We start from the raw sequence: 72,089 nt of genomic DNA, 5'->3' as shown, positions 1-72,089 counted from the left end.
TCTTCTTTTCATTGCTTTTATTATTAACCCCCCCCCCCCCCCACCCCCCCCCCCCCCAACAAAAAAAAATGAAGCTCGCAGTCCTGGATTTAGGAACCATATTTGCAAAGATTTTCAAGACCTCTGTTTCCCCTGTTGTCCCTCCAACCAGTTCCTCAAACAGCGGCCAGTCAGCTGTGCCCTGTGGAGCTGCGCTGCTCTCCACACCTTCGTCCAAGACGCTGCCTCTCACTTCCTCGCTGACCCATGTCTCAGGGAGAGCGTCTGCACTGCCTACTGCTGCTGCTGCTGCTGCTGCTGCCGCTGCCTCTGTGCCAGGCAGCCCTGCAGCTGTCAAAGCCAGTGCCTCTCCCCTGGCTTCTGCCAGTGGTACCAAGTCAGCTGGACCCAGCATTGGCACTGCCCAGCAGATCACAGTGCGACCAGCTCCCAGCTGCAGCCTGTCCAGCCTCGGTGCAGTGAGACCTGCTGCACCCAGCGGCTGCCCGATGTCCAGCTCAGCCAGACCTTCGGGCTATGTGACAGACAGCGGGACGTGGAGTCTGGCTCACAAGCAACATGGGTTCACTTTGCCCGACATCGGCGAGGAGTGGTTGACAGATACCGATTCGGTGAAAAGCATCTGCGAAAAGTAAGCAGTTTTGAGTGCTCTGGTTTTTTTTTTGGGGTGTGGGTGGGGGGTGGGTGGGGGGTGGGGGGTTGAGGGGTTTTGGAGGAAATACATTTTTGTCAGATGCGTTTTAAAATGCTTCCCTTTTCCCACAAAAAAGTTTTTTTTTAAAAAAAAGGATCCACTTGGATAATTGGCTCAAGAAACCCTCCTTAGAAAGAAAATCTCATTGAAATACTCTTATTCCCACGTAATAATAATGTTCATTGTTGCATTTGATATAGTGCCTTATGGTGTCGTTGAGACATCTCAAAGCGCTTCGCAGGATATATTGACGAGAGGATTGACTGTGTATTTTGAAATACAAAATATTAAAATATTTAAGGGCTCCTTCACACTTCACCGGTTTATAATACAACATTAAATGTTTCATTCAAATAGGCGGGATTTCTAATAAATACTGGAGAATAGTGCATCATCAAATTAATTATAATAATCCTGGCATTTATTACAGCACTCTTCATGTTGCAAAGACATCTCAAAGCGCTTCACAGGATCTATTGTGAAGTGGAATGACTGTGTATTTTTAGGCGAACTTGAGCCATGACTGTAAATGTCTTGAGAAGTTGCTCCTGTATTACTTTAGCTCAGCTATGATACCCTTTCAGTAAAGCAAGTTCTTCTTATACTTATTATGCAAAACAATGCAAGATCATTATTACTTCCTCCGGGTCTGGCCTCCTCCTTGTCCCCCGAGTCCCCCGCTCCACCCTCCGTGCCTTCAGCCACTATGCCCCGAGGCTCTGGAACTGCCTTCCTCACTCCCTTCGCCTCACCCCTTCTCTTCCTATTTTCAGGTCGTTGCCAACCAACTCAGCGCACAACTCTCCTCCCACTCCCTCTTCGAACCCCTCCAGTCCAGTTTCCGCTCTGCCCACAGTACAGAGACTGCACTTGTGAAAGTCACAAACGATATCCTCTCTATCTGTGACCAGGGCTCCCTCTGCCTCCTTGTCCTCCTTGACCTCTCTGCCGAATTCGACACAGTCGATCACGCCATCCTCCTCCACCGCCTTTCCTCCATCATCCACCTCAGTGGGACCACACTCGCCTGGTTCAAGTCCTACCTCACAAACCGCCAACAGTACATCTGCACAAATGGCTTCTCCTCTCGCTCTCACCCCGTCACCTGCGGGGTACCCCAAGGATCCATCCTTGGCCCCCTCCTGTTTCTGATCTACATGCTCCCTCTTGGGGATGTCATCCGCAGACATGGAGTATGCAGATGACACCCAACTCTATTTTTCCACCTCTCTTTGCGACCCCCCAGTCCCCTGATGTTCTGTCAACCTGCCGGTCAGATCTCAGGGGCTGGATGAGCGCAAACCTCCTTCAGCTGAACGTTGACAAGACGGAAGCCATACTCTTTGGCTCTCGTCAACGTCTAAAATCTCACGGCTCTCACCTCCTCCACCTACCCGACCTCCTCCTAAAACTCTCCGAACCCGTATGCAACCTTGGCGTCAGGTTCGAACCCCAATTATCCTTCCTCCCCCACATCCGGTCCCTCACCAGCACCGCCTTCTACCACCTCCGACGCATCGCCCGTCTCTGACAATATCTCTCCCCAAAAGCTGCTGGAACCCTGGTCCATGCCTTTGTCACCTCTCGGCTGGACTACTCCAATGCCCTCCTCACTGGTCTCCCATCCACAACCATCCATAAAATCCAAATCATTCAAAACTCTGCAGCCCACATTCTCACCTGCACGAAACTCCGCTCCCCGATCACCCCAGTCCTTGCCAGACTGCACTGGCTGCCTGTCCCAGAGAGGATCGATTTCAAGATCCTCACCCTTGTATTCAGGTCCCTGCACTCCTGGGCACCCCCTACCTCTCTGACCTCATCTCTCCTCAAAACAAGTACCAGTTGCCTTCGTTCCTCCGGGTTTGGCCTCCTCCTCATCCCCCGAGTCCTCCGCTCCACCCTCGGCGGCCGTGCCTTCAACCACTATGCCCTGAGGCTCTGGAACTGCCTTTCTCATTCCCTTCGCCTCGCTCCCTCCCTTCCCATTTTCAGGTCTCTGCTGAAGACCTTTCTTTTCGACCGTGCCTTTCGTCACCTTCCTCCCCCTCTCCCTGGCTCGGCCCTGGGATCCGCTACTGTGAAGTGTTCTGAGATGGTGTCTGGCGTGGAGGGCGCTTATAAATCCAGGTTGTTGTTGTTGTTGTACTTGGTGAGTGGGAGATGGGCACCAGTTCCCTTGCACCGAACCCCTTTTTAGGTTACGTGTGACAATGATAAGATGTTAAATAGTTTACAGTGGAAAAAAGAAATTAATGATGCAAATACCACCAGATTGTAGCACTGTGATATCTGGGTCAACTCCACTATTCTTCACAGTTACAGCCTGGGAGCAATTGTACAGAAAATCCAAATATAGAAACCATAGAACTCAAAATCTACTGCATAGCAGGGAACTATTCGACTCATAATGCATGTTTTTGTGTAAGTGATTGCTTCTCTAATGAAGCCATCAGCCTGAATAGCAATTCTCTGCTCTTGTACCATCTTGTTCTTCCTCCGTTTGTGCTCATTTAATTTCTTTCTTTCAAATTCTTCAAAAAACGCATCTTACAGTTGAAAAACAATATTGTTTTTGTCTCTCAGGACTAGCACTAGAGAAACGCGGAGACCATCTAAGGATTCTCCGGCTATTGGAAACATAAAGGGAGTTTTTCTCAGTGTCCTGGCTGACAATTTCCCAGATAAAATTGGCCATTCACATAGTGGCTGTTTGTGGGACATTTCTGTGGGCAAAATTTACCATATTTGCCTACAAAATACACGGTCACTACACTTAACTGTAAATTCTGAGAAACGCTTTGTGATGTCTTTCTGACGTGAAAGATGCCAGATCAAATGCAAGGATGTATTTATTATTAACTTTCACATAACAGAACATCTCCAAGCAATTGTAAAGGGGTGAGAATTGAAAGATGTGTTGTCTATGGGTCAAAGATTATGTTTTTAGGAGCCTTTTCAAGGCAGAGAGAGAAAGAGATATAGCAAGGCAAGATGGGATCTTTGGGAGCGAGTTCTAGAGAATGGGGGGATGTTGGCTGAAGGCTTGGCACTCATGTATTCCAAATAAATCAGCATGTCCACAAATAAAAATTTGACATTTTTCCTGCTGTTGTTTTTCTTCGCTTTCAGATGTAGTAAAGGATAATTGCCCGGATTACAATATTGCTAAAGCTACTTATAGAAAGATACTGTTTAAATCTTGAAAATTTTGTCAACCTGCAGAATAGCCACATCTACAGCATTTGTTAAGTGAACAGTATTACCTTTCTCTGAACCAACGCAGGCAGGCTGCATCTTCAAACACTTTGAAGTGGTTGCATCTTCTCTTCAAAGACCCCATGTGTTTGCCTTTAATTGAATTTAAAGTAATTTTAGACACATATCTTTTAGACATGTCTATCCTTGGGTAGAAATTCATCTATTAATATAACATTTCAGTGTTGGTGCATATGGTACATTATTGAATTTGGTCTAACTTTAAAGCCTATTTTCTGTAGTTCTTAAAGGAAGTATACAGAGCATTGAAAATAATAAAAATATCATTTAATAAAATGTGAGAAATTTTAATGTGGTATTCAATTAGATTTTTACAGCCAACAAACATAGCTTTCTCTTTGGCAATTACTAATCTAACATCTCTGAAGGTAACATAAACCCACAAGGACGTTAAGCAGGCTGGAGCCTACTGAGCAGAGAGAGCAGGCAGGATAGTAGAGGTGGGAGGGAGCAAGACCATGGAGGGCTTTGAAGATGACGACCAGGATCTTGAACTGTGTGATGGGAAGCCAGTGGAGTCGGGCGAGGATGGGGGTGATAGGGTCGCGGAGCCTGGTGCGGGAGAGGACACGGGCTTCAGAGTTCTAGATGATCTGAAGCCTACGGAGGGAGGCGTTGGGGAGGCCGACAAGCAACGAGTTTACATAGTCAAGCATCAATGTAATGAAAGTGTGTATGAGGGTTTCAGTGGCCTGTGGTGCGAGACAGCGGCGGATGTGGGTGATGTTTCGGAGGTGAGGGAAGGCAGAGCGGCTCATGGCATGGATGTGGGGTAGAAGGGATAGTTGAAGGTCAAACAAACGCCAAGGTTCTGGACTGGCTCAGTGAGGTGGAGTGTGCAACCATGGATGGTGATGCTGTCAGGGCCTGAGGTAGAGGCGCTGATAGGAGCCAATCAGGAGAGCCTCGATCTTGCTGACATTCAACTGTAGAAGGTTAGCTCTCATCCAGGACTTGATGTCTGACAGACATTCTGTCAGGACAACAGTGGTCCTGGAGTCAAGTGTGGAGGCAGAGAGGTAGAGTTGGATGTCATCTGCATACAAGTGGAAGTTGATCCCATGTCTGCAGAATGGTCTCTCAATGTCCTTGCTAATAATCATACCTCTTCATTTGTCCTTTACTCCCTCAACTAAATTCAGCTGATCAAAAGATGAATTGGTTCATTACATTTTCATTTCATTGCAGTCTGTAACATACTGTTGCCATTAAACACCTCCTGTAATCTTGGATCAACAAGGCACTTGTGTGAAAAGTGAATCTATGTTCCAATGAGGCTTTTAAAATCAATGTTGCTCACATGTGTTTACTTAGCAAAAGTCATTCCACTTCAAAGTTATAATAATAATGTGGGTATGTGTGAGGAAAAAAAACAGGGGTAATGATGGAGGATTTCAGCTTGCCAGAATAAACTGGGAATGCTGAAATAGGAAGGACTCTGAACTTTTTGATGCAGGGTTTACTGCTGTCTGACTCAGTGTCCCACATAGGTCAGGTTCTTGCTTGTCTTAGACACGATTCAGATAATAAAGTAGTTGTGACTTCAGTGACTTAGACACTATTCAGGGAGAAATAGTGATCCACTAAATGAAACAAACATTACATGACTGACACTGACAGACAGTTATTGCAGATAGTGAGAAATTCAAAAACATAAACCACCAAAAAACCTCTGTGTCTCTCTGTATCCATCAGAATATTTGTCTGTCCCTGTCACTGACTTACAGGGTCAGAAAAAGGCACCGATGAAAAAAGAGAGGCAATTTTAAAAATATACATTTTTTGAATTTGCAGCTGTCTGTAATGATACTGGCCTCAGGGATATCAGTGTCATTGCAGAAGCGAGAAAGTTGGTGGTTGAAATATAACTGAAGATACGCTGAAGGTAGGTTTAGGACTTAATTTCTGCACTTCCATTGATCTTTAAACATGATTGAAGATCCCTAAACCCACAAATGTTTTATGCCCGAGTAAAACGGCTTAAAATTAAAATAAATACTTTGGTCTTGGGGGTGTGTGTGTGTGTGTGCCTCAGGCCTCTTTCGGCAACCTCCTGGATCCGCACCTGCTCAATAACATTTGGTTTTACATGGGAAATGGCACAAGCAGACCCTAGTACCTCAGATGACTCATTAAAAGGAAGCATGAGAAAATCTCTGACTACAAAATCTTCACGCCATTATCATTTCCTGCATCTTGTGTGCATGCACATGGTGTGTAAGAAGTGCCACTGACATCACTTCCTTCATGAAGTGGCACATTCAGTATATAACACAATAATAATTCTTGCATTTGACATAGAGCCTTATCATGTAGTTGAGATGTCTCAAAGGGCTTCATAGTATATACTGTAAAGTAAATTGACTGTATATTTTGTGGGCGAAATAGTGGAGACTTGACCCAGAAGCTGGCCAACGTTTAGTGCAGGTAGCTGGCTGGTCAGTGCCTGAAGTTGGAACATCACCAATAACCTCGAATCAACAGGATAGTGCCTTATCACGTCTTCCAGATTTTTCAAAGCGCTTCACAGGATATACGGTAAAGTAGATTGATTGTGATTTTTATGGGCAAACATGGCAGCCAATTTGCACACAGCAAGTTTCCACAAAAAGCCATGGAGTGAACGAACAATTTTTATTTGGGGGATTTGATAGCTATGACACTGAGAGAAACTACCTTCTCTTTTCAAATAGTGCCATAGGATCTTTGATGTCCACCTGAACAGGCAGACGGGACCTCAGTTTGATGTCTCATCAGATGGGTGGCATCTCCAACAATGCAACACCCCCCAGCACTGCATTGGCGTGTCAACTTAGACTATGTGGTTCCAAGTTCGAACATGGGGCTTGAATCCAGAACCTTCTGACTCAGAAGCGCGAGTGCGCCAGACTGACACAAAAAGTACAGGATCTGTATTCTAATGAGATTCTTAACAATTGGTTGTCCTATTTATATATAATCGCTTATAAGATACAAAATTCATTCAGCTTGTTAAACTTCCTAAGATTGGAAAGCAGCAGAAATCTTCGGTTTATAGTCTCTAATGTACTGATATTTTTAGAAAAAGGTTATATAATACAGTATAATTCAGGGAAAGTAATGCAATGGGCAAACTGCTTCACCAATAAATTGTGTTTAGTCCTGAACAAGCAGAAAGGTCAGCCATTTTTTAGAGAGATATTAATTATAAAGGTAACCCATGCCAGTCTTCCTGCAGTAATAAAATTCCTCCTCTGAAATGAAATATATAATACCCTGCTATTCAAAGACGCTAAAACTTGAGCTCGGAATTAAGACTAAAGTTTTCAATATTTAATTGTTTCACTCCAAGTTAAGGCCATAGTTCAAGTAACTAATTAAAAAATATGTTAATGCAAGAACAGCAAGGTGTAGGTTTTCAATACCTATCTCCAGGATCTGATTCCTTCTCTTTGGCTTTAATATTTGCATTTTCTTTTCATTCTATTCACCGTTTCGATCTTATTGTTTCTCCCTAGCCTGCACTGTTAACATGTTTAATTTGTTTGTGATGAGAGTCAGCCAGACATAAAATTAAATACGACACTCTCAGTGATTGCAAAAGAGAAAGGGCACCTCAGTTTATTTGTAAATATTCATCAGCTGGTAGGGACAGAGGATACACAACCGGTAACTGGGAGACCAATTTTATCCTGTGAGTCATAGCCTTTGAAATCAATGCTGCTATTTATGGTGGCTGTGTTTAACAATGCAATACGTCAGTCATGGCATTTAAAATGTTTGCATTTCAGACCAAACTGCAGAGCTCAGGACTTAAGGTTGATATCCAAATTTTTAAGAGTGCCGTTGATTCGTAAAGCTCAGAGTCTTTCAGTAACTAAACTGTAAAATAAAACCCTATAGAAATAATATAATCAGTACAAGAAAGCACTAGAGTACAGGCCATTGAGAGGAGGAGGCAGGTAGCTTTGTTCTGATAACTTCTAACTCAACCCACGCAGTATATACTGCAAAGTGAATTGACTGTGTATTGTGAAGTGACTTTTCAGTTTCACCCTCAGTGACCCACACCTGGTACATCTCAGAGAAAGAGAGAAGGACAAACTGATTAGTAGGTAGTAAGCTGTCATAATATATACAGTCAATTCACTTTACAGTATATTCTGTGAAGCACTTTGAGACATCTCAAAGGCGTGATAAGGGGCTATATCAAATGCAAGGATTATTATTGTAAAGTCTAGCAGCCACTTCAAGTGCATAACTAGGAGAGATTAAAACAACAACTTGCATTTATATAGCACCCCTCAAGCAGGGTAGTGGCCCAGAGCACTTAGGTCAGAGTGAAGCAATGAATTAAATATATAAATGTTTGTAAATGGTGAAAAAGTTTTTTTGCTTATCCTCATCTCAGTGTAAAGCTTAGTGGGATTCCTTTTGTTCAGATTTCCTTACCGTCCTCCCAAATTGCGCCACACATCTTATTTAACATTAGCAATGTTATGTAGTCCCTGGGTATAGGAGAGGAGCATAGAGGAGCAGTTTGAGTGAGGTATCTTCGAACAGATCTGGTATTAGTCTTGTCCTGTAGAATAATACATCTTCTCTTTTTGTGGAAATCACACACTGAAATATCAACCAAATTGTGTATTGGCATGACAATTTAGAACTACTTTTTATGTCAGGAGGATTTAGATGTGTGAAGTATTGAAGCAAATATCGCAAGCTACTTGTGCAAAATATTCAGCACTAAACTGGTAAAAATTGCACAATTTAAAATTGGTCGATGATAAAGGATGAATTTCGGGCTGAAATTCCGTTTCAGTATTACCTATGGTATTTTTGTCCAATGTATGATTATAACTCCTATTAGCAATCAACATTACCAAAAATGTTGTAGGGAATGATGACTGGAATTTAAACCTTGAGGGAGAGCAATGTGAGTGAGGTATATTTGGGCTCTCAATGCCTTTTGAACCACACCATGGTGGTGAAAGTGAAGTGAAAATATCAATTTGTTTGACTCCTTCTTATTTGTACAGTACTTCAATTGGACAATTGACCAGCAATTAATCTTAGGTTCTGCTGGATGTTTTTCTAACACCTGAAATTTCACTGCAAAGAATTCACTTGGTATCTGTTTAGCATTGAGTTAATGAATGTGAACTAGATTTTTGTTTGTTCCGGGGTCCATGGTATTGGATCTGTGATTCAATTAAATTTTTATCTCACTAATGGCATAATTTCAGCTCATACCACAGTAAATGATTCACTCTCACTTGATTCACTAATATAAAAATTGATTAAAATAGAATTAAATTAACTTTTATGTTTAAATTCAAATGTGCATAATTGGAGAAGATTATGAGATTTAAAGTTAATGAAGTATGAAACTTTAAATTATTTTATACAATTTAATAAACATTATTAATAATCTCAAACAAACAAAAGTTACGTTGATTTTGCTAGCAGCATATATAACTGATTAAACTTTATTTTAGTGTTTTTTTGATAAAGTGGAGTCTTGCCAGGTTGTTTGTGACTATCAAACAGTTGTTGTACAATGGCACAGCCATGTAAGACGAGAAGGAATCTGACCTTTAACTATTTATCTTAAGATATGTTGTTCATTATTACACTGTGATAGTAAAATCTAACAATTGGCTTCCCTGCTATTCCTAGGCTATTCTAGAGGCCAAAAATAACCCAAAGTACTTTTCTTCACCACTCGTCACCCAGTCCACCCGTTCTCTCAAGCATCCTCGATCCTTACATCCAATGCCAAGTGTGAAGAGGTCCTGGACTTCTTTGTCTCAAAGATAGTAACATCTGTCTAAACGCAAAATACTGCAGATGCTGGAAATCTGAAACAAAAACAGAAGTCATTGGGAACACTCAGCAGGTTAGGCAGCATCTGGAGAAAGGAAAGTGAGTCAATGTTTTGGGTCCACAATCGTTCGTCAGAATGTTCTGACGAAGGGTCATGGACCCAAAATGTTGATTCACTTTCCTTTCTCCATAGATGCTGCCTGACCTGCTGAGTGTTCCCAGTGGCTTCTGTTTTTGTTTAACATCTGCCCAGTTGCCTCCCCCACAGCTCCTAGAACTCCAACTCTTTCCTCCACAAGTTGCAGATTATTCAGAACTCTGCAGCTTGTTTTCTCTCCTGGACCAGTTCCGTAAACCAGTCACCCTCATCCTCGCCCAGCTCCACTGGCACCCCATCCCTCAGAGGATCGGGTTTAGATTCCTCGTCCTCACTTATAAAGCCCTCCACACTCGTGCTCCTCCCTACCTCTGCAACCTATTATCAGCATATAAACCTGGTCGCTCTCTCCGTTTGGCAGGCAATCACCTTCTCCATGTCCCCTGCCCTGCTCGCCCAACCATTCGGGCCTTTGACTTTTCTGCTTCCACCCTCTGGAACTCCATCCTGGAAGCCATCCACCTCTCCCTCTTCCTTGCCTCCTCCACAGCCCATCTCAAGACCTTCCTCTTTGACTGTGCCACTGGGCAACCACCCATCCCCCTACTCTCCACCCCTCTTGATTCCAACCCCCAGATCAGGTGCAAACCTTTAACTGTCCAGTGCCTTGGGACTTCCTTCTGACATGAAAGGATCTATATAAAGGCAATTTTGTTATTGTTGTCAACCATCGCTTCAGGCAGCAAATTCCACATTCTCATCACTCTTTGAGTAAAGTAGTTCCACAAAAATTCTTTTAGTTTCCCTTGTCACTTTATACCTTTTGCCCAAAGACTACCCAACAAGTGGGAACAGCCTTATTGAACCCTTTTATGATTTTGAACACCTCTATTAGGTCTTCGTTTAAACGTTTCCTCTCTAGTGAAAACAGGCGTAAGCTATCCAGTCTATTTGTACTTTAATCTTTAGTGTTACACAATATGTAAGGGAGAAGAAGGTAAGGACAAACCATTGTACGGAATAGTATTGTGATGTCTGAAACTATAGGTCCCACACGGCTTTAATCCTAGGCTTTGGTTGACTTCCTTGTTTGTTGTGTTTTCAGCTCAGACTCCCAACAGACCTTTGAGCCACTCAGACTTCTTAATTGCTTCTCTTTTTTCTCAACGTAACCTGGATGAGGGAAAGACTTGTGGTGTCTATTTCAGGAAGAAACACTGCTGCTTGTTTTTGCATTTAGTTATTGCTTTATTTAAAGCATTGGTCTCAATTTGGAACATTCAGCGTGGCATTGTCCCCCAGTTTCACATGATTTATTCTGTGAAGTGTAGTGACTTGTGTAATTTGTACGCATATGTGGCAGCCAAGTTGCTCGTAGCAATGTTGCACAAATAGCGATGCAGCACACCCAAAGCACTGTATTTGAGTATGAACCTAGACGATAATAGTTTTTTTTATATATATCTGTCTGTTTTATATCTGTCTATCTATTGCCTCTGTCCCCAATTGAGGTACCAATATTGTGTAGTCTTGTGAAAAAAAATTATTGCCTTTGTCACTGGTGGAGGCACCAGTATTGTGTAATTTTTTACTCATCTGTCTATTTCCTTTGATACTAGTCCAGGCACCAGTATTGAGCAGTCATGTACCTGTTTTTCTATTGCTCCACTTGTGGAGGCACGAGTATTGAGCTGTCTTGCACCGGCCTGTCTATGGATTCTGTTCCTGTAGACAGTCTAGTCTGCTCCTGCCTGAAATTGTTCTACGCAACTAAGGATGCTGTATTAAATGAGATTGGAAAGTCTCATCTGGGTTCCTTGTGGGGTTGAGTATACAACGTTCCTCCAATTCAGCAGAATTTGTTGCTAACTACTGTATGAGCCTGACTCAGTGAGGCCATCATTGTAACTGGTTTGTGAAATGGGCAAGTCACACTAGTATAGCAGTGGGGGCTCCCATTTATTGACATCTCTGGAAAGGTTCCACTTGGCCTCGATTCCTGAGACATGATTTATTTAGTACCAGAGGTGACTGTTAATCGGTCATACATGACTCTTGATTGATTCAGTGAACCAGAGAGGAAATAAAATAGCAATAGAAACTACTGGAAATGCACCGCAAGTCACTCAACACCTGACTGAGGTGACAGCACTGGTTCTCAATGATGTGACCCTTCATCAGAACTTAACCAGTGGGTTCAAGAAGCCACTTCATAGGATAGAGGAGGGCAAGTAGGACAAATCAGAGAAACAAAAGGATTGGGAAAACCGAATAGTATGGTAAGTTTGAACTACTGACTGCTTATAGAGCTTAAACCGCTAACTGTAGGTATCAGCCTGGCTTAGTTGGTAGCACTCTCACCTCTGAGTCAGAAGGATTTTGATTCAAGCCCTACATCTGGGGGTGCACGCGATTGCTAGAAGTGACATCCTTCGTTTGAGATATTAAAATTGAGGCAATGCCTGCCAGTTCAGGAGGATGTTAAAGTTCCCATGATACTACTCAAAAGCAGAAGGGGTTTCCTCCCAGTGTCCTGGTCACCAATTTCCCTATTAAAATTGGTCATTCACTTCAAGTTTTGGATGGATATTGCTGTGCACAAATTACATCTGAATTAGCTTACAAAATACAATTACTACACTTTATAGTGAATCCTGTGGAGTGCTTTGAGATGCCTTCCTAACATGAAAGGTGCTATATCAAATGCAAGAATTATTATTTTATTAAAAATGTGGTGAATGGAGGATGACGTAGCATAAAATGCATTTCTAATATAAATAAAAAGCCGTAAATTTGTTTGTGTCTTTTTACTTCTATTAGTAAGTAAATCAGTTTCTTTATGTTGATTCTTAAAGGTGTCAGCCTGGCTCAGATGGTAGTGCTATCACCTGTAAGTCAACTGACACACTCACTGCAGTCCAGAATGCACTGCTGTGGGTATGCCACATTTTCGTAGGCATCTTCTTTCACATGAGGTGTGATCCAAGATGTCATCTACTTGTTTAGATGGTATCATTCAAAAGCAGAGAGGAGTTTCTCCCGGTGTTCTAGCCAACAATCCTGTAGATAAAATTAGCCATTCATTTCATGGGTGTTTAGAGGATATTGTTGTGCACAAATTAACTACCATGTTCAACTACAGGGTGCACGGTCATTGCACTTAGCAGTAAATCCTGTGAAGCGTTTTGAGATGGATTCCTGTAGCTCAGTATTTAGAGCACTTGCCTTGCAAGCAAGAGACAGAGGTTCACTTGTGCCCTGCTGGGTTCGATTCCCAGGGCAAATTTCCTGACTCCACACTCCTGATAATAATCCCTCAAGAAAAAAAATAATAATTTGTTCATTCAATCCACAACTGTTTGTGGGACACTGCTGTGCGCAACTGGCTGCCTGGTTTTGCCCACAAATATACAGTCAATTCACATTACAGTATATTCTCTAAAGCGCTTTGAGGTGTCTAGAAGACGTGAAAAGCACTATATCAAATGCAAAGATTATTATGGTTCTGATGAAGGGTCGTGGACCCGAAACGTTGACTCACTTTCCTTTCTCCATAGATGCTGCCTGACCTGCTGAGTGTTCCCAGCGACTTCTGTTTTTGTTTCTGTTTTCCAGCTTCTGCAGTATTTTGCGTTTTGCAATGATTATTATTATTACTTTTCCCTTTATCTACAGTAAACTTCTAATAATAAGACATTGGCTTAACTAGTCATGACCACTTAAGTAGCCATGTTGTCAATATATTGGCTGCTTCCCATGCAAAGTGTTAATAATGGACTCCGATTTACTTATCACTGCATTTAATATATGACTAGTCGCATTTTAGAAATGCATGCAAGTACTTACAATATAAAACTTAATTGGGTAACTAGTCCTATAAAATGGCGTCTTGCATCGCAGAGGCTTCCCGCCCTATCCTGAGGCTGGTGTGAGCGCTTGCTCAGATGCATCACAGAAGCTTTCGGTCTAATGGAGAGTCAAGCCATGGCTTCCCGCCCCACCTCCCCCTCTCCTGTGACAGAGTAAGGCAGGAGGATGTGACACAGCCTTCCAATAGACCAGAAGCTTCTGCAATGCATCTGAGCATGTGTGCTCAACCTATAATAATAATAATAATAATCCTTGCATTTGATATAGCGCTTTTCACGTCTTCTAGATGTCTCAAAGCGCTTGACAGAATAGACTGTAAAGTGAATCGACTGTATATTTTGTGGGCGAAATGCAGCAGCCAATTGCACACAGCAATGTCCCACAAACAGTCGTGGATTGAAGTGACCAATTTATTATTGGGTTTTTTTTCTTTAGGGTTTATTATTGGGCGTGCGGAGTAAGGAAACTTGCCCAAGGTTTCGCCCTGCTGTGAATTGAACCCAGGTCTCTCGCTTGCCAGGCGATTGCTCTAACCACTGAGCTACAGGACTCCGCCAAGAACCCACACCAGTCTCAGGACAGGGGGATGTTAAAGATCCCATAATACTTCTCAAAAACTCCCAACCAGCACCCTGTTGTGGCTTGCGAGGACCAGTGCCTAAGTGGTTAATCTGGATAACTAGTCGTTGAGCACTTTGCCCTTGGAGTGACAAGTTATCAGGTGTTACTGTATATAAAACAACAGAATAATTTGCAACTCTCCAATCCTTCTGCAATTTAGACCACACGTCCCACCTCCCCCAAAGTTTTCCCTGTACATTATCGTTTTAATCAATGCAAACAAGCTAAATAAACAAACCTTGGTTTCTCAGAAAATGTGAAAGTGCTGTTTATTTGCCTGGCTCATGTTAAATCAGAGAGCCGGAACACATTATTCCTTGTATCCAGCTAACTGTTATTTAATGACCTGAATCATGTTATGTCAGCTTGATGGAGATACATTGTTAGCTCTGTTTAATGAAGTTAGTCAAATTAGTACCTTTGTGTTGCAGCAGAAAACAGTGAAAGAAGATTCTCAGTTTTCGTAAGAACATAATAAATGCTAGACGAAAAAAGACCTAAGTCCATCTAGTTCGCCTTCCACCTTTCTGGCGGTTGCATGCACATATGTCCCAAACTACCTATGTACTATATCCCATAATGTTATTTCCTAAAGGGAAAACTATCTAATCTGTGTTTGAAAGAATCAACATTTCATAGATTAGAGTTTAATCTCTACTGCAATCCATCTCTTATACTGAAACATTTCATTGGCCTGATATGACTAATATTGCAATAAAATGTGTCCAAACGGCTGCCATGTTTGTCTTCCGATCAGAATTAGTCATTAACAATTGGTAGTTTGTATTGTAAAGATCTTGAGACATTTCAACAGCATAAGGCATTATGCAAAAGCAGTTTGTTTCTTTCTCAGATTTCATTTATCTTTGTTCGGTGAAAATGGTTCCAGCCTTTTCAAGTGGTCTCCACATAACTAAAGTCTCTAATACCTAATGCAATTTGAACGAATTTCCATTGTATCTTCCTTTCTACACTTTCTGTGTTGAAAACTGGACACAGTGATCCTACTGCAGCATAACCAATGCCTGGTAAAAATTCAAATTGCCTCCTTGTTTTTACCTCCATTGCCTCCATGTATAAACCTAGAATTTCACAAGCTCTTCCTGCTTCCAAATCCTTCATAAATCCATGTTAGATGTGGTATCATACAAATGATGGGAGATCAATGCACACTTAGTACTTTGACTTTGGAACACCTGCATTTTGGCTATTCTGAACCTGAAGATCTGATAACAAAGCCTCAAAACTGAACCTCCATCCCCAACTAAGCCAAGAAAACCAGGATAAAGGACAGAATCCCTCCACAGCATTCATTGACAAATGGACACACTCTCCTCTCCACACCACCTGATTAGATTCTTTCCACTTTACACTTGTGGAGTCCTGCAGCTCAGTGGTTAGAGCACTGGTCTCACAAGTGAGAGGTTCATGTTCGACCCCCAATTATCCTTTCTCCCCCACATCCGGTCCCTCACCAGCACTGCTTTCTTCCACTTCCGACGCATTGCCCGTCTCTGCCAATACCTCTCCCCAAAAGCTGCTGAAACCCTGGTCCATGCCTTTGTCACCTCTCGGCTGGACTACTCCAAAGCCCTCCTCGCCAGTCTTCCATCCACTAGCATCCATAAAATCCAATTCATTCAAAACTCTGCCACCCGCATTCTCACCCACACAAAACTCTGCTCCCCGATTACCCCAGTCCTTGCCAGACTTCACTGGCTGCCTGTCCCAGAGAGGATCGATTTCAAGATCCTCACCCTGGTATTCAAGTCCCGGCACTCCTCTGCACCCCCCTACCTCTCTGACCTCATCTCTCCTCAGAACAAGTACCCGTTGCCTTCGTTCCTCCGGGTCTGGCCTCCTCCTCATCCCCCGAGTCCTCCGCTCCACCTTGGCGGCTGTGCCTTCAGCCACTATGCCCTGAGGCTCTGGAACTGCCTTTCTCACTCCTTTTGCCTCGCTCCCTCCCTTACCATTTTCAGGTCTCTGCTGAAGACCTTTCTCTTCGACCGCGCCTGTGGTCACATTCCTCCCCCTCCCCTTGGCTTGGCCCCGGGATCTGTTACTGTAAAGCGCTCTGAGACGCCGTCCGGCGTGGAGGGCGCTATATAAATCCAAGTTGTTCTTGTTGTTGTTGTTGATTTCCGGCAGGTCAAAACCTTGTGCAAGTTTCCTTACTTCACACACCTGATAATAATCCCTCAAGAAAAAAAATAATAAATTGGTCACTTCAATCACGACTGTTTGTGGGACACTGCTGTGCGCAATTGGCTACTGCATTTCGCCCACAAATATACAGTCAATTCATTTTACAGTCTATTCTGTGAAGCGCTTTGAGAGGTCTAGAAATGTGCAAAGCACTACATCAAATGCAAAGATTATTATTATTACTAGCAGTAACCAATCAGCCTTAAACATTAGCAGTGAGGTGTATGTGAACATTATGTTTGAAGCATTCTCTCACACAGATAATATTCCAGTTCCAGGGCAACTCAGTCTTACACTATTCAGGATCAGATACCCCTTAATAAATTAATATTAATAGGAGAACCAGATGGAGACAGAGATCAAATATCAATGTATCTCTCTGTCAGGGAAGCATACCTGTTACTGAACCACCTAGCCCACCTGATCACCTAAGAAACTAAATTCACCCTATCAAGTACTTTGTCAGGGAACAAGGAACCACAAGAATCAGGCTGTCCACCTTGTGAAGGGTCAAACCTGAGTTTGTTGGATGTCAAATGATAAATTAGTGACCAACTTCCTTAGGGAAGGGCAGTAATTGGGGTCAACTTGGCTTCAAAGGTGATATACTTGGCAATACAATGTGGGAAACAAATCAATCATGTATTATGGTACATTTAGATAATTATTATTGGATATTTTAGGAATTCCTAGATCTCAAATAACCTATTGAAAAAATATTTTTTTTAGAGTCTAATCAGGTTTGATTCAAAAGTTTCTGATTTAGGAATATGCAGAGACCTAAAAGTTGCAACAGAACCCATGATTTACAGTAACTGTTCTCTCATTGTCCCATTACACCAACCAACATGGCGGCAGGGTGGCCCTCATTTCCAAAGCCTCCCTTGGTCTCACCCCCTACTCCTCTGGCTGATTCCCCTCCTTCGAGCACCCCACCCTCTTTCACCCCTCTCTCCCTTTGAAAATCCTCCTTGTCTACCGCCCCCCCAAGCCCTCTGCCTCCTTCCACACAGACATCTCTACCCTCCTCTCTTCCCTGTCCCTCTGCTCTGAGCGCCTACTCATAATGGGCGATTTCAACCTCCACCTAAACTCCCCTTGCACCACTTCTGCCGATTTCACTGCCCTCCTCTCCTCCCTAAACCTTACCCTCCATATAAACACACCCATCCACAACCATGGTCATGCACTTGACCTCGTCATCACCCATGGCCTTGACATTTCCGACCTCAGCATAGTGGACAAAGCCATCTCGGACCACTTTTTCATCTCCTTCTCCTCTCACATCCCTCTTTCCTCCACCAAGCCCTCAACTATCCTCTACCACCCTTGGAAAAGGCTACCCCCTGAGACCCTCACAAAGACCGTCTCATCATCAAATATCCTATCCCTGTGGCCCTCTACCCGTGGAGATCCTGAAGCAGCCGTCCAGCTGCTCCATGATCGCCTCTCCTCCACCTTCAACTCCCTCGAGGCCCCTGAAATCTAGGGCCATCTCCAAACCCACCCGATCCCCCTGGTACAACAACAATCTCAGCCGCCAAAAAATCCAAACCCGTCTGCTCGAGCGCAGATGGCGGAAAACTGGCCTGACAGTTCACCACCAACTGTGGCTCGAGCATCTCCACAGCTACCGCCGTTCTTTGACTCGTGTAAAAATGGCCTTCTACTCCAATATCATCTTGGAGGCTAAACACAACCCAAAAATCCTTTTTTCCACCACCCACTACCTCCTCCGTGCCCCCCCTCAGGCCTCCTCAACCTTCATATCAAATGCCAAGTGCGAGGAGGTCATGGACTTCTTTTCTTCTAAAATACTTAACATCCGCCAGGCAGTCTCATCCACCTGCCTCTTGTCACCCACCACCAAGCCCTCTCTGTCCCCTTCACCTTCATCATCATCTGCTCCTATGACCGCTCCCTTTGTACATTCCTTCCTCCCATCTCTCCCTCCTCCCTCTCACCCAACATCACCTCCATGAAACCCACCACCTGCTGCCTCGACACCCTCCCCACCAACTTACTGGTCACCCAGCTCCCCCTCCTCCACCCACTACTGGCTGACATCATCAACCAATCCCTCTCCTCCGGATCAGTCCCTTCGAACCTCTCCAGTCCAGGTTCCGCCCTGTGCACAGTACAGAGACTGCAATTGTGACAGTCACAAACGACATCCTCTCTATCTGTGACCAGGGCTCCTTCTGCCTCCTTGTCCTCCTGGACCTCTCTGCCGCATTCGACACAGTCGATCACGTCATCCTCCTCCATCGCCTTTCCTCCGTCATACACCTTAATGGGACCGCACTCGCCTGGTTCGAGTCCTACCTACGGTACATCTGCACAGATGGCTTCTCTTCTCTCTCTCACCCCGTCACCTGCGGGGTACCCCAAGGATCCATCCTTGGCCCCCTCCTCTTTCTGATCTACATGCTCCCTCTTGAGGATATCATCCGCAGACATGGAATACATTTCCACATGTATGCAGATGACACCCAACTCTATTTTTCCACCTCTCTTTGCTACCCCTGATGTTCTGTCAGCCTGCCTGTCAGATCTCAGGGGCTGGATGAGTGCAAACTTCCTTCAGCTGAACGTTGACAAGACAGAAGCCATATTCTTTGGCTCTCGTCAATGTCTAAAATCTCACGGCTCTCACCTCCTCCACCTACCTGACCTCCCCCTAAACCTCTCCGAACCCGTATGCAACCTTGGCGTCAGGTTCAACCCCCAAATATCCTTCCTCCCCCACATCCGGTCCCTTCTACCACCTCCGACGCATCACCGGTCTCTGATAATACCTCTCCCCAAAAGCTGCTGAAACCCTGGTCCATGCCTTTGTCACCTCTTGGCTGGACTACTCCAATGCCCTCCTCGCTGGTCTCCCATCCACAACCATCCATAAAATCCAAATCATTCAAAACTCTGCAGCCCACATTCTCACCCGCACGAAACTCCGTTCCCCGATCACCCCAGTCCTTGCCAGACTGCACTGGCTGCCTGTCCCAGAGAGGATCGATTTCAAGATCCTCACCCTTGTATTCAGGTCCCTGCACCCCTCTGCACCCCCTACCTCTCTGACCTCATCTCTCCTCAGAACAAGTACCCGTTGCCTTCGTTCCTCCGGGTCTGGCCTCCTCCTCATCCCCCGAGTCCTCCGCTCCACCCTCGGCGGCTGTGCCTTCAGCCGCTATGCCCTGAGGCTCTGGAACTGCCTTTCTCACTCCTTTTGCCTCGCTCCCTCCCTTCCCATTTTCAGGTCTCTGCTGAAGTCCTTTCTTTTCGACCGCGCCTTTGGTCACCTTCCTCCCCCTCCCCCTGGCTCGGCCCCGGGATCCGTTACTGTGAAGCGCTCTGAGACGCTGTCCGGCATGGAGGGCGCTATATAAATCCAACTTGTTGTTGATTTAACCTAGGCTGCCAGTCCAATGAAGTGCTGGGGTGTGCTGCATTGTTGAGGAACTGTCCTTTAGATGAGACTTTAAAACCATGTCCCACCTGCCCTTTCAGGTGGATGTTAAAGATTCTATGGTACTATTTAAAAAGAGAAGCCAGTTTTTTACATTGTTGAGATCTACAATCCCCCGGATAATCATTCACTTCATGGCTGTTTGAGGGAAATTGCTGTGTATAAAATGGCTGTCGGATTTGCCAACAAAATACACAGTAACTACATTTCACACTGAAATCCTGTGAAGCACTTTGAAATGTCTCAACAACGTGATAAGATGCTACATCAGTGTAAGGATTATTATTATTATTTGGTATCATTAGTAAATTTAGAGGTCAAGGCAATTTGAAGACCATTTCCTTCTGTAAAGTTCCAGCTGATGTCAGTGTAGATTATGTCAAGTTGTATTTCTTCTACTCAAAGGTAAACCACATGAATTCAGAACCAGTCAATCAATCTCATGCTACAGTATACAACAACAACAACAGCAACATCTTGCACTTATATAACGCCCTCCATGCAGGGTAACGTCTCAGAGCACTTAACAGTGGCGGAGCCTGAATCTGAGCTGGGGTGGGGGGGTGGGGGGGTGGTGTGACCGTAAGCACAGTCGAAAAGGAAGGTTTTCAGGCAGGACTTGAAAAAGGGGAGAGAGGGGCAAGGCGGAGGGATCGAGGGAGAGTGTTTCAGAGTTTCAGGCGTGGAGGCTGAAAGTGCTACATCCGATGGTGGGGTGGAGGGTGTGAGGGATGAGCAGGAGGCCGGTGTCAGTTGAGCGGAGGCGCCGGGTGATGGATTTTGGAGTGAGGATTTCGGAGAGGTAGGGGTGTGTGCCAGGGAGTGAATGGATTTGTACACATGTGAAGAACTTGAAGTCAATCCATTCGGTTATGGGGAGCCAGTAGAGCCTGGTCAGTACTGGTGAGATGTGGGTACGGACTTTGGTCCAGGTTAGTATGTGGGCAGCAGAGTTCTGAATGAGCTGGATCTTTTGAATAGTGGAGCTGGGGAGACCAGTGAGGAGTGCGTTTAAATAATCCAAGCAGGAGGTGACAAACGCATGCACGAGGGTTTTGGCTGCATTTAGGTAAGGTACTGTCGGAGGGTACCGTAAGATGCTGTTCCTGCTAAAATTATCTGGTCTAAGTCAAATTGGAGCTATTTAGAAATTAATCCAAATTTGGGATTACTTCAAGTTTGGAAGTAATTTCGTTCCTTGTTTGCTAGCATCTCCATGGACACTGTTAATGCTGCAGTCAGCCAATGTGGTTTTTGAAACTAACCCAGCCAAGTACCCCTTTCTCCACCGCAAGGTTCAGCTGTGACTGCCAAACCTTGTTTAGAAGGGAAACAAAGGTCATCTGAAGGATTTCAAACTAGGTTGCAGATCTGTGAATACCAAAAGCAGAGATTTTAATACATTTAAAAGAATTCTGCCAGGAATCAACGCTTGGCTGGAATATATTCTTATTTTTATATGCTGCAGGTTTTGTTTGAATCAGGTTACATTCAACCGAGGGATCTCAATAAATACACTGCACCCTGAAAGGTAATTATAACACAGCTCATATTTAGGGGGACACTGTTACAATGCTCTTTAGTATAGTGCATTGTTCTATATTAATAGTTATATTTGGTAAGTGAATAGCTCACAATAATAGATAAGGGTAAGTAGCTAACATTCTGATAACTTTGCCCCAGATCCCATTACCCCTTTAAATAACTTTTGAATGGCAAACTAGCAGAATTAAATATTAACAGAAATTCAAACCTAGAAATAGGTACTGTGCAAGGACAAAGAAAGAAACTATTACAATCTTAAATGGTGTGTTTGTTCTGATTCGGTGCCATTAAACAGTAACCCTGTCTCCGTCATGTTATTTCCCACATTATCCTCTGATCCAACACCAAAGAGCTACATACAGGAAAGTAAAATTAATCTTTATAACAGCGACAAATAACTTTTGTGCGAGCTTCAAGCCAAAGTTGACAGTTAGATGAATGAACATACCATACTGTCAGTTTGGCGGCTTTCATGATTTATGAAAAAATATTATTTCTCTTCTGAAATTATTGATCATTTTTTCGGTTACCCAACTTTGCATTTGCCACCATGGGAGAGATAGAAGTTTCTGTGAACTCAGCTTATTTCACCACTGGAGGTCAGTCATGTCACTGGGACATTAGAAGCGCATAACTACATTAGAACAATAACCACTCGCCTTTATATAGCACGGTAGTGTCTCGGAATGCTTGTATTGAGTGTGCCTCACACCTTAGAGGGCAAAAAGCTGCAAATATGTGAAAGAATGTAACATATATGTGAACTAATCTTTAACTTTCAGCTCATTTCGGTCCCGAAAGCATAGCAAATAACCACAGCTATTGGGAATATTTTGTTAGTGTTCAGTATTATGGTTTATAACTGGAATTGCAACATTAAAGTGCAAGAGACTGCTTAATTTTATCAGCACTTCCTTGGCTCTGGCTTCAAATCAATATAGTGATAGATCACACACTGTGGTTCTATGCCCCACTGCATGTTTTATATTTCATTAAACAACCTTTTTGCAACAGGTCAGAAATGAGTAGGCTGAACTAAACCAGTCTCCAAACCAGACTGAACTTGGCATTTTGAATTGAATAATTGGAAACTTTCCAGACCTTACATTGTTCAAGGCTAACATGTCCTCAGAAGTAATAGAGCCGGTGGAATGAAAAGTCAGAGGATGAGAATATAAAATCCAAAAATTAGTATTATAAATCAGAGAAAATTTAAGTTTAGACAAATCAATATGTCACAATATTTTTTTTAAATGTTTAAAAAGTTTAAAATCAGCTGTTCTGTCTTGCTAAACCTCCATGTTTAACATTAGAAAAATCAGCAAAAATTCAGTCAATCATGAGTGGTTATGACCAAGCCATATTACTCCTGGGTCAGCAAAGCTGTGCCCTATGGGAATCAGGCAGAGTTTTCGATTTCCTGCTGTGAATAATTACATTAGTCTGTCTGAATCCTCTGAGCTTTGAGTGTGCAGACCTGAGCTACCGGGCTGTGTCCTGACCTCTATATCACCAACTCAATACCACTGAATGAATTTCAGTATTCTATTTAACATTACAAATTAATGCAGTATAATGACATCACCAATATGATGATTGATAGATAAACGAGTAAGGAATGTGGGTCTAAATTTTAGTCATTTCTTAATAATCTTTGCATTTGATTTTGTCCCTATTATGTGGAGAGGATGTCTCAAAGTTCTTCACAGGATATACTGTAAAGTATAGTGACTGCGCATAACTGGTGGCTGGAACAGGTTAGCAGGAAGCAAGTTGAGGCCAGGATGTTTGACTCATTCAAAGAACAGCTTGTTGTTGTCATGGGAGCTTGGTAGGATATATATTCTGGAAAGAAGAGATCAAATCAGCCGAATTAGAATTTTTCATCTGAACCTATCTTGTCATTTAGCTAATTCCCTCATTAATTTGTTAACTACGGTCTTCCGTTATCACCTCTCAAATATGAATCCTTGTGGGAACACTTCTGCTGATGTATGAACCCCAGGTGACTGGATTCTTCATAAATATTTTCTTTTTGTAGCGACACATTGAAATTGCAATTGAGCTTGGCGTTGGAATGAATCGGTGAAAAATAAAGGGTTAAATTATTCCAAAACAATTCAGTGTGTTTAAAAAAAACATTCAGTGGCTTCTTGGAAGAGCTTATGTTGATTTTCCTATATAATTGCCAGTAGCTTTCTGCATCACTGACATTTCTTTCAGATTCCATGGTTAACATGTTCATGCCTGAGCAATCCTGTGCAGTTCTCGCTCACTCGCTGCTGTGCTGCCTGAGGCTGCTGGGATGGGAAAGTCTCTTGGTAAAAATAAATAATTTGCTCCTATATTGATGTAGCTGTGAGTCATTGTGGGCTGTCACTGGGTCCGGAGCCTCATACACTGCACAGCACCTACAGAACAAATGCCAGGCAGCTTTAATTGACTCGTGTAGGACACAGTTTCATCTCTGACAACAGTGTCCATGCATTCAGGAATCCAGTTCTGGTAATGGCATAGACATCAGAGGAAAGAGTGTTTCGATTAATTTGAACAGTGAGCTGACCTTAATGCGGCGTTTAACATTTAGAAATTCCGTGAAATCTTTTGGACGCTCCATCTTACTTTGCATATTCCCAAGCTTGAAGACTGACAGGTGGAAAAATGGTTGAACAGCAACTGCAGCATTGCTTGCCTCTTCTGCTACCTTTTTGTGCTTCAGTGATTTGAATTATGAAATCCGATCCAATGAGCGATTTGTGATTTAATGTTTGACTGATGCATGTTTCCAATATTGTGTTCTCGCCTGGTTTTGCCTGCCTGTCCTCTAACCTTCGGCAGTTGCACAGTGATTGCTATAAGAAGGGGCAGATGGACAAAGGTCTTATTATAATAGGGTGAGTACAGGATACAAGTAAGTGATTCTGGCATCCTTGTGTTAGGCCTACAAAGGCACTATGTTATACTTCTCACAGTATATCCTGTGAAGGGCTTTCAGACATCCACCTGATGTGAATGGCGCAAACATCAAATGTAAGGATTGTTTTAAAAGGGTCTGGATACAGTATGAATATTTAAATGTTACAGACTGTCCATATACCCGTTCTCCTCACCGATTTAGTATTAGGTGCAAAATGTGATGCTTACTAACAGGTTTGATGTGATAACAAATCTGCAATGAAATGTAACGTTTTTGAATATTGGTGTGAGCTGCTTTTAATGAACAGAATATTAGCTATAAGTCCCAAAGTATGACTTGTTGAAATTCATGCAGGGGCTGCTAGACACTGAGTGCTTGATCTGTCGATTTCTCCTTGTTGCCCCTGTGCAATGGTCCGAGTATCAGGCATGAAGGGTCATCTTTTATCACCCTGTATTACCACCCTCCTCTGTCTTGCACTAAAATCCCAATAATAAAAGATTGACAATTGTTTTATCGATTTGAACATGAGTTTGTTTCTTCAAATAGAAACCTTATTCTGCTCGTGTTTATTCTGCCAAATTGATCTAATTTCTTAGATGTTCCTTAAAAATGACTCTGTATTAAATGTGGACTCCTTCCAGAACCTGGTGTCAACCTGGCTCAGTTGTTAGCACTTGTGCATCTGAGAAAGAAGGTTGTTATTCATAACCCACTTTGGGACTTTGGACTCACAGTCAAGGTTGACACTCCAATGCAGGACTGGGAGTGTGCTGCATTATTGGAGGTACTGTCCTTCAGATGATACGTTAAACCAATGCCCCATCTGCCTATTCATTTGGACAGATCCCATGGCACTAATCGAAAAGAGAAGGGAATTTCTCCTGGTGTCCTGGACAACAACCCTCAGAAAAAATTGGTTATTCAAATCATGGCAGTTTGCTGGGCATACAAATACATAATCACATAATCACTACTTCACAGTAAAATTCTGCAAAGCTCTTTGTGGCATCTCAAAGGCGCTATACCAAATACAAGGATTATTATTATTATAAGTAACTCATGCTAACCTGTGAGAAATTTGTTCTGATGTGATATACTTCCGGGGAAGAGTTCCCATGAGTTGGAATATGCAATGTTTGCAATAATTACCAAACAATAATTTTTCTGCAGGCAAAATAGTACATGATGAGTGGTGTACAATATTTTTCAAACATTTACCTCAGGTAAAAATTCATTCCATTGATATGATTTAATTTATCAATGAGCACATAATGGTGGAAAATGACAAAACAATCAAAATAATAATAAAATAATTTAAAAAGAACCATTCTAATAATAGTATAAATGCGTTTGAATGGTGTTTTATTACATTGTCCATTGTGTATTTATATGCAAAGATGGCAGCCAGCTTGTGCACAGCAGTGTCTTACATACAGCCTTGTTTATTTAAGAGACATCATAAATCTTCACACTACTCCTGAGGGATTTTCCTTGAGATGCACCAATTACATTTTTTAATCCAGGATCTTTTTGTGAACGTTTTCTATTGCACACATGACCTATAATATGTTTACTATGATATCTTATTTATAATTGATATATGCAAATATTCATCTATGCTTCTTTCATTTACATTTTCAATGACATGCTGATTCATTTTATTATTAACTACAGGGAAGTATTGCTCAACTTGTAAAAAGTAAAAGTATGCATATAATTGGGCTGAATTTGATATAGCATCTAAGACCTCAAAGTATTTTAAAAAGCTTAATTGATATTTGTAATCCTTCTTGTCCTTTATTTCACTGAATATCCAGATCTTTCTTGTCTGAAAGTTCAATCGCCCTGAGCTTCCCAGGAGTGTTCGCTCACAAAATACATACAGCTACATCGCTTTAAAGTATAGTCTGTGAAGTGCTTTGAAACTTGACAAGGTAATAAGATGCTATATCAAATGCAATCATTATTATTATAACTTATTTACTCCTAGATATGCCTCACAAGTTATAGTTATACGTGATCCTTTAGTAAAAGCATGGCAATTTGTTATCTTTCAAACATTGGAGCAGAATGAGTTGACAGTGGAATAGCTGGGGATATTTGCATGTTTCCTTCCTTTTGCTATTTGAACCCACAACATTCTGCCTCAGGCGAGAGTGCTACCAAATGAGCCATGTTGATAACAATTGCAGTGCCATATCTGTAGCTCTGACAGGGAGATTGCGCACAGATTGTGAATTGAACCTAGAAATATCTCGGTCTGTAGAGAATAGATACTTACAGATTAAACCCAGTGGCTCTTTGTCTTACTCCAGGAGCCTCCAGGATTTCACTGATCCCAGTCCTGTCTCTCAGGGAAATATCTGAGACTCAAATTTGCATATCCATCCATTGTATAAATAGATTCTTGTTATGTCCTGGACATAGTCACAACTAAATGTGGGTAGGAATGTTTCTGATCCCTAGGATTTGTTGTATAATACATATATGTCCAGCACACTAATGTATTCGAGTCCCTGTTGGATAGGAAAGACTATATAAAAATAATAATAATAATAATATTAATAATTCTTTCATTTGGTATAGCACCTTATCATGCCGGAATGACTTCTCAAAGGTCTTCACAGGATTTGCTGTGAAATGAAGTGACTGTGTATGTGTAGACAAATGCGGCAGCCAGTTTGCGCATTGCAATGTCCTACAAACAGTCATGACACAAGTGACAAATTTTATTTGGGAGACTGTCAGGCAGCACACTGGTATTTGGGCAAGTGTCAGGGCTGACTCTGCCTGCTGCTGAGCTGGGCTTGCTCACGTTGGGATACTGCCACATGGAGAATGAGTGAGTGAGGGAGGAGTGAGGGAAGGTGAGGCTACGTACCTGAGGATCGTTCCCATCTGCAGCGAGATGGTGCTGCTCCTGGAGGGACTGGCTGAGGGATTTCTGTTATTGCAGAGTGCACTGCAGAGCCCCTAGTCTGTTCTTCCACTCTCTCTGAGACAGAATGAAGAAGATATAAAATATAGAGTGAAATAAAGAGTGGGAACATATGACAATGAAGTTGCCCAGCTCAAGAAGTTAATAACTTTGGAATTTTTTGCAGCATCAAGTCAAGAATTAATCTGTAAAGCAGCCTTTGACTTACCAATGTCACTTCTAATTTCCAACAGAAAGGGCTTGTCAAAAGGAACAGGAGGCCATCACCACTTCCCTGCGAAATCAGAAGATTCCCTTCCAGCCAATTTTACCAAAAATGTTCAAGGAGCAATTCAGAGTTACAACAGGTAAAGTGTTTTGATGATTTATTGCGACAGGAATTAAGTAGAAAGGATGCTGTGATGAATGATTAATGTGCATGGGTATTAGGTGGACGGTGAGATGAAACCAAGTGTAATTGGTGTATTTGCACTCACTGGTTCTGTTAGATGCCATTGTGTGCAGAAGGTCATGAATTCATTTATTCCCAATACTCTTCTGAGCACCTCACACTGTGGACCACTGCATGTGATTTGCCTGTGAATTTTCCATGGGCCTTGCAGGAAATACTGGAGTCTATAACATATTGACTGGTTAACAAAAACAAAATAGGGTAAATTATGTGACCTACTCTTCACCAGTGCATTCTAAAGCTTTTGCATTGAGATGGATGGGAAAGTGGGGGGGTGGGGGGTATGAGTCTTCTTAGTTACATCTGGGGATAAATCAATTCAGTGTATGTGCTTAATTGCACCATCAATGTTAATTAGCACATATTGCAAGTTTCAGCCCCTTGGGGGAGAAATGTCACCTAGGTCCAAACTTGTGCTATTTTCTTAGCATGCTAAGCTTAGGAGGATTGTATAGAATCTTAGAATGTGTAGAATTTGGCAAATTTAGTCTTAATTTTGAAGGCCTTTTTGTGCATTTCTTAATAAAAACCGACATAAAACTGGATTTGAAGTTAAGATGGAATTTAATAATTTGCCAGACTCTGCAAACTCTGAAATGCTAAAAAACGAACAACAACTTGGATTTAAATAGCACCCATCATCTGGGGTGGTGTCTCAGATAACTGATCCAGAATAAGATTAATTCACAGTGACGTACAAATTGGCTACGGCATTTGCCAACAAAATGCACAATCACTGCACGTTACAGTATATCATGTGAAGCACCTTGGGATGCTCTTCAAGTGTAAGGATGAGTATTATTATTATTCTCCCCTAAGGGTTCCAGTTATTTTATTGCAATATAAATGAATGAATTAACAAACCGTCAAATGGAAATCATGTTTCTTTCTGTTTTCTTTCCCAGTGAATCCACTGTATTTGATACGTCCAGTGGGCAGACCACACCAACAGATCTTAATAACTCTTGGTCTGCAATCCAAAGTTACACCACTAGCCTCTCCACGGAGTGCAGCTCAGTCTACTCCTGGCGAGATGATGTGAGTATTAGATTGTAACAGAAGAGGAGATTTTTCATTTTTCAACTTTTTTCATTTTTCCAACATTTTTCATATAAAAGATAACAAAATAATATATAGTTTGACAGGAATGTCACCAGGTGATGAAGGAAAAACATTGTGTGTTACGTGATAATTATTATTGGTGATCATCATCACATCAATCCTCCTCTTTTTCTTTCCCCTCCACTTGATGTATTTGTGAGTCTGTTGAAACTTAGGAGGTTATTAAAATTGCTATTTAACATTGGCGGTTTGATGGCAGCTAAAGCTTTATCTGAGAATAGATATTGGTGTTGTATGATTATAGATTACAGCTACTGCAATTTTCTCTTTGCTTTGGATAAAAAGGATACACTTAATAATGAGATTTATCAAGAAGATATCAACAGCTGTCTTTAACCTTTGTGTTTAATCCAGCACAGATGACTTTAACCTTTGTGTTTCATCTTAATTCCTGGTCCTCTATTAACTTGGAACAGGCCAGTGAAATCCATATCGATCTCAATTGGCTCAACTAGGAAAAATCAAAATGAGTTTAATTAATTAAATTCTTGAAGTGACTGATTGTGAATGGATTCAGGACAAAAATGGTTAGGATCATAAAAGAGGTTTGATGAAGAAAGGATTTTGGTCAATTTGATCTCATCCTTCCAAAGTGCTAACCATACCAGATTCCCATTACAGAGTAAATCTGTTTCTTAAATCAGTCCTAGGCTCTACTAGCTTTGCTGGTAACCAATTCCAAGCTCTTTGTTTTCTGTGAATGAAACACGTTTTTCCTAAACTTTCCCTTCACAATTTTAAACCTCAGATTTTGTCTCCTGTTGCCATGGCATATCTGAAAGAACAAATCCTTTTCTTCAGAGACATAACTAAGAGTTAACATGCTTGTGATTTTTGTCTTGTAGGAGTTTGATAAGGTAAACACCCGCACGGTAGATCAGTTGTTCTGGGAAATCGATGAGATGCTGTTTGAGGGAAAGGTGAGCTCTCGTACCCAAAGTCTTCAGACTGAATGCAGAGAATGGACTAAACTTTCACCCCAACTTAGGTGAGAACTACTTCTAGAATCTGTTTTAAAATTATGGCTGTCCAGGTGGCAGCTAATGGTATTTTAATCTGAAACTATTGGGCAAGAACAAAACTTTTATGTGGTGCTGGGAGACATATTTCCATTGCCTCACATGCTGTACTGGCTCAGTAAAAAAAAGTGAATGTGAGTCTGATTCACCTTCCAATTTGTTATTGCAGCATCTACAAGGAATAACATTACCCAAGAAAAATATTATGATTTCAGGGCAACTGCAGAAATAGAAAATCTAGAATATGTACATATAATACAAAAAATGGTAAAATATAGCAGTATATTGCAATGTCATTTACATTGTGGAAAATTCACAGAACCATAGGATTATACAGCACACAAGGAGGCCAATCGGCCCATCGTGTCTGTGCCGGCTCTGTGCTGGCTCTTTGGAAAGGGCTATCCAAATCAATCCCACTCCCCCACTCTTTCCTCACAGCCCTGCAAACTTGTCTTCCCCAAATAATTATCTACTTCTCTCTTAAAACAACAATAATAAATTAAAAACAATAATAAATTAAAAAACAATAATAAATAATTATCTACTTCTCTCTTAAAAAAACAAAAACAATAATAAATTGGTCATTTTCAATCCACGACTGTTTGTGAGACACTGCTGTGCGCAATTGGCTGCTGCTTTTTGCCCACAAATATAGTCAATTCACTTTATAGCATATTCTGTGAAGCGCTTTGAGACGTCTGGAAGACGTGAAAAGCGCTATATCAAATGCAAGGATTATTATTATTATTTATTAATAAGCTTAGATATTCACAGCTGTGCATATTATTCATGAAATTTACTGCAAAGTCTGATAGCAAACAGTATATAACAATATTTTGATGACCGTTCTTCATAGATGTGTGTAGTTCAATGGTATGCTGAGGTGCTGTTGATAACAGATAGCTCGCCTTTATCAATTGCAGGGGTTGGAGGGGCAGACAAGTCACTGGGAGCAGGGATTCTTTCTACTTAGCTCCTGTTAGCCTTGCAAGTCAAAGCCCTAACTGAATGGTCCTAACTGGACATGCCCAGAGTATCCACAATGGGAATGTCTATGCGGTTTTAGCTGGTTAAACTCCTGCAGTATCCAAACACCCTAATTTGCCAAATTCTGGAGACTCTAAAATAACAATAATAATCCTTACATTTTATATAGAACCATTCAAATTAGGTGGAAGTCTCAAAGTGCTTCTCATGATATACTGTAATGATTGTGCATTTTGTAAGCAAAATGCGACATGAATAGAGTAAATCTAGATCCTGATGGAATTTCGTCCATTTGTTCTGTGAACATTGTTATAATTGTTATTGGCTAATCTGGATTTTTCATCCTTTTTGTATCCGGTGCAGGATTATAGGAACACAGCTTTTGTTGCCGAAAGATGAAGGTTTTCAGCATTTTCAGAGCAGAGGAAACAGTTCCATGGTAACTAGGCCATTGCTGAGTTTCTGTGACAGCAGCAGCGATATGAAAGAGTAAGCCCTAATTTTATCAATCAATCACACAGACCTGTAATGATTGCTAACTTTTGCATGGACATTGACCAAGGGACCTCAATGAGATGGGGCAAGGTACACTCTAGTCATTCTCTTTTCTTTTTGTAGACAGCTATGTCCCAATGCATGTTAAGTGTGCATGTTAATCCTTGTGGTGTGTAAGATGTACCCAAACAGTTCTGCTTTTTGATTCTGAGCTCCTGGGAATGCAGTATGTCCTCTGGCCCATTTGGGAAGTTTAGGACCAAGCAGTGAGGTAAAGCCTGTGGTAAACTGGGAGAGCAGGTGCGGGGAGGGTGAATCATAGAATCAATTAAATTTACAGCACGGAAGAAAGCCACTAGACACACTATGTCTTTTAAGATGGGTGAGTTCTGGCTTTCACTGACTTGTTACTGAATATCATGGAGTCAGAATTGTCTGCACAGTAATCAAGTCTATTTACTCCCGTAAATAAAACGTAAGCCCTCACGTGAGGACCTGGATTAAGCAGCTGGTGCTGACTATGTCTGGAGCACGCCGTTGAGTTTGGACCTCTAGATCATCAAGGTGACTAACATGTCACAAGCTGGCCTGAAAAGTTCCTCCCATCACTCTGAAGGCAGATGCCCACCAGGTAGCTGATGAGGAAACTCTAAGGCTGGGGCAATAGCTGCTGGAAGGTGTTACCTGGAGTCCAAGTTTGTGAACAGACATTCACATACCTCGTCTTGGAATCCACCTTGACTTGTAAGAGAGTTAAGCAGCCGTTGCTCAAATGCTACATCTCCACCTGATGGAACGATTGCTTAGTGGGTAGGGTTGTGTCCGAGCTGTGGGCAGGAAGATGGTGGCAATGCGCTGACACATTTCATGTTGAGCTGTGCTGCTCACCAAGAAGTTTGCAGGTACCTGACACCTGCTATCCCAGTCACCGGCTCAAACCTGCACTTGTTGGATGTCAAATGACGAACTAGTGCCTATCCTCCTTTGGTGGGAGTTAAGCAGGGTCTCCTTAGAGCTGAGCTGGTTCCAGGGTGACATGTCTGACAATGGAATGTAGAAATCGAGTCAACACTCGGTGACAGTCTCGGTCATCTGGTTCCTGAGCCATGTGAGTTCAGATTATTCCAGGACATTGTTGATGACAGACTAGCCAGCCTCGCTCATTGGCAGGTTTAGGGTGGGCAGACCAGTCACTTGGAGCAGGGATTCTTCCCATTCAGCTCCTGGTAACCCTTCTAGCCATAGGCCTATTGGATAGAGTGTTCCTAGCTGGACAAGCAGTGGAGATCTTGTCAGATAGTACTTTCATAACAAGCTAATTAGTTTTACCTAGTTAAACTCCAGCATTACCCCAACACATACTCCAGGGTCCCCAAACCTTGGCCCTTGCCAACTTCGCCTCTCCAGAATTAGATAAGAAAGATGCATCCCTCCTGAGCCAGAGTGCGCATTCTATTCCAGATACATGGTAATTCCATGTGCTGCTGACATACATATATTGAATTCTGTCTGGTTCGGGTACTCTTAAGCATGGTGATGGGTTTCCTCACTGCCAGCCAATCGGCTGATCAAAAAGAATGGTATGAAAGACGCCTGCAGTGTCTTGTGACATCTTCCTCATTTTTATAACCATGGCAATTTTATGTTGCCTTAAATTGAAGTCATGCACTCATTTATGTAATTCCAAATGATTATAAAAAATAGATTTAGTCACAGTTTCTTACATTTCCTTATTCAGAATCGAAAGAATGCAAGATCGGATAGCCGGCACAGGCATTTTTCTAATGCTTGGAAATTAACAAAGATTTGATAACTTTCCTTGTGGAAGTTATTAACCTCAAACACACTGTGTGTCTTCTTTTCTCAGGCTCTGCCTCTCAGGCCACCGTTTGGTTCCCACCCATTCTCCCTTTCACAGTGGATCAGAGTCAGACTCCACTGTCAGTTCACTCCATTCAAACTCATCTGACTTCTCATTCCTGGAGGAGGAAATCTATGACATGGATGGAAAAATTGAAGAATATTTTGCATATGACAGCAAAGAATGGTGTGTGCAGCAACCTTCACCTATCATTTTTTTTAGGCCACTCTCTGGCAAAAAATTCACCTTTGCGACAGCCTAAAGATATGACATCCCGATCAGAGCTTAGAGAATGCTATAGAAAATGCGGACTTTACTCTTCTTTGCCAGATGGTGACCTAAAATATTTTAACATAAATATTTATAAAAAAATAATTATAATAAACTTTGGTGACCAGCATTCAAATAAATGATTGTCATTATGTTAAAATCTAAGATGACTCCTAATCAGTTCTACAAGGGCTGGAAGGGGAAGCTATTCTCTGAGGAGGGGGGGAGTGGGGGTGAGGGGAGAGGTGGTGATGTGGGATTGGCAGAGATGAAGGTTGTAGGGATCATTATTCAGTCCTAAACCTATCATTTAGCACAGGTTGCTAGGGGAACTATACAACTACATATTCTGTCCAAAAGGGCACAGGATATATGTTCTGGCTAAAAAGAAATGTGATTTAATTGTTGAAGAAACAGAGCCAGAGGAGAAATTATGCCAAGGTCTAGATTTACTCTCTTTTTGTAACAGAGTTTGGCATATTGATGAATTCAGCTTTAAAATAAAAACTCATCAACAACAACAAAATCACATTTTATAGCGCCTTTTATGTTGGAAGAACATCACAAGGCGCTGGACAGTTAAGGGTTTCCACCTGAGCTGGGGGTTGGAATCAAGAGAGGTGGAGGATAGGTGAGGTAGGAGGGTGGCAGAGAGAGATGAGCCTTGAAGGAGACAAAGGAGGGGGCAAGGTGGAGAGATTCCAGGATGAAATTCCAGAGGATGGGGGCAGAAAAGCTAAGGCCTGACCGTCAATGGTAGGGTGGGCAGGGCGGGATACATGTAGCAGGCCAGTGCCTACTGAGCGGAGGAGCAGAGTTGATGGCAAGTTGATGTGGTGTTAGTAAGTCGTAGAGGTACGGAGGATCAAGACTGCGGAGGGCTTTAAAAGTGGAGATGAGGATTCTAAAGTTACAAAGACATATATTTGAAGAGGTTCATCTTATATATTAGTAATAATAATAAACCTTGCATTTGAGCTACTGCCTTGCTGTTGTTGAAACATTTCAAAGCGTACAGTGAATATGTATTTTGTAGGCAAATGTATCATATGTCATTCTAACTGGTGGAATAACAGTAGGACGTTCAGTTGCCAATAGTTTCCGTTTGATTGCTGCAGCATAACTGGCACAATTACAGAAAGTAAAAGAAATGGATTGTTGTTTGGATTGTTTTTTCTGTCTGATACCAAATAATATGCTTCTTCTAGTGGCCAGGTTGAGAACTGACTAAAGCCACTGAGTTCAAGCAGGTAGATTGAAGCAAATGCTGTACAACAGCAGCTTGCATTTATATAGTATCTTTCACGTGGGGCAGGGTCCTGGAGAGCTTAACACAGATGTTTATCATGGAAGATAACCGATTGCAGTGGTTCTGCTACTCAGCTCCATTTAATTCATTTATTTTTGCAGTTAAGTTTACATTAGGATAGTTTTATAATCAAATGGGATATTTAAAAGCAAGGCAGACAGATACTTGGGATCTAATGGTATTAAGAGATATGGAAAAAGGTGGAGAAATATTATAAAAATATCTACCATGATCCAATATACTGGCGGATCAGGCTCGATGGTCCGAATGGCCTTCTCCTGTTCCTACGTTCCTATCAATATCAGTAGCATATGCGAACAATTCTAACTTGTTGATCTGTAAAGTGAAATACACTGCACTGTAGCTCATGTTTATCTTGTTCTGCTTCATCCACAATATTAGTGATGATGAGAGCTTGGAACAAAAGAAAGTTCAGCTAGCTCAGAGGAGAAATAAACGAGGCATTCCCCCCGTTTCGCCCAACGACTGCATTAAGGATGCTGTATCTGCAGAGATATTTGACAACATCTGGCGGGATGTGATTGAGATGTTGGAGGAGCTGATCAGGAAACACTGGGAGACTACTTTTTCAGGTACTGGATATCATAGATTCAAAAATGTTCGGGCTGACATTGACTCAGGTCAGCTTGTAGTGAATTACTCTTTGCAAATTGACAGAACAAAGCAGTTTGTTTCAAGGCTAACAATATATCAGGCTGCAGATAATTTAGTTTAGTTACATTTCAGATATGAGTGGGAACAAACTATTCATTTTACAGAAAATATCTTATTTTATCTTTGAACATTGTAATGTAGGGGAGTGACCATCACAACATTTGTGTATTAGGAATTCTACATAATAATAATAATCCTTGCTTTTGATATAATCTCAGTGTTGAGACTCATAGTGCTTCACAGAATATACTGTAAAGCGAATTAACTGTATATTTTGTGGGAGAAACCATGGATGGAGCAGTGGTGCTTTTCTGGGCTTTGTTTTTTTGCTTATAAATACCTGATATTTCCTTGTTTTTTAAAAAAAATACCTGGGTAAAGTAACAATTATTTATTAAATAAAAGATTGGCAATCTGCTTTTTATAATAATGAAAGTTAAAAAAATTGGAATAATTTTATAATAATAAAACAAATCTTGACAATCCACCTTATTTTTTTATAGAGAATGGAAATTACTTTCAATTTTGTTCAATAAAATAAGTAAAAAAAATATAACAAATATCCTTGCATTCGATACTGCACTTTATCACATCATCGAGGTGTCTCAAAGTAGTTCACCGGATTTTACTGTGAAGTGACTGACTGTATTTGTTATTAAATGCGGCAGCCAATTTGCACAAAGTAATGTCCTAAAACAGCTATGAAGTAAATGACTAATTTTATGTGCTGGATTGTTGGCCAGCACACCGGGAGATCCATTCACATATCCAAGACGGAGGTGGATAGGCATCTGTTAGGTCAGGGTGTTAATGGATATGGGGCAAGGGCAGGTAACTGGACTTGAGGTACATGATCTTGTTAAATGGTGGAACAGGCTTGAGGGACTGAACAGCCTACTCCTGTTTCTGTTTTTATGTTCTTATAACTCCCTTCTCTTTTCAAATATTGCCGTGGAATCTTTAACTACCATTTGAACAGACAGATAGGATCTTGGTTAAACATCTGGTTTAAAGGACAACACCTCCATTTGAAGCAGTGTATTGGAGTGTCAGCCTGGACTGTGTCAATTTTAAAGTCCTGATGTAGATCTTGAACCCAATGCCTTCTGACTCAGAGGCGAGAGTGCTACCAACTAAGCCAGGCTTATACCAGGTTGACACCACTAATATTTACTTTACAGAAATAAAAAATAAAGCATACACATAGCCTCTACTGTCAGTATATTATGAACTGTGCTTCCTCTTCCTGCATAGCATCTGTACAGTTCTTCATGGCGGTGTCCCAAAGTCCTGACTCCATAAAAGTGGGTCTTGTGTGTGAAGTGCCGTGGTCGACCACTGGGTTTTCTCAGTTTCGGTTTGACGATTTCAGACATTTTATTAAAAAAAACTATACCAATATAACATACTTTTATGTCTCTATATTTCGTATCTGGTTATAGATGAAGATAAGCAGATAGTGAATATGCAGCACGTAACATTGAGCAAACTTCCTCGAGTCAGTACTGTGACAAACAGTAGTGTTCCACCATCTAGAGGATCTGAGACACGGAGCCTGGCTCTTGGTGCTTCCTTCATCCACTCTCAGGTATGATCCACAATGTGTGTTTATTTGTAGTGTGATACTTTCGCTAATACAACATGATAATTTCATTTGAATTGTAAAGATAATGCGGCTTTTAATTGAAATGGTGGAATTCACCTTAGTAAATTCCTCTATATTCGTGCAAGATTTATTCCTGGTGAAATTCCCATATCTATTGCCATGTCCTGTTTTCTATTACCGAACCTCTCCGCTCAGCTGGCTCCAGCATCCTGCACATCCCTTGTCCCCTCTGCTCCACCATCGCACATTATATCCCAAACCGCGGAACTCTCTTCCTTAATGCCTCCGCCTTAATAATAATAATCTTTGCATTTGATATAGCACTTTTCATGTCTTCTAGACGCCTCAAAGCGCTTCACAGAATATACTGTAAAGTGAATTAACTGTATATTTGTGGGCGAAACGCGGCAGCCAATTGCGCACAGCAGTGTCCCACAAATAGTCGTGGATTGAAAATGACCAATTTATTATTGTTTTGTTTTGGAGGGATTATTATTAGGCGTGTGGAGTAAGGAAACTTGCCCAAGGTTTTGCCCTGCCTGGAATTGAACCCAGGTGTCTCGCTTGCAAGGCGAGTGCTCTAACCACTGAGCCACAGGACTCCACCTTCCCCATCTTGCCTACTCTTTCCCCATCTTCAGATCACTTCCTCTTAAACCATGTCTACGGTCACCTCCCCTCACCCCCCAGCTCAATGCCAAGCTTTGCCAATGTTACATGCTCCGAGATGCCACCCTGCACAAAGGGTGCTATATAAAGGCAAGTTGTTGTTGTTGCCACTAACCGAATAAAACTAGGTGCAGCGAATGAATGAGCCTGGCTTACCAATGGAACTGGTGGAACTGGATGGTCTGGGAGAAAATTTCGGTTCAGTGCTGAGCAGAGTTGTCTTGCAGGAAAGTTGGGTTTCAGAGCTGATTTACATACACAGCATACTGTAGATTGACAAGGAAATCAGTCATCAAATGAGCCTATTCAACCAATTACTGTCTTAGTTTTGAGTCTTTTTAAGACAGACTAAAATAACACTGAGAGGGGAGCACTTTTCTTGTTTTGACTGCATATTATTACATGACTCTCGCATTACGCATTACCAAGCTCTTGTGCATTTTTTGATTACGCCTTCTAGGCTCATCGTATGGCAATCAGTTACCGCAGTAACTTACATGGTGTTATGACAATTCAAGCCAAACCACTTCAACAAAGACATGCAGGAATATTTGATAAAACCCAGTGAGTATTGTATCCTCACATGACTAATGTATACATATTCTCCCAATCCATACAAAATAACAGCCTCATGTTATGGTTTGTTCTTTTCTTTTCCATGACATATAATGTGTATTGTTCTACAGCTGAAAAACCAAACCTTTGTGAAAAACCTATGGTTTAACACTTCTTGGTCTGGGAGTTAAAAGAACAGTCCGTCTACCGCAGTACCAACTTGTAACCATAGAATCAGGGAATCATGGAATTATACAGCACAGAAGGAGGCCATTCAGCCCATCACGTCTATGCAGGCTCTTTGAAAAAAATCTATCTAAATCAATCCCACTCCCCGCTCTCTCCCCATAGCCCTGTAAACTTGTCCTCCCTAAATAGTTATTTAAGGTTCAAATGCTTTTGCCATTTATATTTCACCTCGATGATTTAAATAGTCTACATTCTTCATTTCATATAAAATATTTTTGACATAGAGTCCCAATGAAAACCAACCTAAGACTCAGCATATCTTAAAAAAAATTCTGGATCATGGAGAGTGTAGATGTCTCCCCCTTCTTTGAGTGACCAACCCCAAGAAATAGATTTTAAACAAAAAAAATCAATTTCAAGTTGCCCAACAACAGAAAAGTACATTTTTTAAAAAATGTGTTTTAAAAATTGGTTTGGGGCAGATTGGAACAGGGAAATTTCACACACATGGAGAGGAAGTTATAGAATGTGCCCTATTTAACACAAGGAATGCTTTGAACTGCTGTAATTTTTACCCCATGGAGAAAAGGTCAATTGAGATTAACCTGGCATTAAATTGCAGCAATCGGTGAAGGTTAGATGGGAACACCAGAAAATCTAAATATATTATTCTTTTGGAGTTCACAATATGGTTTGTCCCTCAGTGCTTTTCTGATAAGAATGATTATTTATAAGATCTTTGGACTTCCTCAGTTCACTTCACATCTTGTAGGACCTGAGGTTAATGATGAGAGAGAGATGTTAGACATTGCAACACTAACATTTTCATTGGCATACTCCCACATCTTGTATTCTTTGATATGTAATCTTTAAGTCTTTAGTTGGATGCAGATTCTGGCAATAACCAAAGATTCACAAGCATTAAAGGGAATAACACCCAGACTTATTCATTTAGCCTGGTTCATTTGATGTAACTTTATAACCAGTTTCACATTATTTAAGAGTCACTCCACACATTCTCTTTCTTCATGTAAATTATAGTTTGGGAGAAAACATTTCTTATTTCTACTAAAATTAGTCTCCATGGGAGCCAACCATTCCATTGTGATACTTACAAATTGCTTTTTTTTAAACCTGAAGGTGTGACCAGGATGATAAGCAGCTCAGTACGGGCTCCACTATTTTATCTACAATAAGAAATCGTCTAGGACGTGGGACAGATCACAGTACTTTTTCATCACCCCGCATCTTACAGCTATCTGCAAGGAGACCAGCTACACAACGTAAGCTGCCAGCACTCGGTTCCGAGCTGTTAAGGTCAAAAAACACCAATGTCTACAGCGATGAGATTCTCAGGGGAACAAAACTGTGAGTTACATTAAGTTTCAGAAGTCCATGTGTGATCACACAGAGAATAGATTTGAGTGATCAGGGGGTAATGATTTAAACAAGGAGTTCAGTTGACATCATATTCAGCCATTGAACTGTGAACCTTTTCCTGTAGGTGGTTATATTGTTAAAAAATATTGTTTGTTTCATTCTATAGTGGGGTCTTATTCCATTTGTGTCACCATTGATTTCATAATTATAATCCTTGAACTTGATATAATGCCTTTCATTCAGGAGGACATTTCGAAACGTTTCACAGGATATACTGTCAAGTGCAGTGACTAACTTGGTTAGCCTTATGATCATTGTGATAAGCATTTTGTTCAACGTATTTTGTGTGCAAATGTGACAATTTGCACACAGCAACATCCCACAACAGCCATGAAGAAGTAACTAGTTTTATTTGGAGGATTGTTGGCCTATTTTTGAGTAGTAACATGGAATCTTTAAAGTCTATCTGAACAGGGAAATGAAACCTTTGTTAGCGTCTAACCCGAAACAAAAGCAGAGACTAATGTGGAGTAGTAAACACGGACACTGATTATTTGGTCGAAATGGCTTGTTTTTGTGCCCTACAATCTATGTAAATCTATGTAAATGCCAGTAAGCCAGCAAATTTCTTTCCTGTACACTGCGTAAATTTATGTTTGTCACAATCTTACATCCTGTAGCTCAGTGGTTCACTAGCCTCGCAAGCGAGAGACCTGGGTTTGATTCCCGGCAGGGCAAAACCTTGGGCAAGTTGCTTACTCCACATGCCTCTGTTTACCTAGCAATAAGTAGGAACCCAATTGTTAGTTGATTGGCGGATAACCTGTCTGGGCTTCGAAAAAAATAAGTAAATTGGACACTCAATCCACGACTGTTTGTGGGACACTCCTGTGTGCAATTGGGCTGCCATGTTTCGCCCACAAATTATACAGTCAATTAACTTTACGGTATATGCAGTTAAGCACTGCATATGTCTTGAGGACGTGATAAGGCGCTATAATAATAATAATAATCCTTGCATTTGATATAGCGCTTTTCACGTCGGGAGGACGTCCCAAAACGCTTCACAGAACACACTGTAAAGTGAATTGACTGTATATTTGTGGGCAAACGCGGCAGCCAATTGCACACAGCAATGTCCCACAAACAGTCGTAGATTGAAAATGACCAATTTATTATTGTTTTTGGTTTTGGAGGGATTATTATTAGGCGTGTGGAGTAAGGAAACCTGCCCAAGGTTTCGCACTGCCTGGAATTGAACTCAGGTCTCTCGCTTGCAAAGCGAGTGCTCTAATCACTGAGCTACAGGATTCCATGCTATGTCAAATGCAAGGATTATTATTATTATTGTTATTATTATTATTACATCCATGTCATCACCCACGGTCTACAGTATACCAAACGTCAATGTTAGTTCCGAAACAAACCAAAATGAAGTAAAAGTTCTCTGTAACCAAGAGATAACCAAAACTGAACCAAGATATTCTAAATAGTGGGTTGTTATTTAAAGCCTGTAAGTCAATCTGGAAGCTAGAAGATGTTACAACTTGCTGGAGCTCTGCTCTATGATGCCATATGAACACTCCTAACTTTCCAACAAGTACTTTCTGTAGTGGGACACCCTAACGCTTAAGACTGTGAAAATTGTTAGTCTATTAAAGTTGTTTCTAATTCTCATCCATTCAGACACACTGGCATTGATCGACTCTCCTCTCCTTCAGTACAGACTGCTCGCAATAACCAGTTACCTCCCATTAATTCAGAGCCAGCGGAAGCACACTTTTCAGGCCCTGGGTCAAGGCACCAGCTGGTAAGATAGAACAGTCTTTCTTCAAGCAGCTTCATGTGCTCTTTGGTGTTCTAAACTTAGAACTAGAAAGGTGTCAATCACACAATCTAATAAATTTAATGCTGTTAGATAATAACTCCCTGTTTTAATAACCCTTCCATTTGATATATGTTGGCAGGATCTTTATTGTAAAATGTAGTGACTGTATTTTGTAGGCAAACTCATCAGCCAATTTGCGCACTACAATTTCCAACAAACAGTCATGATGTGAAAGTTTATTTTTCTACAGAAAGTTTGTTATCTTCCCAATAACTCAGGGCTAATATTAATTCTTATATTTGAAACAGCGCCTTTCACTTTGGGAAGACCCCTCACACCTTTTTTAGTATATAGTGCAAAGTACAGTGGCTCCATACTTAATAGGTGAAATGCACTGCCTTGCATGATATTGAGCCATGTGTACAAGGAAGGTTCCAGATTTAATCATTGGTGTTTAAACTAATCTCTGCACTGGCAGCAATGGGGATACTATAGATAACCCGAGTTCCATTCGGTAAAAAATAGTTAGGGATCTCACTCGAGATCACTATGTGGTGTCCACTATGTTTTGACCAATACAAAGCACACATTAGTGGACATATGGGTGTAATACAGATCAAAGTTTGCTGTGATGTCCCCACTGTTAAATAGCCTGTCAACGTCATTTTATAGTCTCACATTTAGAATGGAAACCTGAACAAGATACTGGAAGGCTGCTGATATCCATGGAATCTATTTTCAGCATGAGTCACTGTTTACAATACAATTCATTTATATAGTGCTTTTCATGTTGTGAGAAGTCGGGAGTTTTAAGGAGAAGTGTTGGGAGTTTCAAAAAGAACAAGTGAAAATGACCATTGTTGTCAGATTGTTGAGATACAATTGCACGTAGAGGTCAAATTTGACAGAAGTTTCCAGTGAAACACTTTCATCCTCATATTACATGGGGTCAGAATCCTTTATCTGTAAGTTGTTTAAATTAATAATTGATAGTGCTCCACTAAAAATAACCCATGCACAAACCCGTATTCATACTTATGACAGAAAGGACGATTTCCACACAGCTGGGTCTCGAGTGCTTCAGGGGAAGGAGCTGGACGTCGACCTTTTAGGGAGAGACCTGTCTCCATGGATACATTTTCAAGACCAAATACAACCCACACATTTAGGGTAAGCACTGTCCTTTCTGTGTCCTGAGATCAGCTACTGGACATGATAACACCACGTGGTGTTTGCATGTTTTTTGAGGACAGCTGCATCTTGTGAAATTCCAGTTCCATTATGATATTTATTTTGAAAATGAACTATGTACATTCCTGATTTTAAAATGGGAGGACAAAGTCGTGGTTACATGTTAAGCAGGAAATCCTTATTTGATTTTTTAAAAGGTTATCTCCCCTTGTTTCCCGAGGCATTTGATCACTGGAGTTGGACTCAGTCAGAAAAGGTACATTTGCCAAAACTTGGCAGTAATCCAAGGCACTGCAGCAGATTGATTATTCTGCCTGGTTGTTTAAACGCTGCACTAGAGTGTCTGCCAAGACTCTGAGCTGGTGTGTTGAGGAGTACAGTTCCAATCTATTGCTCTACTGGGTTTGCACATTAGTTGTTTTTTCCTGGACCTTGTGCCCTCTATTCTATAAAAAGCATATTTTTCTGTTTCAATTCGATTAAAGTTTCCTCCGATTTTTCTTTTTCAGTTGCTGCTAAGCCTGCTGTTTTTATTTTATATTCTATTTATCTTATACACAAAGTAATTCTATCATATGCATCACAAATGTGTTAAGTATCTTCAATGGCAAGCTATGTTGTTTTAGCTGGTTAAACTCCAAGAGTACCCCAATGCACACTTTGGGGTTCCCAAGCCTGGTTCTGCACAACTTGTGCCTAATACTGTCTAACATTAGGTAAACAGGGTGAATTCATCCGGGGAGAGAGTGACCATTTGAAACATAGGAATTCCCATGTGTTTAACAATAACAACTCGGATTTATACAATGCCCTCCCACGCCAGACGGTGTCTCAGAGCGCTTCACAGTAATGGATCCCAGGGCCGAGCCAGGGAGAAGGGGAGGAAGGTGACCAAAGGCGCTGTTGGAAAGGTGGGGTACTTGAAACTCTCAGTCTGGTTTGGATATCCTTAAACATGGTAATGGGGACAAGTTCATAAAATTTAGAAGTCCATTATTTAGAAGTCCAGAACAACCTTCTTGAAAATATCTTTCAAAATGCTAACAGTCTCATTGATCATGAATATATTGGTAGATTTCACAGTTTGCTTCTCTAAATCAGAAATTGATGGCTGATGGCTTGGTTTTAACAGGAATGATATTTACTTTTCTCAGTCTGACACACCGTTCAAACGATCTTTCACACCAATGGACTACGCCAGCCATACACGGACAGGCCGAGGTTCCCTTACAGGTAAGCGAGTAGCAGCCTGTTGAGTTAATCCATTCCAAGTTGTGGGGTGGGGGGAAGAACCAGTAAACATTTAAGTTCTAAAGATCAGGTTTATATCAGGTATGTTAGTATTGTATTTCACATTTTTAACCTATTGGCAAAGATGTAACAAATAGCATAGGCTCAAAGTTGATTTTCACAAAATCAAAACAAAACACATTGAATGAATCTGATGTTCGGAAATTTTCCTTGCAGATCACGTTGGAATTGGCGTTACTGGCACCAGTCTGGGGATTTCTGCTTCCACTTCCAGTTACTATACAGATTCCGTACATCACTATCATCATCTATTAAAACAGTCACCTGTTGAAGGAGATGAGGAAGAGTATCAGTCAACATGGGGTACTGACACTTTTAATTGTTATCAGAGGCCCACAATTTATCATAGCTTAAAATCCATTGGTTTTAAATTTAAGATCATGGAGAATTTAGGAAAAATTTTAAATTCATACTCTATTTGAAAGCCAGTTCTTTTCAGGAACCTGTTTCCAAATTGAGACAGAATTTAAGAATTTTCCCAAATCCTGCAGGATCTTAAATTTTAAGAAATCTTTCTCATGTTCAAATCTCGCTATAGTCCTGCACCACCTTACCTCTGCACCTCCTTAAACCCCACCCACCTTGCTGCTCCCTTTGCTCAGCAAACACTGGGCTGCCCTAGGTCTATCCATCCTACTATCATCAGGCTGGCTTTCAACCATTGTGTCCCTGCTCTCTGGAAGGCCATCCCCAAATTCCTACTACTCTGCTCGTTCAAGTTACATTTCAAAATGTATCTCTTTGACCGCACTTTCAGTCATCTTTCCTCTCCCAACCCTCAGCTCATATGCTCACTCAGCATTGTTGAGATGAGGGCCTTACACCCTCCTACCTCTCCGATCTACTATCCCCCCACGTACTGCCCCTACCCTCCGTTCCTCTGACTCCGGTCTGCTCCACATCCCCCGCTCTAACCACCCTACCATCGGTGGCCGGGCCTTCAGCCTCTCAGCCACTAGGCTCTGGAACTCCATCCCCCAGTGCCTTCGCCGCCTCCTCCCTTTCCTCCTTCAAGGCCGGTCTCAAGACCTTTCTCTTCAACCGTGCCTTCAGCTCCCCTCTCGACTCTCTACCCCATCCTCGCTCCCTCCCTTCCCTCCCCTCACCCTGACCATTTCTCCTCTGCTCGGGTCCCGACCCAACTGTTCAGCGCCTTGGGACGTCCTCCCGACGTGAAAAGCGCTCTATAAATGCAATCTTGTTATTATTGTTGTTGTTGTTGTTGAGCTCTTTGAGACATCATCCTAACGTGAAAGGTGCTATGTAAATATAAATTGAATTATAATGGGATGAAGATTCCATTCTGCATAGTGCCTTTGGCGATCTGTGATGATCGTTGGGAAATCCCATTAGTGGCTGACATAGACTAAGACGATGTGCGTAAATCTAAATGGAATGTCTACCGCAATGGTCATAGGGTTAGGGTTAGGATCAATACACTTTACAGTAAAATCCTATGAAACGTTTTGAGAGTTCCTACCAATGTGAAAGAAATTACAACAGCAGCAAGCTCCCTTATGCAGGATAGCTGGAACTTTGTATCAAATGTAACGCTTATTATTATTAAGGCCTTAGAACTATGAAAATAGTCTGGTGAGTATCAAAGGAGTAAATAAATTACCCGACAAGCCTGTTTCATATTATTCAATTCATGAAAGCCGTGATTTCATTATAACTCAAATTATCATCATCATCCTTTTTCTCCCTAACTCTTCCCACCAGTTCTTGCAGAGAGACTCCTTGCTTAAATGGACCTTCACATTTATGCCCATCGATCCACTTCCAACCATAATTCTGGTATTTCACTTATTGGCACGAGGACTTCTTAAAATTTGTAGCATCAAGTAGTTCATTCACTGCCTCAGAGCATGGAAATATGATTGGTCAAGGTGCCTTGTAATTGACCTCTACTTTATAATTGGCACTTACTTACAACTTTCACTGTTTCAGCCAGTTTAGTGCTGCTGGATCTTATGATTTAAATCACAGATCTGTTACACATTTGAAAAAGCTGCTTTACCCCTGTTTTTAGACGACAGGCTGCTTCAGTTGGTAGGAGGTTGTGGTTTCAAGCCTCATTTTGGGACCTTGAATTCACATAGTCTAGGCTGACACTCCAGTGTGGTGCCTGTTCAAACGGACAATAAAGATATCCATGGCACTTCTTGAAAAGAGCAGAAGGAAGTTTCACCCGCAGTCCTGGCCAACAATCCCCCAGATAAAATTGGTCATTCACTTTATAGTTGTTTGTGGGTCATTGCTATGCACAAATTGGCCGCAGCATTTTCGTGTACATTTTGCAGTAAATTCTGTGAAGCGCTTTCGATGTAAAAGGTGCTAGAATCAAATGCAAGTTTTTTTTAAGACCTGAAGAGTATCAGCCCATGCTCTTTGGCTCTTTTTCCAAGTTGATATTAACAGAATAATTGTTAGTGTCTGATTGTTAGACTGATTGTTAGACATGTCCCCCGCCTCGCTCGCCCCACAATTGGCGGGGGGGGGGGCTTCTGCCACTCTGTCCCCACCCTCTGGAACTCCATCCTGCAGTCCCTTCATCTCACCCCCTCCCTCGCCTCCTTCAAGACCCATCTGAAGACCCTTCTTATTGATCGTGCTTTCGATCACCCTGCTTACCCCCCACTGCCCTGCACCCTCGCTGATCCCGACCCAGCTCGGGTCCGTAACTCTGTTTGTCCAGCGCCTTGGGACATCCTTCTGACATGTAAGGCGCTATACACATGTATTTTGTTGTTGTTGCTGATTGAACCTTTGATTTCTATTTGAATTTGAGATCTAAGAATTGACAATTGTGACAACTTATTTTGAACTTGGGCATTCCCATAGGCAGCTCAGATTTTCTGTATACTTACAACTACAAGATTACATTTGTATAGCACCTTTCATGTCGGGAGGATGTTTCAAGGTGCTGGGCGATCAGGGATTTGGATCCAAGCTGGGGATTGGGATCAAAAGGGGTAGAGGATTGGGGTAGGAGGGTGACCAAAGCCGTGGTTGAAGAGGAGAGTCTTGAGATGAGACTTGAAGGAGTCAAGGGAGGGATCGAGGCAAAACGAACTGTGAAATTAGAAATTACAACATTCCTAACTTCAATGCAAAACACATTTCTAACATTGGAATTATTTCACTGCACAGGTTTCCCTACGTATACCACATAAATATTTTGTTTTACAAGTGTTCGAGTAGCTTTCATTTCTGCTTGAAATTTGCCTTCGAGTCATGTCAAACTATTAATAATAATAAAATAATATAGCATTTGATATAGCACCATATCGTGTTGTCATGGCATCTCAAATCACTTCACAGGGTTTTACTATGAAGTATCGTGACGGTATTTGTAGGCAAATGTGTTAACTAATGTCCCACAAACAGCCGTGAAGTGAATGGCCAACTTTATTTGAGGGATTTAGGGACCTTGGGAGAATACCTCATGGGAATTTTGATTGGTTATCACTTTTGTGTAAATATTGTAAGTCTTCAAAATATTTCACTTGAAAAAGTTACAACTTTGTTTCAAACTGACAGAATGTTCAACATTTTTTTGAATGTGTTTTATTATTCCACTTTAGATTCTCTTAAGAACGGTGATGGGTGGCCGTAGCCCACATGTGTCTGAGATCCTGCTGATTAAATATAATTATGTTATTCTTCACCCATTCCAAAACCCATGATTGTCCAGTGCCCTGGGAATTATTTCCGACATGTAGGGCACTATACAAGTGTAATTTGTTGTTGTTGATGACTGACTAAATCTTCTTTTCAATGAACTGGCAAAAAAGTAGTACCTACAAATGCAACTCTCTTTTGATGTTGATCATTGTTTGCTTAAATTGCTGTTCCCATGTTTAGGTCCACAAGTTCATTTACAGCCCAAGACATTTCATCGACTTCCTACAAGTTCCAAAAAGAGATCTCAGGTAGTTTCATAAGTGCAACAAGTCCGCTGATTGGAGAATGGGATACAATTTAAACATGATGGGTGCAAAGGGAAAAGTCTAATGAAAAGAAAACCTGCAGTGAAAATTCAACTGGGCTTGAAAGATACATGTGCTGAGGAAGCTTTCTTCCTGTTGTGCTCCACAAAATAGTGAAGCATTACAGCCATCAACAAATCAAACAGTGACTCTTAGCTGTCTTCCTACTATTTCATATAACAAGATGTGATGAACTATGCAATAAACAATGGATCAGCCAACAAGGACATTTTTCAAAACTGCAGAAAATAAATCACTCTTGCATGAGTATTCAAAAGAGATTCAATAGCACAAAACTATGAGTAACTGCTGTTTTTTTATATCTTTCAAACTGCTCATGTTGATACCTCAATACAGTTCTGACAGGCAGCTACCCAAGGTCAAAGGTACATTAATTTACAAACTACACAGCATTAGCGGATCAAATCTTTATTGCACCAGCTTTATTTCCTTGCAATTCAATCTGAGCGAGATGAAGGGAACAAACCCAATTTACATCTTCAGGACAGAGATTCACCTAATTCCTCTTCAGACTAACACAATTTCAGTTGTAGTCTGTCAACATTGGTGTGAAACTAAAGTATCTGGAGAGGTGTGGGTTCTGAATGCATTGTTTGCCATCTCTTTCTGATTACAGTAATGTCCATTGTTATTATATTATATAAATAATGTTTGTATTTTACTCTTGTTTCTTATTTATATTATTTATAATTTATTTTTAAAAAGCTGTTAATTAACATGTATTGTGCATATATGTATGTATATAAATGAATCTGTATATATAAATTTCATATTAATAGTAATCCTTGCTTTTGAAAACATATATAATAAACATATTATATGTATATTCAAATTATCTATGCTATGCAACACAGTAAAACTCACATAAGTCATGTCAGTTGAGACCAAACATTTCAATATGACATATGTGAGTTGTCATATTGTGAATGTGAGTTATGTCAAACTTGCATAAAATATAAAATCTTGAACGGGACTTGGGCAGATGTACAATTTAGGAGATTATATTATGTATACAGATCAGACTTATGTGAGTTTTACTGTAACAAGAAAATAAATCTACAACACTGACTCTCGGTGATTTTCCCTCTAATTGTTTAGATATTATTGATTTCTCATTATATCTCTCAATTATATACTTCATTTGATGCATTCATACCAGAGAAGGGAACAGAGTGGAATTAGTTGAGCCTAATACCCTGTAGCATTGTATTTAACGCTATGTAAAATGGAAATAGTTATTTAAAAAAATTATAAACCAATGCTTGTTGCAAACTTTGTTTTTAATGCAAATACATAAAACAATTTAAGTGCATTTTGCTGTGTGAATTTGCCAAACATCATTTATATATTATTCTGAATCTACTGTGTTTATTAGAAGATGCAATGTTCATTGGTCCTTATGATAAAACATATGATACCAGTTTCGAAATAGTCCATCCAAAATAATTTGATATTCAAGATGTTCTTTCTTTAATGTCTGGTGTAAATAAACTACATACTATTGATGGAAAAAAGATTTTGAATTTTACTGTGAACATTCTTAGCAGAAAAGTAGGTGCATTTAATAATATGTAAAATTAAATAACTCGATCTTTAATCAGTTTAAATGTAAAATATGTCCTATTTGGACTAAATGAGTGCAGCATTTCACTTCAATGAGAACAAGATTCCAATGCAGTTAAAGAATATGTCATATAAGAAGTGTGGCTAAAACACTCCTTTATGTTTTTGAGCTCTTGGGAACACAGTGGAGAGTTTCCTCTGATTCGTTTGTGAAGTCCAGGATCAAGTAGTCATGTGCATTTGTGGTAGAGGGAAAGCAGTTGCAGGGAGGGTGGAGTCTGTCTGACTGACCTGTTGCTGGTTTCATGGCGGGCATGTCTATTTGCCAAAGCCCTGAACATCAGAACCTGGATTAAGCAGCAGATGCTGAATAAACCTGGTACCGCAGCATTAGGCTTGAGACTTTGGACCACAGTTGTTGGAGGGTGTTACCTGGAGTCTGGGTTTGTGAATACATGCTCACATATGCAACAGCTTGGAATTCACCTTGATAGGTATTCAGAGAGGTAAGTATCTTCTGCTGAAGCTCTGCACTTCCAACTGATGGAACCATTGGTCAATCGGTAGGGATGTGTGTCTGATTTATGGGCAGGAGGATGGTGGGAATATTCTCACACATTTTATGAGCTGTGTCGTCCATCAGTACCTCCCATCCACCTAATGACACCTCAATCTACACTTGTCGGATGTCAATAATAATAATAATCCTTGCATTTTATATAGTGCCTCATCACGATTTCGAGGCACCTCAAAGCACTTCACAGAATATACTGTAAAATGAATTGACTGTATATTTTTTGGATGAAACGCAGCAGCCAATTGCACACAACACTGTCCCACAAACAGTCGTGGATTGAGTGACCAATTTATTATTTTTTTTAATATTGAAGGAATTATTATCCCTGGAAACGTGATCCACCAATCCACCAACAATTGGGGTCCAACTTACTGCTAGGTAAACAGAGGCATAAGGAAACTTGCCCAACATGTCGCCCTTCGAACCCAAGTCTCTCCCTTGCGAGGCGAGTGCTCTAACCACTGAGCTACAGGACCCCACAAATGACCAACTAGTCACTATCTTCCTTAGGGAGGAGGTAGGTGGGGTGTCCTTTGAATTGAACTGACTCCAAGGAGATTCAGCTTTGCAACATACTGCAACTTTTTATGATTGCCGCAACTTTTAGTGACTATGGTGACGAGCTGCTCCCATTGGATGATCCATCTATCCACCTATCCAACACTGACCCACACTCCCAATGGATCAAAGAACTGTCCATTTACCTGCCCTCTGCTTCCACTGGACCATCTGGCTGACCATGGACTCATCCTATACTCTCATTGGACTATTCATCAGTTGGTAGGATGGCCCATTGAGAGCACAGGGATGGTTGATGGACAGAGGGAGGGTGCAATAGAAGCACAGAGTGTGATGACGGACAGGTAGATGGTCCTATAGGAGCACACACTCACTGAAGGTACTTGAACTTGAACTGAGAGCACCAACACTACAAACTTTAACAAACTGTGGCGCAACTTTTGGAACAAGAAAAGTCACGACTTCCTTACAGCCTTAATCCATAGGTGTGATAATGCATCCTACCTCGAGAGCACATTTCATAGTGCTTCTTAGGATTCATTGCAATGTAGTGACTGTATATTTTGCAGGCAAAAGTGGCAGGCTCTTTTTATCAATGTCCCACAAATAGCCATGAAGTGAATAAACAACAACAACAAACAATAACATGGATTTGTATAGTGCGTTCACAATAGGTGACTGTCCCAAGGTGTTGGGCAGTTGAGAGTTTACAACTGAGCTGGGGGTTGAATTTGGGAAGGGATGGGACCAAGAGGGGTGGGGGTGGAAAGGTAACCAAAGGCATAGTCAAAAGAGAAAAACCTTGGAGGCGAGGGAAGGGTCATGGCAAAGGGACTCAGGGATGGACTGATTTCAGGGAATTGTTGGCCAAGACACTGAGAAACTCCCTTCTCTTTTCGAATAACATCCACCTGAACGGGCAGACAGGACCTCAGTCTCCTCAGAAGGATGGCATCTCCACTCAATGCAGAGCTCCCCAGCACTGAATTGACATGTCAGTCTATTTGGAGACTGTGAGTGTGAGCTCCTGACATGGGGTTTGAACCCACAACCTTTTCACTCCAGAGGTGAGAGTGCTGCTGTTGCAAATAAGCCAGACTGACACCAAAATGACAAGACAAAAAATAATTAATTTAGGAGACAAAATCCATTGATTATTCTTGCATAGTAATTCACAATTAACTGATACAAAAAAAACGATGTATTTGACTGTGCTGTTGTCCACTTCGCCCCATCTTTCCTACCTCCCTCTGAGCTCAGTCTTTGGTAAAGCTCTTCACATTCTCTCTATGTAAAAGTACTATATATGAATGCAAAGTGTTGTTATTATTGCTGTGTGTGTGTGGGGGGGGGAGGAAACACCGAAGAAGAAATAAAATTTGGGACAAGAAATAACCAACGTTATCCCATGCATGCAGATAGTCAACGTGTATAAGTCAATAATAATAATAATAATAATAATAATAATCCTTGCATTTGATATGGCGCTTTTCACGTCGGGAGGCCGTCCCAAAGCGCTTCACAGAACACACCGTAAAGTGAAGTGACTGTATATTTGTGGGCGCACAGCGATGTCCCGCAAACGGCCGCGGATTGAAAACGACCAACTTTGCTTCATCGCATCCGCAAAGTTGCGCCGGCGGCACCGCCTCCCCTCCCCTGGGGGGAGCCCTGAAGCCGAGTAGTGCGGGAAGTTTAACCCGAAGCGGTTTAGTTGCGAACCGGTTTCAAGGACTGGAGCTGATTGCCATAACTGGGAGAGGAGGGGACTGGGGAGGGATCACTGGCCCCGACCCCACCCTCCAGCGCTGGGTGTTGTGTGTGTATGTGTGTGTGTGTGTGTGTCGGCACTGGCCCACAAGCAGCTTTGATGGCCAGCGGTAACTGGCTGCTGGTCGGGACGTCTCTCGGCGCTGTGCTCCTCGCTCTGCTGCTCCTCATCACTCTCTACTCGGTCGGTGACTATGTGCACAAATGGCACCGACTGAAGCCGATCCCGGGAGTCAGCCCGACCTACCCCATCCTGGGCAACGCGCTGCTCTTCAAACCCAAGGGAGAGGGTAAGGGCAGCTTCACCTGCTCCAGGGGCACAGGCACCACTCACCCACTCACTCACTCACTCACTTACTCACTCACTCACTCACTCACTCACTCACACACTCACTCACTCACACACTCACTCACTCACACACTCACACACTCACTCACTCACTCACTCTCACTCACTCTCACTCACTCACTCACTCACATACCCACTCACTCACTCACACACTCACTCACTCACACACTCACTCACTCACTCACTCACTCACATATATACACACATACTCACATACGCACTCACTCACTCACTCACATACACACTCACTCACGTACACACACACACTCACTCACATATACACACCCGTACACACTCACATATACACACACGCATACACACTCACTCACATACACACACACTCACACACACACACATACATACTCACACACACATACACACACTCACTCACATATACACACTCATACACACTCACACTCATACACACATACATACACACACTCATATACATACACACTCACACACACACTCACATATACACACACACTAATACTTACACTCATACATACACTCACACACTCACTCATACACACACACACACACTCATACATACACTCACACTCATGCACACACACTCACACTCATACACACACTCACACACATTCACACTCACTCATACACACACTTACATACACACACACATTCACACACTCACTCATACACACACACACACACACACATACATACATACATACACACACACTCATACACATTCACACTTATTCACACACACATACTCTCACACTCACACTCACACAAACACAAGGACCTCACTGTACTGCAGTAGGTCAGACTCCACTTCCAAATGATACTACCTTCGTGATGGTGGTCACTTGGTTTTAAAATAGAGCATGTGTTCCTTGTTGATGTATGTCGCTTAAAATAAACATATACCAGTGGATTCAAATTGGTTTGTAAGGTTGCTCTGATGGCACATCGTGCATTATAAATCCAGTGAGTCGAGGACCCTATAAGTGGCTGAGAAATCCCCAAGTTGTGAAGTTTGCGGAGTTATCGAATCTCAGCCAGAATGAAACCAAGGCGCTACCACCAACTGCTGTAACATTCTGCAGTTTTATCTCAGTGATTTGTCATTGTGGAATAACTATTATTTTATGTACATAACGGAACGTTGTCTTTTGAGTTCCTCAGACTTCTTTCTTCAGTTGTTGGAGTCCATCGATCAGTTCAAAGATGAGCCTCTAATGAAGGTATGGCTCGGGCCACTACCATTCATTGTGTTGTTTCATGCTGAGTGTGTGGAGGTAAGATTTAGATCAAGTGTTTTGAATGTTAAATACTGCATTTATAGCAATATAATAATAATCCTTGCATTTGATATAGCACCTTTCACTTTGGGAGGACTTCCCAAAGCGCTTCACAGGATTTATGGTGAAGCGCTTTGGGATGTCCTCCCAATGTGAGGTGAACCTGGCAATTCATGTCCCATAAACATGTCTAATGAAACAAATGAACAATTTGCCAGAACACTGGGAAAAACTCCCTTCTCTTTTCGAATAGTGTCATGGGACATTAAAGGTCTACCTGAACAGGCAGACAGGACAGGTTTAATATCTAAGCAGAAGGACGCACCTCTGAGAAGACAACACCATCTCCCTGCCCCAGCACTGCATTGGAGTGTCAGCTTAGACTACGTGAGTTGCAGTCCTGATGTGGTCCTGAATCTTCTGACCCAGAAGCAAGACTGCTACCAACAACAACAACTTGCACTTATATAATGCCCTCCACCCTGGGCGGCGTCTCAGAGCACTTAACAATGGTGGAGCCCAAGGCCGAACCTGGGTGAGGGGCAAGGTGACCGGAGGCGTGATCGAAAAGGAAGGTCTTCTGGCGCGAGCTGAAGATGGGGAAGGAGGGGGCCAGGCAAAGGGTTGAGGGAGAGAGTTCCAAGGTTTTGTGGCGTAGTGGCTGGAGGCATGGCTGCCGATGGTGGAGCGGAGGATTCGGGGGACGAGTAGAGTGGAGGCAGCGGGTACTATTGTGGGGCGAGAGGAGGTTAGAGAAATAGGAGGGTGCCAAGGAATGGAGGGATTTAAACACTGGAGTGAGGATCTTGAAGTTGATTCACTCTGTGACAGGGAGCCAGTGGAGTTTGGCAAGAACTGGAGTAATCGGGGTACGAAGTTTTGTGCGGGTGAGAATCCGGGCGGCGGAGTTTTGAAAGAGCTGGATTTTGTGAATAGTGGAGGGGCGGAGACCAATGAGGAGGGATCAGCCAGCCTACATTATTATAGCACCCTTGTTGCATGAAAACTTCTCAAACAGTACTGTTATGTGCACCGATGTTTTTAATAGGCAGACTTTGCAACCCAATTGCACAAAGCAAGGCTCCACAAGCAAGGATCGGTTTGCCTGGAGGATTGCAGGCCAGGACACCAGGAGAGAAAGCCATCTCAGTACATACAGCTCTTTGAGAAGTGTAGAAAACGTGATAAGGCGCTATATCAAATGCAAGGATTATTATTACTATTATTACATCACCCTGTTCTCATTGTATTGCTGCATTCGCAGTAGCAACAATAATGCTTAATATAAGAAAACTGATGACAAATAATGAATACGGAACTCTTCTACTGAGCTTGGCATGCTTTGCTCTCATTCTTATCGACCATATCCTGGTCTTTTCAGAGTGCAGTCCAGTAGCCTAAGTAACCTGAGCAATTGTGAATATCAATTTCATATCATACTTTTTCATACTTGCGTTAATATTGAAAAAGCCAACATTTACTGAACCTACCTTGCACTTGCAGGTTGTAGAGATTAAAACACTTAAATAAAGAAAACAAAACAAGCAGGATATCTGAGATTTAGCAAATTTTTGCAGTGTTCACACTCACGAAAATAGTTTCACCCACTAAGTACACACAATCATACCACTTTGGAGCCATTTCAATTCTCCCTCTCACTCTGACCTCTCCATCCATGGTCTCCTATGCTTTTCCAATGAGCCACAGCGCAAGCTCGAGGAACAGCACCTCATTTAATTTCTTGGTACCTTACAGCCCTCTGGCCTCAATATTGATTTCAATAATTTCAGACCATAACAGCTCACCTTCCCCCTCCCCCTCTTCTGTGACCATTACCACATCATCTTGTGCCCCGACACACCTTTTCTCTCTCTGGTCTGCCTATTTTGTTGCAATTTCCCCTCCCCTTTTGTTTTGCATTATTAACACCTCTTTAACCTGTCATCCCCTGTCATCTACCTCTCCCCAATTTTCTCCTTTGTCTTCCTTGCCCTGCCTCCCCCCTCTCTGTTAGCCCTTAAAAGCCTCCCAACATGCCCCAGGTCTGATGAAGGACCGTGGACTTGAAACGTTGACTCACTTTTCTTTCTCCATAGATGCTGCCTGATCTGCTGAGTGTTCCCAGCAACTTCTGTTTTTGTTCCACTTTTGAGTATATCCTGTGATGTGCTTTGAGGTTTTGTGACAATGGGATAAAGAACTAAATCAAATACAAGGATTATTGACTTTATTTTTGGTACTCGGCGGATAAAAAGTTAAAATGTTTATCAGCTTCATAAGTGGTAATATTTGTTTTGTCTTTTGAAGCTGAGTTGACTCAACAGCTTCATCTAAATTCTTGCTCGGGGAAGATTTACTGTGAGCTCCAAATTGCTCTTTAAGTTGGATGGGGAAGTTAGTTCAGTTGCAGCTATTTAACCTGCCCGATCTAGACAGTGATGTAAGTGAACGGTAGCAATTGGGTAAAGGCTGATTATAGCTGTGGATTTGAAAAATTGGAACAGACTCTTCCATATTTTATGTTTCTTGCTTTATTAATCATATATATTATTAATCAGCCCATATCCTCTTCTCTGCCTGGTTACACGGGCTCCCTAATCCTCAGCAGATTGACTTTAGGATACTTGATATAACTTTATGATATATTTGTACAACCTTGTACCACTCTGTGATCTCCTGCGGTCAAATTCCCCTGCCCCTTCCATTCTGTCAACTGAAACCTGAAAATATCTCCCTAAAGCCTTTCACTTTGCACCCTCCCTCTCCACCTATAAACTCTTTTTCTAAATCCCTATCTGTTTGACTGCTCTTTGGTCCCCTCTCCTACTCCCCCATTTCCCAACCTGTTTGGACTCACGTGCTACCTCTTTGTGAAATACCTTGAGACATGTAACTTTGTGAAAGGGAATCTGGTTGAAATTTGTTGTTGAAGACCTTAAAAGTGCAATCAATCATTGTAGGAATTAACAGTATATTCTTATTCTTTAGAAGATTCTGAGCAGCTCCAAGCATCTTGATAAGTCGTATGCATACACGTTTCTACAACCCTGGCTTGGCACTGGTCTGCTGACAAGGTACTGAAAATGTATCCGATAACTCCTGCTCAGTCAGACACTCTCATACAGCAGTTAGTGAACTCAATGTAATGTCAGTGATCTTTTAGTTTAGTGACACAGAAAGTTGGTACCTCCCTCACCAATGATTACTTAGGGGAATATTTATTTGTATTCAAACTTTTTCTCACCAGAACCACAGCTAAAGTAGCACTGCTGAAATTATTATTATTATTATTATTATTATTATTATTATTATTATTATATACAACACGATTACATTTGTATAGCGCCTTTCACATCGGAAAAGCACTCAGATGCTATTACAGTTGCCATTCATTATTTTATATCATCATATGTTGCTTTTTTTTAGATCAAAGCAAAGTGTTATAAAATTCTGTAGTGTTAATGAAAACAAAATAAAAACAAAGAGATAGATTATCAATTATATTGTTTTGCATAGTCATTCCAACATGGAATGCCTTACAAAATTGCTGGTTAAAGCAGAATCTGTAATTGTGTTTTTTAAAAGAGAATTATAATAATAATAATTATAGTCTTTGCATTTTATATAGTACCTTTTGCATCTGGAGGATGTCTCAAAGGGCTTCACAGGATTAACTGTGAAGTATACTGACTGTGTATTTGTAGGAAAGCACAGCAGCCAATTTGCACATAGTATTCTCCCACAAACAGTCATCAAGTCTCTTTGACCGTGCCTTCAGCTCCCCTCTCGACTCTCTACCCCCTCCTCGCTCCCTCCCTTCCCTCCCCTCACCCTGACCATTTCCCCTCTGCTCGGGTCCTGACCCAACTGTACAGCGCCTTGGGACGTCCTCCCGACGTGAACGGCGCTCTATAAATGGAATCTTGTTGTTGAAGTGAATGATTAACTTTATCTGGAAGATTGTCACTCGGATACCCTTTAGGCAAATAATTGAAAACAAAATGTATTAAGGGTAGTGGAATTAAATGGATCTCTTTCAGAGGCCAAATAGGTAAAAGGTAAATTTTCATGATTATGTTTTATTGTGCCTCAAGTTTAGAAAGTAGTGGGTTGAAAGTCCAGTTTGTCTAGTTTGTATGGCAGGTTGCTAGGTTATGGATATGTTGAAATGGCACACTAGCTTTCAAGTATTGTGGCTATTGTGTTTAATATTATTTTCAATAACATAGCATCCTGTGTTTTATTGCCCACCACTGCCCCCTCCCCATTTTATGCAGAAATGAATCTCTATGATCTGCATCCTGTATACATTCTTTTGTAAAATGAAGAGATAAACAACATGATTTTTAAATTTGATTGAACTGCAAGAGGTTTCACATACCTCTGAATTACGTTGAATACTGTTGATTTACATAGACTGTTACAGCATGGGAAAAGGCCATTCGGCCCAACTAATCCATGCCAATGTTTACACTCCACTTGAATCTCCATCCGTCCTAATCCCCTGTCCTGTACCTCTATATTCCCTTCTCCCTCATGTATGCATCACATTTCCTTTTAAATATGTTGATGCTTTCTGTAAGTAGCACAGTTTCCAGTAGTGAGTTCCATATTCTCCCCACCCTCTGTATAAAGAGGTACCTGAAAATCTGCTTTAGATGTGCTGCACCCTTGATCTGGATTTATCAACAAGTGAAAATGTGTCAGTGTGGTAACATAATGTTCTTCACTCAGCTTTAGAATAAGAACAGCTAATTCAGGCAACCAACTGGTCCCATCATTTACAACAACAAACAACAGCTTGCATTTATATGGTGCCCTTCACAGCAAGGTGTTATCTCAGAATATTGGTTGATTACCCCACTCCCCCCCCCCCCCCCCGACCCACCACCCTAAAGATACACAAACCAAGGAGGTGATAAAGGCAGATTGCAAATTCAAGAGGGAATTATTAGCTATTTCATAAAGAATTTAATTGAAGGGTAGAGAAGATTTGTTGCTTTTAAAATTGTATTGATAGTTTACTATAGGACAGGTTACATTAAGCACTACCTTTACCCATTACACCATTAGTTGCACCTGACTGCTGAGAATTTTAAAGTTGAGTTGAACCAAAATGAGTTGACAAAACTGGTGTTAAATTGCCACAGTTAAGAGTTTCAGTGGTGCCTAGCATCAGACCCAATTATTTTGAAGGAGTTGGAGGAATGCTGACCAAATATTAACTGAGCCGTCAACAGGGGATGAATTTCTGATGAATTGATAAATCACCGGAATAAATTATCATATTACTTGTACTAATTACCCCATTTTAAGATGCTTCACAGTTGTCGAACAGAATACAATGTATTTTGTGAGAAAGATGATTACTTTATTGTGACGACCCATGTTGGTATACTGTATAATTATGCATGCCTGAATAAACATTGCCTTCATCTTTGTTTTATAGTACTGGCGATAAATGGCGTAGGAGGAGAAAAATGCTCACCCCAGCATTTCACTTTTCCATTTTGACGGAATTTCTGGAGGTCATGAATGAACAAACCAATATTTTGCTTGAAAAGCTGGAGGCGAAAGCTGGAAAGGGAGTCTTTAACTGTTTCAATAAAATCACACTCTGTGCCTTGGACATCATCTGTGGTCAGTATTCAGCAACAATTAATAATAATCCTTGCGTTTAGTGTAGATCCTTATCATGGCAGAAGGACATCTCAAAGCAATTCACATGAATTACTGTGAAATGGAGTGACTGTATTTATAGGCAAATGCAGCAGCACAATTGCGCACAACAATGTCCCACAAAAAACTATGAAATGAGTGACCAATTTTATTTGGGAGATTGTTGGCCAGGACACCAAGAAAAACTCACTTCTCTTTTTCTGCCTTCCCCACTTCCGCAACATCGCCCAGCTCCATCACTATCTCAAACTGCAGGCCGCCAAGACCTTCATACACACATTCATAACATACAGGCTCAACTATGCAAACTCCCTGCTTGTCAGCCTCCCCAACTCCTCCCTCCATAGGCTGCAGATCATCCAGAACACTGCAGCCCTTGTCCTCTCCTGCACCAGGCTCTGTGACCCATTTTCGCCTGACTCCATTAGCTTCCCATCACACAGAGGATACAGTTCAAGATCCTGGTCCTCACCTTCAAAGCCCTCTATGGCCTTGCTCCCCCCTACCTCTGCAGGTTTCTAATCCCCGACCAATCTGCCTACTCCTTCCGCTCAATGTCCCCTCTGCCTCCACCATCTGGAACTCCATCCCGCAGTCCCACCGCCTCGCTCCCTCCCATGCCTCCTTCAAGACCCATCTCAAGACTCTCCTCTTCAACCATGCCTTTGGTCACCCTCCTTCCACTCCCTGCACTCCCAATCCTGACCCCTAGCTCGGGTCCGAAACATTGATTGACCTGCGCCTTGGGACGTCCTCCCAACGTGAAAGGAGCTATACAAATGTAATGTTATTGTTGTTGGCCAGGACGCCAAGAGAAAACCCCTTCTCTTTTTCGAATAGAGCAATGGGAACTTTAACTTTAAAGATGGTTTAATGTCTCATCTGAGATGTCTAGAAGACGTGAAAAGCGCTATATCAAATACAAGGATTATTATCTAAAGGACGGCACCTCTGAAATTGCAGCAAACCCCTAGTCCCGTATTGGAGTGTCTGGAGTAAATGACTGGAGTTTGAAGGTACAATCTGGGCTGAAACTCTAATTCAGCGCTGAAAGAGTGCTGCATTGTTTGAGGTGCCATTCTTTGGGTGTCCCTCAGGACATTAGATAACGTGACTAAAGACCACCCCCACTTGGGCTGTGGTGGACTTCCCACAGAGCAGCAAAGCCTCCCTCTCCCACAGGCTCCACAAAATCCTCAAGCACTTTTCTCAAATAGAAATAATGGATTTGACAGACTGAGGGAATTGTCCTGTTGACTTTTCAGTCTTTCAACATCACAGATTATTTGCTAAATGATTAGAGAGGTCTCTTCCGTTCCTGAGCTGGTGAGTAGGGATTTGGTCTTTTCATACAAGGTCTTTATTTTGTGTGGTTTGTTTCAGAAACTGCCATGGGCAAGAAAATCCATGCTCAGGAAAACAGTGAATCTGAATACATTCAGGCAATCTACAGGTAAATGTATTGTCTTCCTTATATTTATATAAGAATCATTGCTTTATTGCACACTGTGTAACCCAGAGAAGGGTGTAATACAATACAATACAGTAATACAATTGAAATGTTTATAGCATCTTTTATGTCGGGAGGATGTCTCAAAGTGCTTTACACAGCTGGCTGGGCACCTGAGCCAGAGTGGGGGGAGCAGAAAGGGGTTGTGGGAAGATGATTCAATGAGCCTTCAAAGAGATAAGCCATGAAGCAGACTTTGAAAATGGGAAAGGAAGGGAGTAAATTAGTGGGACTCTGGGATGGAATTCCAGAGATTGGGGTCAGAATGGCTGAAAGCTCGCCACTGATGATGGGACAGTTAGGTAGGAGGAATGAAGCAGCGGGTTGGTATGCTAGTTAAGGACTTTATTTTCTATCCAATGGCAATACTTAATTCACACTTGGTAACAGTTTGCCTGAGCCAAGTGGACCCTTGTTAAAATCTTTGGGAAAATAATTCATGCTGCATAATATGTGTGATCAAACAAGCAGCCTGATCATAAGTGCTACATTGGTTTTATTGAAGGTTAATTGACTGAAGTGAGTACCACAAGACTCTTGTGCTTTGTTTAAAAGTAAGTTGCTTAGTGAAATTGCATGCATAACTCTTAGACTAGATTGATTAAAGTATGCCATTGGATGCTTGTTTTTCTCAAAACCAGAAAGCCTTTAATTTTATATTTTATGAAAGCTTTCTTTTACATTATGACATTTATCAAGCTAATATTGGAGAACCCACACCAATATGAGATACAGAAAAAGCATTGTGCAATGTGGGAGAGAACAAAACAGTAAGTGATGAATGAGGTGCAGATGGAGAAGTTGTGTAAAAACGCTGAGGAATATAATTTAAGAGAAGGGTTAAGGAGAGTGAGAAACAACAAGAAAAATTGGCAGAAAAGAAAATAAAGTATTTCAAATGTACACAATACTGATCAGAATGATATGACATTGACCAGTCAGTGAGAGGACAACATACCATACCAGAAAAGCTAGCTGAAATGTGCCCTGAAACGTTGTGATGTTTCCAACTTTAGTCACTTGGTGGTGCTGTAGCAACCAGCAGTGTTCAGAGCGCCACATGGTGGTGCAATATCCCTGATATTGCTGTATCTCATTGTCACTAGCCCTGATGCTTACTTAGCAGCAACAATCATCAGGTGGAAGCAATAACACTTTTTTTTAAGGAAAATTCCTTCTTCCTTTCGTCCATGCTCCAAAATTGCTGCCCTTCTTCATTCTATCTTTCCCCGGCATTCTCTTCCGCATACAATCTGGAGTCATTTAAAACCAAGATTGGTGTCACTTAAACTGTAACATCTTAATTTACCTACACCTTTTTTCAATCTTGGTGAGGTTATTTTTTTTAAACCCTAATTTCTGTTTGTAACAATTATACATTAGGGGGAAACACTGACTTCTGCAGACCTGTCTAACAGCTCCTTCAAATTTGCCGATCTATCATTTCTAAGATATGGGGGAATGTCGTTGTGCTTTGACTATGACTCCAGGCAAAGATCACTCTGTTTTTAAAAAGTAGTAAACAATTGATAATATGAACCTTCTGGGGAATGTAATTAGACATCCTATTATATGAAGCTAATTTTTTTTCTTCATCTAGGATGAGTGATTTAATTCAACGCAGACAAAAGATGCCCTGGTTTTGGCTGGATTTTGTGTACAATACATTTGGAGAAGGAAAGGAGCATAACCATAATCTGAGAATCCTGCATTCCTTCACAGAAAAGGTTGGAACCACCGCTTAAACTTTCATTTATTTTCTTCCTTTGCTCATAACAGAATCAATAGAGTTAGTTTAGCGATCCAGTTGACAATTAGTGCACTGAATAGACGTGGAGATGCAGTTCCTGGAACCCATTCGCACACCATTTTCAATTCTGAAATCTATGAACATAGGCACTGCCTCTCTGTCTCTCAGAAGTTCAAGTTTTAAAAAAAGCTGAGAAAGTTGAGTCCTGAGTTTCTGCTAAATCTTTGATTCTCATTGTTAGGTGATCGCTGAGAGGGTTCGTGAAATGGAGACTCATGTGGAATCCAACCATTCGGGTTTCGATTTAGACTCCAATTCAAAGAGCAAAAAGAAGCGTAAGGCCTTTCTTGACTTGATTCTCAGTGTGACTGACGAAAATGGGAAGAAGCTGAGCCATCAGGATATCAGGGAAGAAGTGGACACAATTATGTTTGAGGTAACATATCCTCTTGTTCAAAGAAATGCCATGCTTTCTGTTTGATCAGACACTCTTCAAAGTTAGCTCTTAGTACCTTTAGTTCTATACTTTCTCACATCTTGGAAGCTGCTGTTAACTCTCACAGTATCCAATACCTTAAAAGTTATGGCCTAATCCCTTATCTCCATATAGTTATACACTGCTAAAACTTGAACAATGATGGGATTCATTTGTCTTTATCTTGGAGATCCTTCCTCGAGGCTTAGTCTGTTCCTTTTCACTATCTATATGCTCCTACAGGGTGATACCATCCCCAGGTATGGGGTCTATTTCTACATATATGCATTTGATTCCCAAATCTATATCTCTGCCTCTACTGTTGATTCCAGGACCCAATACTGTCTGACTGTCAGACATTAAGTCCTGGATGAGCTCTAATTTTCTTCAATTGAATCTAGACAAGACAGAGCCTCTCCTCCTCAACTCCATTTAGCAGCATCCCACTTTAGGCGCTGACTGCATCGGTCTGTGTTAATGTTTACTCCATCCCACGGAACCGGTGCATAACCTTGTTGTCATGTTTGGGCCCAACTGTTCTTCCAGCTTGGGCTCTCACTGCTCTCATCCAAGGTTTCATGACATCCAGGTACAATTATTCCAACACCTTTCTCGTTGGACTCCCCAACTCCTTCCTACACAAGCTAAAGACAATGCAGAACCCAGCAGTCCATGTCCTCTCCCACAATGGGCTCTGCTCTGCTCCACTGGCTTCCCATCCCCCAGCAGATCAAACTCCAGATCTGAATCCTCAAGTTCAAATCCCTGCATTGCCTCACCACACCTTGCCTCATGATCCCAAATGTTGGCGAAGGACATGTTGTGGCCAGCATTTTTTGACCTTTGTCTCAATTTTCAAACCTTTTCTGACTTGAGCAACAAATCAAATGCAAAACATCAGTTGAGATAGAATGTTTGGTTTGTGAATGGCACATTTTCAGCCCTCTGATAGTTGTTCTACATGTGAGTTGAGACATCATCTTGCACAGTGCTTATGGCAACCACCCCTACTGTGTATTTGTTATGCTGGTAGTTCTAAATTAATAATACTCTGGCAGAAGATTTATATGTTCATACAATTGGTTTTTTTTCTCTTTTTGTTCAGGGTCATGATACAACAGCTGCTGCCTTAAACTGGACTCTCCACCTCTTAGGATCTCATCCTAATGTTCTGAAGAAGGTACACAAAGAGCTGGATGATGTATTTGGTAAGGTCAGACTCACTGGGGTGATTACTATTTATGGACTTTAGAGTACAAATTTCAGTCAGTCTTATGTGTAGCACCTTTGCCGAAATGTGACTATAATAATGAAATCCTATTAGTGCCCAATGTAAGTTTGTTCTTTTCCTAATATTATTTACCCTGGGGATGTGAGTTAGCAATGAATTTAGAAATCAGAAAAGAGTGCAATATTCTCATATTTTGATTCCCTTGTTTCATTGAGCAAATAATTCTTTCAGATAAACCCACCAATACAGTACTTTGTTTGGATTCATTTTGCAATTGTGTTTGATTTAATTAAGCTTTTTCATCTAAATAATATACATTAGTAATACATTTCAGTAAAAGCTTAGATTTAAGTGTAATAAACAGCTTGTACATGTTTTTATCAAATGTCTTTGTAAGATTGATTTGTCCTATAATTTACATCATAGTAATTTAGATTTGATTGTGTTCTCCATCAGGTAATTCTGATCGTGCTGTTACAATGGAGGATCTAAAAAATCTACACTTTCTTCAGTGTGTTATCAAGGAATCTCTGCGCCTGTTCCCCTCTGTCCCATTTTTTGCGCGTACTCTATGTGAGGATTGCTATATCAGTAAGTTTCTTTGTTTGTTTGATCACATGTGGAAAGCACTGGCCAAGCTTGAGAATTTGGGGTATTAGGGAGGGGGTTTGGGAGATTATCAAATGCAACGGTCAAAGAGACAAGGGATGTGAGAGTTTTGAAAACTGAGAGAAGGCACAAAGCAAAGGGATTTTAATAATACTTTCAACAAAACAACAAATTACATTTGTATAGTGCCTTTCACTTCAGGAGGATGTCTCAAATTGCTCCACAACATGTTACTATAAATTATCAGGCTGTGTCAGTTGTGTCAGCCTGGCTCAGTTGGTGGCACTTCTGTATGAGTCAGAAGATTGTAGATTCAAGCTCCTCGTTGAAACTTTGAACTAATATTGTCTAATTTTACCCTATATTCTCATGCTGGGGGTGTGCTACATCGCTGGAGGTGCCATTGGTTCAATTAGATGTTTGTTTTATCTGGGGGATTTGTTGACCAGTACACCGGGAGAAACTCGCTTCTCTTTTTGAATAGTATCATGGGATCTTTAATGTCCATCTGAACAGGCAGACATTAAAGTTTAACATCTCATCCACCTCCAACATTGCAGCACACTCATGCATTGTATTGGAGTGTCAGCTTATACTACATGAATTCCAAATTCTGTATGAAGTTAAGATATTTTCAACAGGACTCCTGTTGCTAACCGTGTTGTAGTGGTCTGTATAAAGTGATTATAAAAATACAGTCACTACAACAACAACAAATTACATTTGTATAAAGCTTTTCACGTCAGGAAAATGTCCCAAGGCGCTTTACAATAAGCCTTGTGAAACGATTTGAGACTTCCTCCCAACAAAAAGGTGCTATATCAAATGCAAGGATTATTGTTATTATAATTTCTAATTTTATAAGTTATTAAAGGCATGCTATAATTTTTAGTTTCTTTATAATTTTCTTCCACAAGCTGATGTCATCAATAATGCATTGTTTAACACACTACTTTTACCTTACAGGAGGCTTTAAGGTTCCCAAAGGAGTCAATGCTATTATTGTTCCTTATGTCCTACACCGAGATCCTACATATTTTCCAGAACCAGAGGAATTCAAGCCTGAGCGATTTTTACTTGAGAATTCAAGTAAACTAAATCCATATGCATTTATTCCATTTTCTGCTGGCATTCGAAACTGCATAGGTATGTACTGCATTCAATATAGATAACACAACCAGTGCTGCACAGCGCATGTAATTTGCATTTTTTCAGTGATTTATCTTGAAATCTCAGCTCTATGGCTCAGTGATAATCAAGTAAGCAATTTAAATGTTAAGCATCCATCAGATAAGACTTTTATCTTGTAAAAATATTTCTGTTGTCAAAGTTCTTGAGCAAATAATGCAAACGTATTAAATGTTGCAAAGAATATGTGAGGGAAAATTCCACTTGGATCTAGATTTACTCTGTTTATGTAGCATTTTCGAGTGTCCACAATGTTGCAAATTCTTAAATATGACCGTAATTTTGAAATCTGTTTCTTTTAAGTCTTTTAAGTTAAGATTGATTACAACAACTTGCCAAATTCTGGACACTTTAAAATGTTACTTAAATAGTGTAAATCTAGACCCAGGTCGAATTTTAGCCCCCATTAGCTTTTAAAAATTCCTTACACGGATATCCTCTTTTAAGTATTTTCCACTCTTTTTAAAGCGGTCAAAATGATTATAAAAAGAAAAGATAATTATCAAGAATTGTATGTGTGGTACTTGGTGAACTACAGAGACCACAAATGTTCCAGGTTCAATCCCTGGTTTGTGCTGATCTCAGCTGTCGGAGTGGAGAGATGTAAAATTGATCTCTAATGCCACTGATCTTGGAAAGGAAAAAAATACAGCCAGAGTTCCAGTATCCTAGGCCTATTACACTCCCATAGTTTAGGGGGGAAAAAAGGTCCTAAAAAAAAGTAACAGCAGAAAAACGGCTTTCAAATTCAAACTGAATTTAATAATTTTCCACAATGCTGCACAATCTTGAATCATAAGATAATCATCTTAAGCTTACTACCATGAAGTATTTTGCCCACTGCAAGGTTTTAAATAATAATAATAATAATAATAATCCTTGCACTTGATATAGTATGTCTTTATGCCCACTTTATCTAGAAATTCTTCATCATGACAGTGGGAGAAACTCTTTTCCCTTTTTCACATAAGGTCCGTGACACAAGGTTGGTTGGATAAAGAAGGCCGATCTCAGAACATCCACCCTACTCTCCTCCTATCACACTGTCAAGCTATTTTTTAAATGAGTCCAGTGTCCTGGCCTTAACCATCCTTCCTGGCAGCTTGTTCCAATCATTAATTATTCTCTGACAAGTAATTAATCATTAATTAATGAAAAACTTCCTGGTGCCTGTCTTGAAATTTCCTTTTGCAACTCTAAACCCATGTTCTCTTGTTCTACTGTCTTGGTGCACCTAAAGTATTGTTCTCTGAGATGCTCCCCCTCGTGAAGGGTGCTATATAAATGCAAGTTATTCATATCTTGAAATAATAAGTCTATTTAACTTTCACTAAATGAAGGTCAACGGTTTGCGATAATGGAGGAGAAGGTAATCTTATCCACTATTCTCCGTCGATTTCATGTGGAGGCGAAGCAGTGCCGAGAGGACTTAGTGCTTATGGGAGAACTCATCCTGCGACCACAAAATGGCATCTGGATAGAACTTCACAGAAGAAAATAAACCCTTGATTGGGAGAAGACTTGGCCAGGTTCTATATGTATTTTACCAATCGTGCTGTTGAAATGATGCAGCAAACATCTAAGAAGTTTTTCATCACATCCTGATATATGATTTTGTGCTGTAGCTTTTTTATGATTGCTAAATGTCATTACAATTTTAATTACTGTGAGCTGTTAACCAATCTTATATTTTTCAACTACATTTTCTTCAGTATTTCTGAACATTACGTTTATCAGCCGCTAATCAATGGTTTGGTGATTGGCTACTCACACAGTTTTAGTTTGGAGTTGCTATTGTGTGGGCAATCATTAGTAGAAAAAGTTTAATTAAACCAAAACACAGCAATGTTCCAATTCTGTTTTGCCATCAAGCGTTTTCTATGCTGGACACAAGCTCCAATATTTGATGCTTTTGTAGTTTGAAAGCAATTGCAATCAAATCAAGTATTTGTTTGAGAATAGAAATGAAAAATGTGCATTAGTTACATTGGGGGCAACTCATACAAATTATGCATTTGAATCAGATTTAGGTCATTGAGTTATGCTTGTAACAAATAGAACACAGTTTGTCATGTAAATGTTCATGAAGACCCTTCAACAGAGAACTTAAATTGGCCTGTTTTAGGAATGAAGGCATACATTCACTCAAATAACCTTTTTACCTTTGAGATTTAGGCTCAAATTGAGCTCATTCTGGTTGGGATAGAAAGACTCCTGTTGTCTGTGAGGTTCCTAATTGAAATGGGATTTAACAATGTAATTTCTGTTCTGTTGACAAAGGGCTGACTGCATACTGATTTACCAATTTTGATTTTGAGAGGGCATAAGGGCAGCTGTGTCACAAATGGAAAAAGTCATACTGATGCAAAATGGATTGTATTCTGGATTGGAATGGAAGCACATTATGAGGAACTTTACTCTGCTTGGGTTTACACTTTACTTCATCTGGAAATGGTTGATACTGATCCTTGGTGCCCAGAAGGCAGAAACACGTTTTATGCAACAACCCATCTCTAGAAGAAGTTGATGCTTATTGTATCTGTCTATATAAATGTAATGTTTACAGTGTCTGAAAACAAAGACCATTATCAGGTAATAAAATGCAAGTAATATAGTACTTTTATCATGTCATTGAAACATCACAAAATATCTCAGAAAATTTATTGTAAAATGCAATGACTACATTTTATAGGTGACAGTAACAACCAATCTGCATCCAGCAATGGCATACAAATAAGCATGAAATAAATTATCAATTTTATTTAGGGGCTTGTCGGCCACAAAACTGGGAGGGATGCCTTTCTATTTAATTAGTGCCATAAAATCTTGAACATCCGTGTCAGCCTGCCCTAGTTAGACTGTGTGTTTAAACTCCAATAATTTAATAATAATAAATAATCCTTGCATTCGATATAGCGCATTATCACTTCTTCGAGACGTTCACAAAGCGCTTCATAGAATATACTGTCAAGTCAATTGACTATAATATGTGGGTGAAACACGGCAGCCAATTGCGCACAGCAGTGTCCCACAAACAGTCGTGGATTGAAAATGACCAATTTATTATTGTTTGCTTTTAAACGGATTATTACCCCTGGAAAAATGATCCGCCCATTGACTAACAACCAGAATCCTACTTCTGCTGGGTAAACAGGAGTGTGGAGTAAGGAAACTTACCCAACGTTTTGCCCTGACCAGGAATCAAACCCAGGTCCTCTCACTTGCAAGGCATGTGCTCTAACCATTAAGTTACAGAACTCCACGGGACTCCATTTACAGGTCCTGCCTTGCCCTGATTTCAGCCACATTCAGATTCGAATGTGGCAACTTATCAAAGCACTTCTGGAAAATCATATACACCATACCCATTTTTTCCTTATCTACTTTACTCATTCAATAAATGGATTGATAAAGCCATCCCTTCATGAACCCTATGAGGCTTCTTTTAATGATACTCTCCTCGATATGTTTAGTTATATCAGACTTATTAGAGAATTCAATAGCTTTCCCATCCACCCCAGGAAAACGAAATCCAGGTGTCATAGGTCATTGGCTGTTAAAATATCATAAGCCATATATTATTTGCTTTTGAAAAACTACAAATGATATAATATTTGCTTTGAGAACAATTTGTCTATTAAATTATTCTTGTTGAGTTAATCAATACTTCATATATTTCATATAACGATGCATCTATGTGTATTCAGGCATACCCACTTGGGCTCCTGCATTTTTTTAATTATTAAAATTATTCTTTAAAATTAACTTTGACTGTAGAAGAAAAGAATGGATTCATTTTAATCACATTTTGTAATAGTAAAGCTATAAAACTTGCATGCTATCTCTGAAATGGTGTAGCACACTGGACCAAAGATTAGGGCATTGCTTAAATGCAGGAATAATAAATAATGCAATTTTGACAAACGCTTCATAACATTGAAAAAAAAATCCTTGGTTGAAGAAACTTTTCATACGAAAGCTTTGTGTTTCAAAAAGTAATGACTTTCAAATTTCAAAATGAATACTGTACTCCATAAGCAAGAGTGAGGTGTCACTGCAAGACCTGCTTATAAGGGTGGTTGGTACGAGCTAATTTGAGTGTGATAGAGAGGTTGGAATCAATCATAATCTAGGACTGTCCACACCTTTGATTGAGATCTGAAATAACATTTTGCTTCACAATGTCTATTTCTAAAACTCAACACATGAAATATTTTCAGTTCAGTACACATTACTAATCTAATGCATTCCAATCATCCCTGGGAACATCTCATATTTTATCCAATACAGTTTATGCTGGATAAAATGTTAGCATGAATGATTTCTAAGTACAAATACTCTAAGGATGGGTTATTCAAGAAGCTGAGAGAATCAGTTGAATACAACAAGCTGATTTATTTGTAGACACAGAATTGAAAAAAACTGAAAAAAAACCAATATAACAATTGACTCCTGCCTTTTGCAAACAGTCTCTCAATTTTCAAATATGATCTATATAGAATCAGGAGGCCGTCTCAAAACACTTGACACTGTGGGATGGGCACCTGGGTTGGGGGTGGGAGCCGAAGTGGGTGGGAAGGTGAAGGATGACCAAAGCATGGTGGAAGAGATACATCTTGAGAAGGACTTTGAACGAGCGAGAAGGAAGTAGAGGAAGGAAGTCCATTTGGGATGGAGTTTCAGAGAGTGGGAGTAGAATAATCGAAAGCCCCACCAACAATGATGGGGATGATAGGGCAGGAAGGCATGAAGCAGGGTTGCTGAGCAAACGGTGGGCCTGGGGCTGGGTCGGAGTGGTTGAAGGAGGTCGCAGAGTTAGGCTAGGGCAAGGGCATGGAGGGATTTGATCATGAGATCTAAGATTTTGAACTTGAAGATGAAAACAAAATAAACATTGAAATCTACAGCCTGTTGGTTGTGTGAAGAGCTTTAAGACATCCTCCCAATATGAAAGTTGCTAAATAAATTTAAATTGATGTTATTATCCCCCGCCTCGCCTGCCCCACCATTGGCGGACAGGCCTTCAGCCACTCTCACCCCACCTTCTGGAACTCCATCCCGCAGTCCCTCCGCCTCGCCCCCTCCTTTACCTCCTTCAAGACCTGTCTCAAGACCCTCCTTCGATTCCCTCCACCCTCACCAATCCCGAGCTCCAGCACGGGTCTGAAACATTGATTGTCCAGAATCTTGGGACATGAAAAGCGCTATACAAATGTAATTTTCC

At 41.1% G+C, this 72,089-nt stretch overlaps 2 protein-coding genes and 1 non-coding gene across 3 annotated transcripts; 2 read left to right on the top strand and 1 right to left on the bottom strand.

Annotated features, from left to right (window-relative positions):
• Positions 1 to 14,224: 14,224 nt before the first annotated feature.
• Positions 14,225 to 14,296, bottom strand: trnaa-ggc. Its single transcript has one exon. It is a non-coding gene; the product is annotated as a tRNA-Ala (tRNA).
• A 10,138-nt stretch (positions 14,297 to 24,434) lies between these two features.
• LOC103178200 (protein FAM149A) lies at positions 24,435 to 48,861 on the top strand. Its single transcript, XM_007892818.2, has 15 exons — positions 24,435 to 24,479; positions 27,677 to 27,790; positions 28,800 to 28,932; positions 29,862 to 30,004; positions 31,389 to 31,514; positions 33,388 to 33,567; positions 35,363 to 35,553; positions 37,078 to 37,223; positions 38,371 to 38,474; positions 39,795 to 40,022; positions 41,721 to 41,844; positions 42,907 to 43,032; positions 44,208 to 44,286; positions 44,521 to 44,667; positions 48,232 to 48,861. The coding sequence occupies exons 1-15, from the start codon at positions 24,454 to 24,456 to the stop codon at positions 48,309 to 48,311; spliced, it is 1,947 nt and encodes a 648-aa protein (XP_007891009.2). The 5' UTR covers positions 24,435 to 24,453; the 3' UTR covers positions 48,312 to 48,861.
• Positions 48,862 to 52,843: 3,982 nt separating this feature from the next.
• LOC103178199 (cytochrome P450 4V2) lies at positions 52,844 to 69,479 on the top strand. The gene is made up of 11 exons (XM_042342334.1): positions 52,844 to 53,096; positions 54,308 to 54,420; positions 57,412 to 57,497; positions 59,873 to 60,063; positions 61,486 to 61,555; positions 63,213 to 63,339; positions 63,604 to 63,798; positions 64,943 to 65,045; positions 65,525 to 65,659; positions 66,644 to 66,823; positions 68,206 to 69,479. Exons 1-11 carry the CDS (start codon positions 52,862 to 52,864, stop codon positions 68,364 to 68,366), a joined length of 1,596 nt encoding a protein of 531 aa, XP_042198268.1. The 5' UTR covers positions 52,844 to 52,861; the 3' UTR covers positions 68,367 to 69,479.
• The last annotated feature ends 2,610 nt before the right edge of the window (positions 69,480 to 72,089 follow it).

The sequence above is a fragment of the Callorhinchus milii genome, unplaced genomic scaffold (assembly GCF_018977255.1).
Source record: "Callorhinchus milii isolate IMCB2004 unplaced genomic scaffold, IMCB_Cmil_1.0 Scaffold1, whole genome shotgun sequence".
NCBI classification, from domain to species: domain Eukaryota; kingdom Metazoa; phylum Chordata; class Chondrichthyes; order Chimaeriformes; family Callorhinchidae; genus Callorhinchus; species Callorhinchus milii.
Note: the sequence above shows the minus strand (reverse complement) of the source record. Positions and strands in the feature narration are given on the sequence as shown.

Excerpts from the sequence above, each read along its gene's own strand:
- LOC103178200 (XM_007892818.2), top strand. The coding sequence starts at position 24,454 with ATGGACAAAGGTCTTATTATAATAGG. Across the intron at positions 38,475-39,794 it reads GGAATATTTGATAAAACCCA|GTGTGACCAGGATGATAAGC; the intron begins GTGAGTATTGTA and ends TTAAACCTGAAG. Across the intron at positions 44,668-48,231 it reads AGAGTATCAGTCAACATGGG|GTCCACAAGTTCATTTACAG; the intron begins GTACTGACACTT and ends TCCCATGTTTAG.
- LOC103178199 (XM_042342334.1), top strand. The coding sequence starts at position 52,862 with ATGTGTGTGTGTGTGTGTGTCGGCACTGGCCCACAAGCAGCTTTGATG. Across the intron at positions 53,097-54,307 it reads CTTCAAACCCAAGGGAGAGG|ACTTCTTTCTTCAGTTGTTG; the intron begins GTAAGGGCAGCT and ends TGAGTTCCTCAG. Across the intron at positions 65,660-66,643 it reads ATGTGAGGATTGCTATATCA|GAGGCTTTAAGGTTCCCAAA; the intron begins GTAAGTTTCTTT and ends TTTACCTTACAG.